This window comes from Canis lupus, chromosome 9 (assembly GCF_003254725.2).
Source record: "Canis lupus dingo isolate Sandy chromosome 9, ASM325472v2, whole genome shotgun sequence".
Taxonomy (NCBI): Eukaryota; Metazoa; Chordata; class Mammalia; order Carnivora; family Canidae; genus Canis; species Canis lupus.
The window spans coordinates 14,356,033-14,422,798 of record NC_064251.1 but is presented as its reverse complement, the minus strand read 5'-3'; the positions used below and the strand labels follow the sequence as shown (position 1 = coordinate 14,422,798).

General features: G+C 45.2%; 1 protein-coding gene across 4 annotated transcripts; it reads right to left on the bottom strand.

Moving 5' to 3' along the window:
- Nucleotides 1–11,202: 11,202 nt before the first annotated feature.
- PECAM1 (platelet and endothelial cell adhesion molecule 1) lies at nucleotides 11,203–64,870 on the bottom strand. 4 transcript variants are annotated; one of them, XM_025436500.3, is made up of 16 exons: nucleotides 64,534–64,870; nucleotides 64,421–64,447; nucleotides 54,825–55,118; nucleotides 50,911–51,216; nucleotides 48,581–48,856; nucleotides 43,982–44,230; nucleotides 42,008–42,283; nucleotides 38,161–38,445; nucleotides 37,457–37,564; nucleotides 36,277–36,304; nucleotides 35,497–35,573; nucleotides 33,493–33,546; nucleotides 31,665–31,727; nucleotides 26,252–26,308; nucleotides 16,583–16,605; nucleotides 11,203–12,248 (listed from the first exon to the last, which is right to left on the bottom strand). In XM_025436500.3, exons 1-16 carry the CDS (start codon nucleotides 64,595–64,597, stop codon nucleotides 12,219–12,221), a joined length of 2,217 nt encoding a protein of 738 aa, XP_025292285.1. In that variant the 5' UTR covers nucleotides 64,598–64,870; the 3' UTR covers nucleotides 11,203–12,218. The 4 variants fall into 4 exon arrangements, with proteins under 4 accessions (XP_025292285.1, XP_025292286.1, XP_025292287.1 ...); XM_025436501.3 differs by lacking the exon at nucleotides 16,583–16,605; XM_025436502.3 differs by lacking the exon at nucleotides 26,252–26,308.
- Between the last annotated feature and the right edge of the window lie 1,896 nt (nucleotides 64,871–66,766).

Here is a 66,766-nt window from a genome sequence, read left to right as displayed (position 1 = left end):
AACTGCTGAGCCCCCCGGGCTCCAATAATATCTCTTAATAGCTATGCCCACCTTTTTTTTTTCTTCCTTCTTTCCTTCCTTCCTTCCTTCCTTCCTTCCTTCCTTCCTTCCTCCCTCCCTCCCTCCCTCCTTTCTTTTCTTTCTTTTTCTTTTCTTTTCTTTTCTTTTTTTTTTTTCTTTTCTTTTCTTTCTTTCAGGCCTGGGATCCCATCCAGGATCATGTACATGTTGCATTCTGTTCCCTGAAACTAAAGAGTTTCCTTTAACCTAGAGCAGTTCTTACCACTCTTTGTTTTTTCTGACATGGAGACTTCAAAAAGTCCAAGCCAATTGTTTTCAAACTATAATTACTGAAAATATAATAAAATATTTGAATCTTATATGTGATCCTTGTCCTAGAAATGTAAATTTTCCTAGGTCACCACCAAGTGGCGCTCTCAACAGCCCTTGGACCATAAAAACCCTGGTGGAAAGGCGATTTAAGGCAAGCAAACTGGCTTTGTCTCAATCAGATAAGGCTATTTGGTAAAGCATATGATGTTAAAAATGCCCATATATTTATAAAGCTGCTATATTTTTGAGCATGACTTCTCACATATGATTCATAATCTCCAGGGGATATTGCTCATCAGGGTTCTGATTCAGTGGGATTGTGGTGGGTCCCTTGAGTCTTCATTTCTAAGAAGCTGCTGCATGACTGTGATGCTGCTTGCTGGTCTGTAGACCACACTTGGAGGAGGAGCAGGGGTTTAGAACAAGTGTGTGAAGAAACATACCCATGCACAATTAGACAACTTTTACTTTTGTATGGTAATCAGTAAGGAAGCTGCTTCCATGTCCTTCTCCCCAGACCCCAGCACTTTGGCCTCCTTGCTTCCAACAGTAGGGGTTTCCGCTCTAGCTCTTTCCTCTGGCTAGAATATTCTTCCACCAGATGTCTTTCTGCTTGTCTAACTCTCTTGGTTCCTTCCAGCCTTTTCTCAAATCTCACCTCTTACTGAAGCTTGCCCAGACCACCCTCCTGAATACCACCACCTGCCCCCTTCCCTGCTTCCATTCCTCTTCCATCTGTTCAATTCTCACCACCTTCTCCATACTATATAATCTGCTCATTATGTTTATTGCTCATTTCTGTCTCTGCTTGCTAGAATCTAAGTTCCACGAGGGCAGGAATCATCTACTCTCTTCACCAAGATAGCTCAAACACCTAGAGCAGTGCCTGACACCTAGTAGGTGCCCAAGAAAATATCTGTGCATCTCATGGGACCTTCAAGATCACAGAGCCCAAACCCCTCATTTTCTGGTAAAGAAATGAGCTCCAAGTGTTTTGGCCAGATAAAGACTTGCCCAAGGTCACACAGACTGTAGGGACAGCGTCTCTAATTCTTCTAAATGAATCTAATTTAAAAACAGGACTTGTTTCTACCAGCCAAATTTTAAGTGACATTTTAAATTTCTATTATTTGTCTTAGGCCTTTTCCAAAAAGGATCTGAAGCAGCGGACAAGATTAAAGGTCACATAAAATGGAACAGTTAGGAATCAAAATGGAAGAGATATCATCTAAAGGAAGAGGGAGTCCACGTAACAGGCACTTGACAGTAGTTAATTACTCTAATGGGGTACAGGATTTGGCTCCAATTTCTTTGGCAGCTGAGTTAAACAGGAAGCACGTGGGACTACCTAGAGTTCATTGTCTGACCTAAGAAAGCCTGGACTCTCAGCAGGGACTCACTTCCAGGAGGAATTGGTGTAGGAGAACTCTGTGTAACATCTACTGGGCTCTAAGTTGGCCACTGTTTACAAAATACCCAAAGTCATCGTTAAAGAATGCAATCCCTTTATCAGCGAAGATTGAGAGTATAGCATTAAATCACATGATAGCTCTTTTTTTTTTTTTTCACATGATAGCTCTTATGGTTCAAGTGAATTCTATTCTGATGCTCTAACTGAAAACAAAGATGGAAACTGGAGAATCTGGAAGAATGCATAGTTTAACACATCCAAGAATATGTTTTACAAATATCTGATGTCTCAAATCTTTGATAAACATTGAACCCAGGCAATTCATGGATTGGATTTTTTTCATGTTCAACAGATACTTATTTTCTGCCATAAACCACCTCTTTCCTTTTCTCACTTTCCCGCATGGAACTCCCCAGGCCCAGTATCTGTAGGGCAGAAAGGACAGGAGTGGAAGCCACATCTGTTTCTCCAAGTTGCATGAAGTCTTTGCTAGGGTTTATTACGTGTTTAAAAGAAAGGGACCACACATATGGCAAATTCACCTCTTCTGGCCACTGGGAAGCTGTGCCTCACCTCTGAGCAAGGGCAAGTGCTCTGTTTTCTGCTGATGCTCTTTCAAAGCCTACTTCTTTTACAAAGCTTCTCAATACCCTGTGGATGAATTCTAGCCAACGTATTTGAACAAATGAACAACTGACAATACATGCTTTCTGATAGACCCTTTGTCATTTTTTAATTTAAAGATTTCCCAAGACATTTTTTCTGTCCAAAAGTTTTGTGTGCATGTGTGCATGCACCATGTGTCATAAAATACACATAATATAAAATTTACACTTTAATCATTTTTAAATGTGCAGTTCAGTGGTATTAAGCACACTCATAATGTTGTACAGCCATTACCACCATCCATCCCCATGACACTTTTCATCTTATAAAACTGAAATTCTATATCCGTTAAATAATAACCCTCTCCCCATTCTCTCCCAAGCCTTTGGGACTACCCTTCCATGTTCTGCCTCTATGATTGTGACAACTTTAAGTACCTTATATAAGTGGATTTATACAGTATTTGTCTTTTTGTGACTGGCTTATTTCACTTAGCATCATGTCCTCAAGTTATCCGTGGTGTAACATATTGCAAAATTTCCCTCCTTTTAAAGGCTGAATAATATTACACTGCATGTACGCACCATGTTTTGTTTATTCACTCATCCATCAGTGGATATTTGGGTGTCTCCATGTTTAGTTATTGTACATGCCTCTGTGAATATCGGTGTACAAATATCTCTTCAAACCCTGCTTTCAATTCTTTTGGGTATATATCTGGAAGTGGAATCACTGGCCCACATGGTAATTCTATTTTTAATTTTTTTTTTTTAGGACTTACCATATTGTTTTTCATAGTGGTCGCACGATTTTATGTTCTTACCAACAGTGCGCAGTGCTCGGATTTCTCCACATCCTCACCAACACTTTTATCTTCTGGGCTTTTTTTAGAAGCCATCCTGATGAGTGGGAGGTGGTATCTCATTGTGATTTTGATTTGCATTCCCTAATGATTAGTGATGTTGAGCATCTTCTCATGTGCTTATTGGCCACTTGTAGATCTTCTTTGTCAATCCAAGTTCTTTGCTAATTTTGTTTTTTTTTTTTTTTTTTTTAATTTTTATTTATTTATGATAGTCACACAGAGAGAGAGAGAGAGAGGCAGAGACACAGGCAGAGGGAGAAGCAGGCTCCATGCACCGGGAGCCCGACGTGGGATTCGATCCCGGGTCTCCAGGATCGCGCCCTGGGCCAAAGGCAGGCGCCAAACCGCTGCGCCACCCAGGGATCCCTTTGCTAATTTTGAATTAGGTTGTTTGGTTTTTGTTATTATTGAGTTTTAGGAGTTTTCTATATTCTGGATATTAATCCCCTAGAAGATATATGATTTACAAATACTTTAATATACTTAACATATTTCCCAAGGCATTTTTTTCTGTCTGGTGCTTTTTATTTTTTTATTTTTATTTTTTTTAAAAGAGTTTATTTATTCATGAGAGACACAGAGAAAGAGGCAGAGACACAGACAGAGGGAAAAGTAGACTCCCTACTGAGCAGGGACTCCCACATAGGACTCAATCCCAGGACCTTGGGATCACAACCTGAGCCAAAGGCAGACACTCAACCATTGACGCACCCAGGCATCCCTGTCTGGTGCTTTTTTTTTTTTTTTTAAGATTTTATTTATTTATTCATGAGAGACACAGGGAGAGAGAGAGACAGAGATACAGGCAGAGGGAGAAACAGGCTCCATGCAGGGAGCTGGACGCGGGACTGAGCCCAGGACCCCAGGATCTGGCCCTGAAGCTGAAGGTGGCGCTAAACTGCCGAGCCACTGGGGCTTCCCCATCTGGTGCTTTTTAAAATAAAAAGTCACTGTGACCATATCTTCAACTGAGTCCTCACCACACTGTGCCTCTGCCCATCACAGATGCATCACACATACACAGATGCACAGACACACACACAAAATATTTTTTCTCCACTTGGCATTGATTATGCCATGTTAACAATCTTTGGCTGTGAGAGGGCCCAGAGCTTGAACCTGCAATGTGTCAAGTAGCCTTAGCCATGAACTGGAGCTAGGTTCTGCCCTGATGAAACCCTAGGCTTTTGCGTGAATGGCCTGGTTTCCTCTGCTTTAGTTACATAGATCAATTGCTTCCATCTTGAAAGAGAAGACCCGGTTGGATTTGTCAGGAGTCTGCTGTGTGCAAGACACCATGATAAGGGTGCCATCTTTGAGGGCTGGGGGGGCCTGTAACAGGCTTCTAGTCTGTGCTGGCTATTTGTGGGCTCCTGTTTCTTTGGAGCATCTGCTTATCTTAGCATCTTCCACACAGCCATGGAACATGCAGAGCCTTGCACAAGCCAGATGCTCAGGGTTTGTTGAATAAAATAAAAGTAAAAGTGATATGTGGACTGTTTGGAGTCAGGCTGTCTTGATTTTCATTTTTTGACTTAAATATCACATATCCACATGCCAACACCTTCCTGTATAACAGAGAGAAGCACCTGTGTTGGTCATGGCACAGGATCTCTTTAGGGGCAGGGCTGGGGCATCCTTGTTCTCTAGTGTACTGTATACATGTGCAAGTGTGCATATGGATGAGCACATGAGTACTTGTGTGTTCACGCACATGGATACTTACCAGGGGCTGGGCGAGCACATCACCTCAGGACAGTGATGGGACCTCTGAGAAACTCAGAGATGAATACAGTAGACCAAGTTGTTCAAGTTGTAAGGACTCTTCCTAACTATAGAAAAGTTTACAAAGACTCCCACATGAGTTTAATTGACCTTTTAGCATTTGTAGCTCCCTATGCATTTGAGGACCTTGTGCAATGGTTCCAAAGCTCTCCAGATCTGGTGATCCACTTCCTGAGTAGACATTAACACTGGAAAGGGATGAGTACTGTGAACATTTGACATTTTAGCATCTTTCCCCCTAAAACTCATGACTAAAAAGCATTACTTCTCTAAGCAACGCATCATAAGCACCAGAGACCATGTCTGTCTGGCCCTCTGATGCATCTTTTTCCTCTTCCTAGGATTCAGTCTCAGGATCCTTCAAAGTCCCAACAGCAGGAGGTTTTCTTTTGCTGCAGATCCTGGCCTGAACAGTCTGAGCCCTGAGAAGAAGTTAGTTGTACCAGAAACTAATGGAATAGTTTCTGGCATTAAACCAGATCTTCCTGTGCCAAGAGGTTCCAGGAAAACTAGCACATCCCAGGATCAGGAGGAAATAAGGCAACAACTGGGGACTTTTTCCTAATGAATCTAATAAACCCTTGGAAAAATAATCCACCAATGGTCAAATATAGACAGAAACCAAAAACAACTGTGCAGGCTTTTGGAGGCATTTTTTTCCTAAAGAGAAAAATAGAAAATATTCCATGCATTGATTCTCAAAATAAATGAGAATATAAAACTCATCTATAAATACAAGAAATATATAAAAGGCACTGCTGGGTGCTCAGCTGGTCAAGCATCTGACTCTTGATCTCAGCTCAGGTCTTGATCTCAGGGTTGTGAGTTCAAGCCCCACACCAGGCTCCACACCCAGTGTGGGAAAAAAAAGAAAAAATATATATATAAAATTAAAATATAAATTCCACTACTGGTTATTTACTCAAAGAAAACAAAAAACACTAATTTGAAAAAAATACATGCACCTCTATGTCTATTGCAGCATTATTTACAATAGGCAAGATATGCAAGCAGCCCAAGTGTCCATCAATAGATGAATGGTTAAAGAAGATGTGGTATATATCTACAGTGGAACATTAATCAGCCTTAAAAAATGAGATCTTGCCATTTGCAACAATATAGATGAACCTAGAAGGTATTATGCTAAGTGAAATAAGTCAAAGACAAATACCGTATGATTTCACTTATATGGGGAATATAAAAAACAAAACAAACAAAGCAGAAACAGAGCCATAAATAGAGAGAACAAACTGATAGTTGCCAGAAGGGAAGAGGGTGGGAGTTGGGCAAAATGGGTGAAGGGGAATGGGAGCTACAGGCTTACAGTTATAGAATGAATAAGTCACGGGGATGAAAGGCACAACATAGGTAATACAGTCAAGGTAACAGCGTTGTATGGTGACAGCAGCTACTCTCGCAGTGAGTACAGCATAACATACAGAATTTTTTAATCACTATGTTGTACACCTGAAACTAATGTAATGCTGTGTGTCAACTATACTTTGGGATTTTTTTTTAATGAAAAATTTCACAGTGAAGTAAAGGAATAAGAAAGGAAAAAAAAGGAATATACAAACTTCAATTCTGTATTAGGCCAAGTAATCGCGGATGGGGGAGAAAGGAAAGATGAAATGGAGGGCAAAAAGGAATGGCACAGCAGGGAAAGGATGAGAGATGAGAGGGAGGACACAAAGAACATTAGAGACAGTAACACGGTGATAATGCAGAGGTGGAGACACCAAACACAAGAAAGCAAAGCACAATGAGCAAACAAACACCAGACTGGGATGGCTCAACAGATTGATTATGTTATTTTCAGGTAAATCACTGGTGCCATACCTTTCTATTTATAGGAGCATCTTAGAAACATGGAAAGTCAGAGCTGCAAGGACTTGAGCTCATTTTATCTAATTCCTTCTGTACTGGGTTGAATAGTATCCCCCTGAAATTCATGTCTATGTGAAGGAACCTCACAATGTGAGTCTTTTTGGAAATAGTAATTAGTAAAGATGTGGTCATACTGGATAAGAATGGGCTCTAACTCCAATGACTGGTGTCTTTAGAGAAGGCCATGTGAAGACACAGACCAGATATGTATGGAAAAATGCCTTGTGTGACAGAGGCAGGGATTAGTGACTTAGCTGCAAGCCAAGGGTTACCATCGATTACCAACAACCCAAAAGCTAGAGGAAGCAAGACAAGAATCTTCTCTAGAGCCTTTGGAGGGAGTATGGCACTGTGGGCAACTTGACTGGGGACTTATGGCCTCCAGAGCAGAGGGAGAATACATGTTTCTTGTTATAAGTCAGAGTTTATGGTTATTTGCTATGGCAGCCCTAGAAAATGAATACACCTTGTTTTGTAGAAGAGCTTGAGGGTATGTGACATCTCCAAGGTTACAGAGTCAAGTGGTAGCCAATATCCTATTGCAACTTGGTTTTCCTTCATCCTCTGTAAACATAGAAATCATTTTTCTCTTCTATTCTCAAAATTCATGTTGAAATACAAATTTTTTTCCCACTGAATTTTGAAATCTATATGATGGGGACAATTCAGGTTTTAGAAATACTTTTAATTATTTTTTTTAAGATTTTGTTTATTTATTCATAAGAGAGAGAGAGAGAGAGAGAGAGAGAGAGGCAGAGACACAGGCAGAGGGAAAAGCAGGCTCCATGCAGGGAGCCCAATGTGGGACTCGATCCCGGAACTCCAGGATCACATCCTGGGCCAAAGGCAGGGGCTAAACCGCTGAGCCACCCAGGGATCCCCAGAACTATTAAGTTTTTTTTTTTTTTTATGATAGTCACAGAGAGAGAGAGAGGCAGAGACATAGGCAGAAGGAGAAGCAGGCTCCATGCACCGGGAGCCCGACGTGGGATTCGATCCCGGCTCTCCAGGATCGCGCCCTGGGCCAAAGGCAGGCGCCAAACCGCTGCGCCACCCAGGGATCCCGAACTATTAAGTTTTTAAGTTAATTTACTGTCTATTCCTTTGCTTTACCAAAATAGCCTAATAGCTTATTACTTTTGAGAGACTAGGGCTGTCCCTTTTTAACACTGAAATCACCATTTATTTCTTTATTTTGAGCAATTATCTCAAGGCAAGTCAAGTTCCTCTAGAGATATTGGACTTAAAACTATCCAGAAAGTAGTCTCTTTGAGAAGAAATGGGTTAATAACTCTTGGGTTTTTTGTTTGTTTGTTTGTTTGTTTGTTTGTTTGTTTTTAAAGATATTTTATTCATGTGAGAGCAAGAGAGAGCACAAGAGCACAAGCAGGAAGGTCAGAGGGAGAAGGAGAAGCAGGCTCCCTGCTCAGCAGATCTCGATCCCAGAATCCTGGGATCGTGACTGAGCCAAAGGTAGATGCTTAACTGACTGAGTCACCCAGGTGCCCCTTTTTGGGGTTTTTTAACAGACACCAAATCATATGGAGTGTACATGAGTGTTTATTTTGTAGTTCTTAACCTTGTTTTGGACCTTGTCTCTGAGAAACTGATAAAAACGGACTCTTTTCCAGAAAATTGCAGACTCTCACAACTTTTTGCCCCTACTTTCAGGGGGTTCACAGCCACCGTACCCTACCCCCCCGCCCCCCCGCCCGTGGACCCAGCTGTGGAGACTACCCTCAAATAGCTGGGCTTCCATTTCCCTGCAGTTTGCCACACGGTGGTGAACAAGGGCAGAATCTGGCCCATGGCAGAGATTCTTCTCTCCAACATGCTAATGACACACATGGAGGGGCTTAAAAATGACTGTGCTTAGGAGCTGAGTGTGGCTGAGCAACTTGCAGAAAACTTCTCCTGAAGACTCTCAAAGATGGAGTCAGGCCAGTGAGGTGCCTGGCAGAAATTTCAGAGGACAATGGTAGCTTTTTGAGAGGGCCAATTTAAAAAAACAAAACAAAACAAAAATTAGGAGGATTAATTGATCCTTGGGCTGGAAAGGACCTGGGGCCAACAGACTGTCTTCCGGCCATTCCTTGAGGACACCAACCTCTCCCTTGCCTCGGGGCCTTAGCACGCTTTCCCCTTCTGTCAGCCATGCTCACCTCACCTTTCCCGCCTGGTTCCCTTTACTGTCCCCAGGTCTTTGGTTAGACCCAATTTCCTCTTGGACATTTTGTCTGATTCCTCAGGGTCAGTGTTAGAAGCTCTTTCTCTGTGCCTGCATCAGATCTGAATTCCTCCATCTGTCTTTGTCCCTCCTATTGTAATTGGCGCTCTACGCATCTGTATCTCTACTGGATTGTGTGTTCCAGGAAGAACAGAGGCCAAGGGATTCTTACAATCTGGCCTATTTCCAACAGTGTCGGGAAAACAGAGCATGACGGAGGCAAAATAAATGGTTCAATGCAGGCATTACTGGCATTTTCGACTTGATAGTTATTTGTGATGGCCAACTGTCCTGTGCTTTGTAGGACATTTAGCAGCATCCCTGGCTTCTCTCCATCAGATGCCAGTTCCATCCCCCACCCAGTTGGGACAATTAAAAATGTCTCCGGACACTGCCCAGCGACCCTGGGAGGCAAAATCACCCTAGTAGAAAACCACTGTTTTGATGGATGAATGCTGACCTTGGAGTCACCTCTCTGATCTTGCATCTATGTCAGGGGGCAAGAATACAGTTTATGTTAATGCTGATGGAGTGCTCAGTGTCTGCTCCTGAAATGGGTGGGTGACCTCTTGTCAGAGGGGAAAAAAATTCCACTCTGTGGTTGCAAAGGAGTCCTTTAGTGACATTACAATCTGAGGACACGAGAGGGAGCCCTGACCGCCGAGGAGAACCTGGCCTCTCCCAGAAAGGGTGACTGTCGCTATTCTTCAGTGATGAGCTCTGGTTTAGATGCTTGGTTATGCCATCAGGTTAGGACAGCTGAACCAGGATCTTGGACTTAGATTTTTAGCTACTGAATCTACTATGAAAGATCCCTGCGTGTGTGATTTCCCTCTCAGAAATATAGATGAGAGGAAAAACAAAGATCCCCTTATGCTCCATAAATAAGTTATAAGCAATAGGAACTGCTTTTAAGTTATAAGCAGTCCCAGCTTCCATGGCAATGGCCTTGCTTTGATGGCAGCAGGGACTGAGGAGTTGTCACGATGGCTGTGGGTTCTCTCCAGATCAGCACATCAACCATCAGATTTGAAGTTCATTACAGACCATTTCATCCTTCGCCTCCAACCTGAGTCCATGGCCCTGGAATCTGGGAAATTATATGACATTTTTGTGATACAGCTTTGTGTGTGTGTGTGTGCATGTGTGCATGTGAGAGAGTCCCTAGCTTTCATCTTATTTTCAAAGGAGCCTAAACTCTCCAAATGTTAAGAACCATTAGTCCAATCTCCTTATTGTGAAGAAGAACCCGAAGCTCAGAGGTTAAGAGGCTCCTTCACGTTTCTGTGGCTGTCATGTGGCAGAATCAGGACCGTACTCCATGGCTCCCTCTGCCTTCAGGCCCAGGAGGGTGGTGTTCTGATGGGGACCCAGACTCCGGGACAGTGAGGTCTGGTCTGAGGCCACTGAGGCTGGCTTAGAGGGGTAGGAGGGTGCTTTGCCAGTAGGGTTACCAGATAAAATATGAGATGCCTAGTGAAATTTGAATCTCAGATAAATGAATACTTTTACAATATAAGTACACCCCAAATATTATGTGGGATATACTTACATTCAAAAGATATTCCCTGTTTATCTAAAATTCAAATTTAACTGAGCATCATGGATGTTTTTGGTTTTCTTTTAAAGATTTTATTTATTCTGGAGAGACCCACAGAGAGAGGCAGAGATGTAGGCAGAGGGAGAAACAGGCTCCCTGCGATGAGCCCAATGTGGGACTTGATCCCAGGACCCCAGGATCATGATTTGAAGGCAGATGCTCAACCACTGAGCCAGCCAGGCACCCCTGTTTTGGGGTTTTGTTGTTGTTTTTGTTGTTGTTCAACCTGGCAACCCCATCTGCCAGGGACAGCCTGCAGGCTTTGGCTTGGGACGCTGAGGCACTAGCCAATGGATATTAATGACTCAGTGTTTGACCCTCAGACTACCCCTGGCCCTGCCTTCAATGAAGGCCACAGAAGCCCCTGGCCTGTGTGAGATAGCCAGCTGATAAGACCCGCTTGGTTCTTTGTGACTTCAGAAGGTCCAGAGTCCAAGCACTAGCTATTCTATAGGAATGCAGCCTCTTAGAAGATGACATCTCACAGGTCCGGGAAGAGGAAAGATCAAATTTATTTAATACAAAACCTTGCAGCTGTGTCACTGAGGTGGAGGGTGGGTGTGTGTGGGGGTAAATGGTTTCCGTTAGGTCTGCTCACTAGTGAAATCCCACCGCAAGATGGCTGCATCTTGGCTACTCGTCCACTCACTCAAGGCACCATCAGAAACATCTTAAGACCTCAGAAGACCATTTCTTTAGCAAGGAATAAATTAAAAAAAAAAATTAGTGAGAAAAGTATGCATTTCGTTTTCCTATTAAAAACAGTATTTGCTGTAGGCAAACAGCTTCCTGTCTTGAAGCCTTCAGCATGGTAAGAAAAGAAAGAAAGGGTATAAAAAAACAGCTTAAGAACATCTGTGCTCCGTCCAACATTGTTTTCTATTTTATGCATTGCCCGGAATGAACCTTATCTTCAAGTGGGCATCTCACAGGGGTGACTCCCAGGCAGCTTTGTTTCTGCATCTGTGGCAGGTGAGGTCATGGAGGGCACCGGGTGCAGCTGTCTGCTGGGTGCCATGCACTTCCAAGGACCAAGGACTACCCAGAAGCATAGGCCTTTGAAGGACCAAAGGCAAAGAGAAAAATGAGCCCCTAAGCCAGGCCGTTCACTGGAAGTGATCGACTACAAAACAAAAATGGTTTCTGTGTGTGAAGATAACTAGGAAAAGTTCTTTATCTCTGTACAAGAGAAAATATTCAAGTTTCAAAATATCCCAATGACCTGTTTACCCTGAATCTTCTGCGGCTCTCAGCTCCTGAGGATGCTCCAACTTGGTGAGAGGGGGGCCGGGTAAGAATTGACCAGCCCCTCTGTATCTCTTTATGCCCCACAGAAATGTAGTAGGATGGATTAAGGACTGGTGACTTGGCCTGAGGAATTGCTATGTTCAGTGGGAGCAGGGCAGATTCATAAATAAGTGCACAGAGCTCTCGGAATACAGGGATCATCTGCTCTTCTTGGGATGTGATGTCCTCTCAGGGAGGAGCGTCTGCTCCCGTGGTCCTAAGTTCTGTCAAGGGAGCCTTCCGTTCTCTGTAGGAACAAGACAGAAGACAAGCTATGGTCATACCCTTTAGGACTGAAGACGAGCCTGGTGGAAAGAGATGTCAAACTGCAGACAGCACTTGACAAAGGAACCCCAAAGCAGTGCTATGTTGGGCTGGTACCTCCACCCTGGAAGGCCAGCTCTCACCCACACTTTTCCCTTTTGTCTATCCCAACTCTGCAGGGCTGCAGCCTTCACTCCCTGGAGACATGTTCCACATTAGAATATCAACCAGCTTTATCAGGCAACTTACTGTATGTACACCCAGTGCTAGGTCCTGTGGGTGCTACACTTACACACAGAGCAAGTCTACTAAAGTTAAGAGAGATCTGGCTTCTTGTTCCAGCTCTGCTTCTAACATGAGATGAACCTTCTCTGTCTGTTTTTTAATTGCAAAGTCGAAGGGCTTCTACATGGATAAATGTTGAAGACATTACACTAAGTGAAAGAACCCAGAAGCAAAAGGAACAAATATTGTACGATTCTATTTACATGAGGTCCCCTGAGTAGTCAAACTGATAAGAGCTAGAAAGGAAAACTCTGGTTCCCAGGTGCTGGGGGGAAGTGCAAATGGGGAGTTAATGTTTAATGGGTAGACTTTTGGTTTGGAATGATGAAAAAGTCCTGTGGATGGATGGTGGTAATGTCTGCACAACACTATGAATATACCTAATGCCACTGAACTATAACTTAAAAATGGTTAAAGTGGTAAATTTTGTTGTATGTTTTGTGCAAAAGGAAAAAAAAAGGTTCCACATGCCATCTTGTAATGTTTTCTAGCTGCTTTGCATGGTATTTTTTGACACCTATGCATTCACCAGTGACTGGACCCCCACCTGACCCAAGCGCTATTATCTATATGGAGGATGCAAGAATTTTATATCCTATTCATTACTGACACACGGTGCTACCACGTGGAAGAGGTCCTAACAAGCTGCAGGAGGTTTGCAAGAGGCCTGAGCTAAGCCAGAGAAGGTCTTCATGGAGCCGGCCTCCAAGGTGGGGCAGGTATAGAGACAAATGGATGTAGAGGGGCAAGAGTGGGGCAGGTGGAAAATGCTGGAGCTGAGGGGCCCTGGGCCCCAAAGGGCAGGCAGCAAATGAGTCCATGACTCTGGACCCTCTGTGAGCACAGGGCTCCCTGCTGCAGGTGGACCTCAAGGAAGCAAGAGTGGGGGCAGCTGTGGGGATTAGCCAGGTCTTGAAAGCCCCGTGGCCAGGCTGGTTGGCTCCCAGAGGGTGGGCTGAGCTAGAGTCCCTGTTTTGTTCTGGCTCTGCCACGTCTGAGGAGACTCTCAGAACAGGATGCAGGTCCAAAGGGCTCCAGCTGGCAGGTCCAGGCTCTGCCTCTCCTTTGCCAGGAGAGACACTGACAAGTGGGCCAAGAGAGTGGTGTTGGCCCCCGAGGGCTGGAGGCCTGCCAGCCTTGGCAGCTACCTTCCCTTCATTTCTTCCGCTTTGCCCAGAGGGGTGACCCTGATGTCCAGCCTTCCTGCAGGCCCCAGACCAAGTCCCTCCCTAGACACCTCTGCTCTCCTTCACCAGGCGAGGTGAGTACTGCGGATGGAAAGGGCTGGGCCACAGTCAACCGGACCTTGAAATAAAGGTTAACATGCGCACATCCAAGACCTGTCCTTCCAGGGGCTTAAATCAGTGGCCAGCTGTCAGCCACTCAAGAACAGCCTTGAAATCGCCCCACTTCTAGACAGAACATAGTGTGGATGCTCTCAAAGGTCATTTTGCTTCTAATGGCCCTTTCTGCTTCTAGAATGTATGTGCCCCTTATAGAGCACTTCCAGTAAACCAAGTCTGTGCTAGGTATTCATTTAACCCTCGCAACTACCAGGTGGTGGTGGGATGGTTATTACCTCCGATTTACAGGTGAAGAAACCAAGGCCTCCAGGAGTTTAGGTTAGGTTTTAAGGAGGTAGGAGAGAGGGGTGGGATCTCTGGTTCCTAAGTCAAAGCCTGGCTTTGGTTGAATTCTGTAAAGAGGCCATTTCAGGGCCAAGTGATATAAATCCCCCATCCATACCTCATGCTGCCAGTGATGAAGAGACCTTTACATAGATAATCATAGATTATCTGGCTGGCTCCCCAGAGGGAAGGAGGTCAGTTGTGACTGGGGAGCCGCCTTCTTGCAATAAGAAGGCAAGGCTTTCTGCAAGATCCTGGGCCTCAAGAAGGTTCACCCCTTTCATGTAAGTACGAGGTGTTCTCTTTCACATTATCTGTCTGCCTGGGCCACAAACACAATTTATAAACAAGGCAAAAAACGGCAGAGGAAAAATGAAGTCAGAATGTGCCATTGAAGCAAGTCAAACAATACTAAATTAGTATTTGGCTAAGTGGCTATCTCATTGTTAAGATATTTCCTCCAGTGTGTTTTCAGAAGCAACGGCCATTAAACAACTGGGAATGATCGCCAGGTTTGATTTCAGGAAGGAAATCCCCTCCCATTTCCCTGCTGGGCAATTCAATTAATTTTCTCCTGACCCTCACCAGCTGATCATTAGCAAAACTAGACCTGCTTCTTTTATAAACAAAATGCATTTGCTTAAAGATTTGAAATCTCTTTCCCAACGGCTGGGAACCCCTGAGCTCCCGCCAAAAGACTATTATTTGAGATGGCAGGCCTGGCTGTATGAGCTCTCGGGGGCATCCTGGGAGCAGACTCCTGGACCCACGGGCCAGCTTCTGGGGAAAAGGAAAGTTCTATCTGTCCTGGAGCTCAGTGCCTTTGTCCAGGGTCACCGTTTGGATTGAAGACAAAGTAAATAAGTCAGTCCCGCAGGCCCAGCAGACCTGCCTTGGGTGAACACAGCTCTGTTTATTGTAGTGAGAGCATCTCTTTATCTGGATCCCACACTGTCCATGAAGCAAAGTTCTTACTTTCCACTTTCTCAAGGCCATGACAGCTGGAACAATGATGTCACTTTTTTGAGGGAGTCTGGGAAACCTAGATTCTAGTCCTGGCTCTGCTACTACCTAGCTGGGTGACCCTGGGCAGGCTGTTCTAACAACCTGGCCCTCAGTTTTGTCCCCTGTACATTGGGACCCCTGCCCTACCAATGCAAGTCTCTGGTTTCAGGAGTCTGGGTGGGATTAGGCTAGAAAAAGACATTTATTTCATTCCTCTTTTCCTCAAATTGATAGCTTTCCTCCATAAAAAAGAATGTCAGTGGTTTCCTGCCCATCAAAGGCATAATGAGCTATTTTATAAAAATTCAGACTCCAGGAAGACAAAGGAAGCCGGGGGCCCATTGCAAGGGCTATCAGCAATCTTGCAGAAAATTCTTCCCAAACTTTAAAGAAGCAGTTCCTCATTTCTCGAGGTACTAGCTCCCAGTTAGTTAACCCCTGCACTGTTGGAGAGATTGTAAGGTTGGGAGTGGGAGGACAGGGGGAGGCAGGTCTTAGCAAAATTTGAACTGGGACCTCTACATTTAAAAAAAAAACATTCCATTTGCCAAGTAGTGGCTTCCTAAATTCTCAGTTTCCTACAGAGTGAAACCTCATAATGAGGTTTGAGACCATTGCTTGCAAGCCCTAACTGACCTCTTCCTAGCACTTGTTCCCACACCCTTTCCCCTCCCATTCTGAGCTGCTTGGACTGCTCCTCCCCTCATACCTCAGCTCCTGCTGATCTTTCTACCTGGACCTGCTAGTCAGACTCATTCCTCATGGCCTGCTCCAGTGACCCCTTCCTTGGGGAGGAAACAGCTAACCAGGCTGGTCTCTCTTCCACATTTCCATAGCGTCTGGTGACCACCTTGCTTTATTAGTATTAACTCATCTCATTCCCTCACTGGGTCAAGGACTTTGAGTGGCCTCTGTGGCAGAGGGCCTGGTGTGTTGGGGTGACCGGCATAGGTTCTCAGAGTTCAAAGCTCAAATGAGCTGTGGGTTCCTACCCCCCTCAAGCATGTCTGCCCCCCCAACCCCCTGACCAGTCTACTTCATTTCCAAAACCTCAGCCTAGACTAGGAGGAAATGTACACTTCAATTATGGGGAGCTAAGTACCCTAGATTCTCAATTCTATGGGGAGGGGAAATTCTGTCTTCATAGGAGGGCCGTGATATAATGATAGAAATGGTGGGAGAGAATATTTGAAATTACAATAGGCCAGAATGTCTGGCCAACCTGACCACACCTTCACTGTCCCAGGCTAGTTCTGAGTTCCCTGGGGCTCCTGGTCTAAAACAGATGGGGCCAGTGTAGGGGTGTGATAAGTGGGAACGCAGAACCTGGGTGAGTTTGGAAATATTGCATTGTTTAATGGACTATTTTTTTAAAAATGTTTATGAAATGTGTACTTACAGAATATCTGTTTTCCATGAAATCTGCAAAACAAAAGATAACATGGAGGTGAGCAGTGCACTGAGCACCTTAGGCTCCCCCATCCCCACAATCTCAGGAACTGGGTGGGTAAAGGAAGGGGGGCGGTGCAGAAGGAGATGCCAGAGCCACAGGTTTACTGGGTGCTCAGCGGGATGGCTCCTTTGCCCACAGACAGCTTCCTCTAGACCCTGTCGCTCCATGTGAACAGTATATAAAATCCTTGGCAGCTCATTGGACATTTAAAACAGTTTAAATATATATATTTTTAAAGTAATCTCTACACCCATCGTGGGGCTTGACCCTAAGATTAAGTATCACATGCATGTGGCACCTGGGTGGCTCAGTGGTTGAGTCTCTGCCTTTGGCTCAGGGCATGATCTTGGGGTCCTGGGATGGACCTGCACTGACCTGCTCCCTGTGGGGAGCCTGCTTCTCCCTCTGCCTATGTCTCTGCCTCTGTGTCTCTCATGAATAAATACAATTACAAAAAAAAAAAAAAAAAAAAAGAGTCACATGCTTCACTGAGCCAGCCAGGTACCCCTTAAATACTTTTTTAAAAATTAGTACTGCATGTTATTTCAGGAAAAAAACTGAAAACTCCAGTGAAGTAGAAAGTAACGGATAAACATGATCTCTGGTTCCACCCTTCAAACCCTGTTGCCACTCTTGTCTTCCAGTGATTTTCTGCTCTCAAGAGGCTTTTTTTCTGAGTTCAGATATACAATATAGGCCATTTTATAGCCTATCCTTATTACATAACACAATTTTATAAACATTCTCTGGCACCTTCTTAAGCATAATTGGTAGAAGCTGCATAATAATTGTTAAATAGATGTGTACTTGTTTACTTCTCCAGTTCATTACTTTAAAAATTTAGGTTCTTTCCAAGTTTCTACTATCCTCTTTGGGAATAAAGCTATTCCCCTATTTCATACTAGTTTGTCCATTCCCAGGAGTGGGATCAGGGGGGCAGAAGGTATACACATTTCTAATGCTCTTGGGATATATGACCCAAGGGTTCTCTGAAATGGGAGGGCCACCCCCTGCCCTGCCCATGGAGAGATTCATCCCAACACTGTCTTCTTCTCAGAGTGCACGCTGGGACTGGATGACCCTGCCAGGCTACAGTGATGAAGATGGGCCTGGCCAAATGTCAGGAAGATCAGAGTGAGGTGAAGAAAGGCCAGTAAGAACAGAAAACATTGTGTTGAGGGTGAGCCAACCCTGCCTGTGTTAGGGACAGTTTTCACCAAAACACACAAGAGAGGGCTGTGGTTTGCCTGTTTGAGAAGGACCAGGCCTCACTAGCAGCTGTTTCTAAATGGGCCCTGGTCCATATTGTTGGGGCTTATTCCCCCAAAGAGCCCCTTATGGACATAGACCTGAAGACAGAGAAGTCATGGGACTTCTTGTTGTCTGGGGAAGGTCCCAGGAGGAGATGTGGGTATTGGGGATGGTTGCCAATCTTGAAGGTGGTGGAGGTAATGGCAGGAGGGCCCTTACCCACCCCCTCTGAGTCCTCAGTGTTACTAGGGGGATGTACTCCAATGGGCCTCAGTTTCTGCCCCGCTGCCTAACCTGAGTTTTGGGCAGTCTCAGGGCCCACCTGTCACAACGGTAGTCACAGCCCTTCTGTTTCTTTCTCTAATTTAAAAATATCCTGTTTCCAAAAGTCCACTTCCCACTCAAACCCTGTCTTATCACAGCTCTATTGTGCGTCCCCTTGAGAGGGAACAGGGCCAGAAGTTCCTAAGGGGCCCCCTTCTGTCCTGGCTGGGCCAGAGGCAGACGTCAACGGCCAAAAGGATGAATCAGCCTGACTGCGAAGTCGAGCCATTGTGTAAACTTCCACGCATTGAGTGAGGCATGGGCAGCACTCCCACCTCCAACCCAAATCTGACCTGGAAGGACCTGAAGGACCCCCATGCTTCCCACCCCCCAAAACCCCAAGGGCTCTGGAATGAGACACAAGAAAGAAAGAACCTTAGGCTGTGTTTCCTAAAGCAATATGAATATAAAAAACTTCTAATATGCTGAAAATAGTGAGGGAACCCTAGGTTTATGCACACTTGTAGTTTCTGCTTCTTTTTGGTAAGAGAGCAATCACCACAAAAATAGAATCTGGTGGGGGCACCTGGGTGGCTCAGTCAGTTAAGCTAAATGTCTGCCTTCAGCTCAGGTCATAATCTCAGGATCCTGGGATTGAGTCCCTTGGCAAGCTCCCTGCTCAATGGGGAGTCTGCTTCTCCTTCTTCCTCCGCTTGCTCTCTCTCTCTCGTCTCAAATTAATAAATATTAAAAAAAAAAAAAAAAAAAGAATCTGGTGGGTAGTACCAATTTTTTTTCCAGGGTGCTTTTTTACCTTCTTGGATTCTAAAGTAGGAAATAGCACCCTGGGCCGGGGTTGGCAGTGCCCATTGGCCTGGCTGGTTTGGACCACACAGGATGGGTGGGGACTGAGCCCCAAGTGTTCTTCTCTCCCTCCCAGAGGGGTTGTGACAGAGAGGCCCTCTGTTCTATGGTTCTTTCTTGATGACAGCTACTCTTAGTATATTAAATTTCTACCCCCTTTGGAAACACCTGGAACAGCAGGAGAGAGCAGAAGGTGAAGACTGAGTGAGCAGATACTCTGATGGGAAGGTAGGCCCTGTCTGACCCAAAAGGCATAGGTTAGTGTCTGGGGCAGGACTTGGCATTTCTTCCCAGGGCCTGGAGTTGGCAGGTGGGATGTGCCCAGGACACCTTCCGAGGTGGGCACAGGGCATCTAGAGAGGAAAACCAGCTCTCCTGCTGGGAGATTTATGGGAAGTAAATTTCTACAAGCGACGGTTTCTTAACACTGGCATTACTGACATTCTAGGTTGGATTTTTTTTTTTTTTTGAGTTTACTTACTGCTCTTTAGTAATGTCTATATCCAGTGTGGGGCTCAAAACTCATGACCCTGAGATCAAGAGTTTCATGCTCCTCCAACTGAGCAAGCCAGGTGCCCCTGGCTGGATCATTCTTTGTTGTGCTGGCTGTTGTAAGATGTTTAGCCGTATTCCTGTCCTCCATACATTAGATGCTATAGCACCCCTTCTACCTGCCCTGCCTTGGCCCCCATTATGACAACGGAAAACCTCTCCTGCCTTGAGGACCAGTGCTTCAAGCTGTGGAAATGTCATCTTAGACCTGAGTTTTCATAGGGAAGAACTTGACTGCATTGTTGACTGTAGCAAACCATTTCATTCTTCTGTTTTTGTTTTTTTGTTTTGTTTTGTTTTTTGTTTTTGTTTTTGTTTGTTTTTCTTCATTCTTCTGTTTTAAAATCCAGTGTAGGGGCATCTGGGTGGCTCAGTGGTTGAGCACCTGCCTTTGGCTCAAGTCATGATCCCAGGGTCCTGGGATTGAGTCCTGCAACAGGCTCCCTGCAGGGATCCTGCTTCTCCCTCTGCCTGTGTCTCTGCCTCTCTCTGTGTCTCTCATGCATAAATATATAAATAACAAAATCCAGTGTAAATATACACAAATAGGTTTTGCTTTGGATGACCTGCAAGCCATTTTATGAAGTACTTTTAGAATAAACTGGAGCATTATAAAATGTCAAGGACTGAATCAGAGTAAAGATACAAACTTTCCAGGTGAGCTGGATATTGCAGTCCACAGGAGGCTCTCAGCCAGGCTGAGTGAAGTTGTGGAGAAAGCCATAGGTAGTCATGCCTCTGTGGAGAGGCTCCCAGTCCAGCTCTAATTTCTCCCTTTTTGTTCTTGTCAGTAGGAGAGCAAGGGGAGGAAAAGAAAACCAAACCTTTCCCTGGATTAGTCAGAGAAAGAGGAAGTTGATGACAGGTCAAAGAAGTTTGGGGGCAGGGTGGTATTTGGGGGTGGGGAGCTTTTGATGCCAGGTCACCCTGCAGCCCAGAGCACCAAAGCTCTGAACAGGCCCTGGGAGGACACACCACCTAAACCAAGAGAACTCAGATGAGTGACACATTATCCTGCATAAAGTCCAAGGTAATAGGGGATGAGAGTAAAAATTGGGCCCAGTTAAATGTTAACAGAGAAAGGCACCAAACTGTAACCTGTATTACTTTCTCTAGACACTCACTTTTTAGGATTATCTACATTACCACTTAATAAGAGACACAAAAACAGACTTTGTTCCCCTTTCTGGAAAGCCAGTTCAGAAGTCCTAGCCAGAGTCCCTGTTGATGACTGGGGTTTGCAAACTTGACCTCAGGCAAATCACTGAAAATGGAATACTTCCTTTAAAAAGCTTCAAGTAAAAAAAATTAAAAAATAAAATAATAAAATAAAATAAAATAAAATAAAAAAAGCTTCAAGTGCCAAACTTGCAGATCTAAGTTACAAGAAATTGTCTGCAAGTTCTTCCTGGCCTAAGCAAGCTGATGGTTACATAGATGCAAAAGCTTTCTCAACCTATTAGGGCTGTATTCTAGGGTTTGCTTTCCCTTCTCCTTAGGCTTCTCTCAATTTGGTCTCTTCAGAAACACATTTCCTAGTTCTGAGAACCCCTCTCCTTCTTTCCCTAACATGTTGTAATGAATCACCTAACAGTTGCAGAGGGGAAAAGCTCAAAGATCAGGGGTATCCTTGCCCTAGACTGAGTTAATTGCTGGAACAAGATGTTAGCTTAGCTCTATGTCAACAAAATAGTAAGCTCCAAACAGAAGAGCAGACCTAACTATAGCCATGACCCAGCAGGGGATACGGAGTTGGAAGAGATTGCCCCGCCTACCAATTTTATTGAACCCACCTGCCCACCAGTCTTATCATCACCCCCTCCACACTCTCCTGAGAACACAGGTGTTCACTGCAGCAGTTCCACGTGGGTGAGTGGCATTTTATTGAAAAATTAAGGAGAAAACAAACACCCTGAGGAAGAAATGAGGGGTGGAAACCAAGTCATATAACTGGATAAGGACAGGGACACCTGGGGTGCTGAGCAGTTGCGTGTCTGCCTTTGGCTCAGGGTGTGATCCCGGAGTCCCAGGATGGAGTCCCATATCAGACTCCCAGCATGGAGCCTGCTTCTCCCTCTGCCTGTGTTTCTGCCTCTCTCTCTGTGTCTCTCATGAATAAATAAATAAAACCTTAAAAACAAACAAACAAACTGGATAAGGACAGGGCTGAGATCAAACTCCAGGCCTCTATCTCCCACTTAGGGTGTTCCCTTTAGGATTACAGCAGGAAGAACCAACCAGGTGGACTCCAGCCAACACAAACATGACAGAAGCACAGTGAGTTGGCCCCTGAGACCCATGACTTAATTCAGATTTGAAGGGAAAACTCAGGCTTAATAGCAAATACTTATAGGGTCTTGGAGTGGAAAGTGAATAAAGCATTAGGATGGGCTCCAAGGGACCTAGGAAGTAACTCTTAGAAGTTACTTAGAACCAACATGTTCTGGGGGAATGGCTCAGGACAGACCAAAGCATAGACAAATGACCATTACTTCCAACTGCCAGGACAGTGACTCTGTGTTGTCACTGGAAGGCAACCTAAGGTCATCCATTCAATCACCTGATTTGACATAAAAACGCTGAGCATAGTCAAATTCACAGATAGACCAAGTAGAATGGTTGTTGCCAAGGGCTGGGGAGAGTAGCGAGTTCTTATTTACTGGGTATGAAGTTTCACTTTGGGAAGATGAAAAAGTTCTGGAGATGGATGGTGATGATGGTTGTATGGCTTTGTGAATGTATTTAATGCCACTGAAATGTACACTTACAATGCTAAGTGGGATGTATATTTTGTCACAGTTACACACACGTATACACACACACAAAGCTGAGCTTAGAGCCTAAAGCCAAGATTGCAAAGACCTAGCTCCTCCCACAGCCTACAGATGCCCAACACTCCTCAGCCAGCCCACAACACGCTCCCTAGGGCACTGGACCTACCCAGAGCCCCGCCCTGGAGCTGCTCCTTGGAGGCAGGCCTGCCCGATGCCCTTTTGCTTATCTAGAGGAGCAGTTTTCCTTTGTATCACTCAGGGGAAAAAGGGGTTTAAGAGCCAGAACTACGCCCTGTGAGCCATTTCCCAAAATAGCCAGCCCTGAAGTGCTGCTGGCTGGAAGGTGGTGAGGACTGAGAAATTAGGGTGGGAAGAATAAAGGCCGAAGAAGGAAGGGTTGGAGAAGACCTAGCTCTGCATGCAGCCTGTTCACTGACCTATCCAGAGACTCACGGTCACCAGTGGGTGTCACCTTTATTATGTGTCACCTTTCTCCCCCCCCCCCCCAAACATGCATGCACAGGTGTACACACACACATATACTCCGGTTGGAGGATGATCTCTGCTGGCCACCCCTGAGTGATCCTTACAGGATTGCTGGGGAGTGAGGAAGACCCTACCCCTTCCAACAGGAAACAGAACATAACTTGTGGTACAATCAGAAGGGAACTCAGAGCATCCAGAAGATGCTTCTATAAGACCAACAGCCTCAACATGTGAGAATTTGCTAGGAATACAAATTAGCCCCACTCCACACCTACTGAATCAGAAATTCAGGGGGTGGTGGAGCCACACCATCTGTGTTTTAACAGGCCTGGAGAATACTCCATCCAGATTCCAGCCCGTGTCCCTCATTTCACAGAGGTGGTGACCAGGGTCCCAAGAGATTCTGCGACTCACCCAGACCATACAGGCTGTTATTTTTAAGAGAGGTGAATCCTCTAATGAAATGGATGATAATGTGAAACTGAACAAAGAGAGCTGGAATGTAGCAGCACGCAGTCCACAGTCCGTTGTTTTGGCAGCATGGACATGGAGAAGAAACGTGAAGAGCTCCGCTGGGTAGCCAAGCTCCCAGCCTCCAAATCCCTGCTCTGCCTCTATTGGCCTTGGGATTGGGAGGAGTTATTTAACCTCTGGGCCCATTTTTCCCATCTGCAGGGTAGGAATAGTAGTAGAGCCTCCATCAACTCTAGGATGGTTGTGAGGATTGAGCACAGAGCGGCCTCTGACAGAGGAAAGGAAAGAAAAGGGAAGAGACTTGACCCGAGGTCAGCAACCTCCTCCCAGGGAGCAGGAAATGCTCGGAAACAGCAGCTCCGGAGGCTTCCAGGACAGAGCCTCTTCGGCAAGGGGCGACCACAGACTTCCAAAGCAGCACTGTGATTTTGGCTGGGGGCTCAGGGCTTTCTGTACCCTCCACCCCATACACTGGGCAGCAGCCGGCTGCCAGTCAGAGACCAGATGACAGAGGAGCCCGGGGCTAGCAGACTCCTGATGGCCCAGGTGGGGCAGGGGGAGCGCCCTGGCCCGAAGTCAGGAGATGGCTCCAGTCTCTGCCTGGGCCTCCCACTGAACCCTAGGGCTCCAGTTTCTCTGGCATCTCTCAGCTAAAAGGGCTTGGATGCTCCTGTACAGTAGGGATAATCCGAGGACTGGTGCTGGGGTAATTAGCACCATCCACCCCCACCCCCGCCCGGCCCTAGGCTTCCTCATCCTCCTTTCCTTATTGAAATCATCTCTAGGGCACCTGGGTAGCTCAGTGGTTGAGCGTCTGCCTTTGGCTCAGGTTGTGATTCCAGGGTCCTGAGAGCGAGTCCCACATTGGGCTCCCTGCAGGGAACCTGCTTCTCCCTCTGCTATGTCTCTGCCTCTCTCTGTGTCTCTTATGAATAAATAAATAAAATCTTAAAAAAAAAAAGTCAGTGGGTACAGAAAGAAGCCTTCTAGGAGCTTCCTTTCTTTAACCAGGATCAGAAACTGTTGAGTAATGAAGACAGCCATAAAGCCCCTCTCCCAGGGAAGGTTTCTGGCTCCCAACATGACAAAGTCGGTGCTGAGATGGACTTACATAAACAAACCTTCATTAGCTTCCTCTGTGTATTTACCTTCCCACTCTGTCACTTCTCTGCAAATTTATTGTTCTTGGTTAACATGTTAAATAAGCCCCCAGTTTTAACCACTCTGCAGAGTTTCTCATCACTTCTCCCGCTAATCTGTCTTTGGTCAGTCTAACTGCCCCTTTGGGAGGCACTGGGTTATGGCCTTCACCAGCTGTAAAGGGTCTCCAGCAGGAGGCTCAGGCACAGCAGACCCTGAGACCTCCAGTGGGGGAGGAGTCCCCGTGGACTCCACACACCACCAGCTTCCTTTCCTCAAAACCAAAGGCAGTGCAGGTGTGTGATCAGTGATGGGAAGGGTAGAGTCCAGCTCCAGGGTGGCCCAGTTTGAGGACTTGCTTCCTGTGTGAACTTGGGCAAGTGTTTTAAGTGAGGCTCTATGCCTCAGGATCCTCATCTGGAAAATGGAACTTACTGTGAGGATTCAAAGAGATATTGTAACATAGACCACTTGGCATACACAGTAAACGCTCAATCCTTTCACATAACCAAAGCAACCCAAAGTGAACAACCTCAGGGACCAGGAGGGGAGTAGAAGGGGTGTTTTCACACAATTACCAAACAGGACCAAGCATGAGCCCTCCTGGAGCCCTAACTTTTTGTTATACTGGAAGGATAGAGGACATCTATTTATTTCCAAATTTGCATTTTGCTAGCTCTAGAGTGCAAAATGAGACACCAAAACCAAAAATTGCCCCAGGAGATGGTTTCCGAAAATCAGTGTCAAGTTCCACAAGAGACTGAGTTTCTGTTCTACCCTTGAAAATACCATTAAAAAAAAAATTAATGAAGGGGTGATTCTTCTTTCAGATAAGAAGTAGTCTCCTCCAGTTAAGACAGTGCTTCTCATAGGCTGGCAGCGTCAACAACATCTGGGAACCTGCTAGAGTTCAGATTCTGGAGATTTTGATTCTGTGGGTCTGGGCTGGCCCTGAGACCCCAACTGGTACCGGTCTGTGGCCCATGCTCAGAGAAGCTGGACTGTACCAAAGTTTCTGGGCCAGTTGCAATGCTTCTCAGAGAATCCACTTAAATACAGGAATGTTGTACAAAGTAAGATATCCACATAGTGACCACTTCCCCCAGAATCTTACTAATAAGCCTTGGGTTATGAGTTATTTTCAGAATTTAAAAGTAGTCTTTATATTCCATTCATTTCCCCAGAATGGGATAGAATAATTTTACAAAAAATGATACTGCTGGGAGCCTGCCCAGTTCCATGGGCACTGTGCTGAGTCCTGGGGGAAGCTCTTCATGACAAAGTGGTGGAGTGGGAACTGAGCTGGGGATCTCGAATCAAAGACAGGGAGAAACAAAGGAGCAGATCCATACCCCACCCCCAGAGAGACTAAAGCTACCCAGCATCTTCAAAGTAAAGCACTGACTTTGTCTATGAACTTTGGGCACCCATTGGTGCACCAGGGCCTGTGGAATTGGGGGCAGGTAAGGAGCGCTGGTGGGCTCCTGAGAATAGGTGGGGCCATGCCACCTCTCTTGGGGTTACATGAGCACACAGTGGTGCCAGGACACACTCCAGCCCAACTGCCCATTAGCTAGGTATGAACATGTGAGGTTCTGTTTCCCTGGCATGCAGTAGGCACTTACTAAGTGTTCATTGACTAAATTACAGCACACATAACACGTGTCTACTTTTTAAGAGTGGCAGGAGAGAGGCAGTCAATAGCTTCACCCTCCTTTGCTCCTTCTTCTTCCTGCCCCCTCCCCAGGCCCCCTGGAGGACTCAGGAGGAAGCATCCCCCAGGCTGGGGGAGTCAGGGGCCCTCACTCACCAGGGTTAGCTTTCCGGATTTCACTGTACACCGTCTCTGTGCCCTTGGTTTCCAGACCTGGAAAGTGACCAGGCACAGTCAACAGCCGCCTCTGGGCACCAGGTCAGCCCACTGCCGAAGCAGGAGAATGTCTGAGGCTCCCTGCTTGCCCGCTACCCCACCCCACAAGTGCCTGTCTCCATCAGGGCCTGGAGACCTTGTTGCCACTAAGCTCAGGCCATTTCCTGGCTTTAGAAGATCCTGGTCTAATTATCATCATTCTCAGCCTGGAAGTATGAGATCAACAGGCCATTATGGGGGCAGGTCCACCTACTCAAGGGGAACCCTGGACCTGAGGGCAGGCCACATGTAGAGGGGTCTCCAGTATAGGCCTGCAGCCTCCAGCTCACGCGAGGCCCCATCCTTCCTTCCCTCCCAGCGTGTCTCTGTGTCCAGCTGCTTTGCCAGCCCCTCCCAGGAGGCAGGGCTCTGAGGCCTGGGTTAGAGCCTGGGCATCATCTCTGACTTTAAGGCTCAGCTGGGACTGAGAACCACTTAAAATCTTGACAGCTGGGCTAGTTGATTTCAAATGCCAACACCTGGGCCTCATACTGATTCTGATGGGCTAGGGTGGCCCTGGCACCAGTGTTTTCTTAGAGCTTCCAGGGGATTCTAATAGGCAGATAGGGTTGAGATCCTCTGGTCTGGACTCTTATGGAAAGGCAGACAGATGACCGACCAGGGTACGGGTTATACCCAGAGGAGACTCAGGGTTTGGGGTACAAAGCACCCAGGAGGGCATCTGTTGAAGTATATGTACAGGCTGTGTATACACACACTGGTACACACACAGCACGTACATACATACACACCCACAAGCCTCAGGAAACAGGATGGGGCCCAGCCACTTCCCCTGCCTCCTCTCACCTGCACCAAGGACCAGGAAGCCTCATTGTAGAAAGGTAGCTCCTGCCATGTGGCCAACATTCTCTTTCTACAGATCCGGAAATGAAGCCCCAGACAGGGTAAGACGTTTCCTGCCACCATGCTCAGTACAAACGCGGGTGTGGTTTTCTTTGGCTGGGGCATGCCCATGGACTAACTACAAGATACTCAACTCCCTGGGCTCCAGAGATGATCCCCGACCCTGAACATATCCCTTTGGGCCCCCACAGCCCTTCCTCTTTGCCATGTCCTTCCTTGTCCTCCAAGTTCCAGGACAAGCTTTGTTTTGGCTCTTGGGCGCACACATCCTCACCCATCCACCTACTCCCTGACACTCTCACCCCTTCCTGTGCCCAGGGCAGTCACGAAGGACTCCTGTGCTCCCACAGCACTTTGGGGACACTTGCCCACGACCACACTGACAGTATTTGTCCCACGACTGTCTCCCTGGTGGACCCAGAGCTCCTCCAGGGCAGCACCTGAGGCCACATGCATCTCCTGATCCCAGGCCTCGCACAGCTACCTGGAGGCGGCCATACATATCCATACAGATAGGACAGTGAAGGCACCAGTCAATGTCCTTGCAAGTGTCTCTATCTCAGACCCATGAGCTTCAGGAAGGCCTTGGCATAATGAGCCTCTTCCCCGGAGTTTTAGATTTTAGGATTAAAATTGTGGTCATTCATTAGACACTGAATGCTGGTGGTTCCTGGGTTAGGACCTGAACACCAGGAGGAAGCCTGGGGGGGTGGGGGTTCAGATCCCAAAAGGTGACCTTGGGACATCTGGGGTGGCCAGGGCCTTGCAGAAGGCTTCATATGACTCCCCTCAAGGCCCCAAACAGGAGTTGGTACTCACCAGAGTGGCTGAGATTCCAGGCACCCCTCTGCTAGGACACCTGCTTTTCTCTAAGAGATCAGCAGAGATGCCTATGCCATTCCCCATGCTCCCTTCGTGGCACCAGATTTTGGGGGTATACAGGGAGGCTCCAGGGATTCCCAATCTCTGGGGACCTCCATATCCCTAAGGGATTCTGCTCAATGTTAGGACTGGGTGAGTCACTCCTTCAGGATGATCCTACACCTGTCGTTGCTGGGTACCACGGAAGAGGAAGGGAAAAGGTGACTCGGATCCAGAGCTTTCAGGAGCTCCAGGCTGTGGGGCAGACAGCTGGGGATACACAATATAGGACACTGTACACTGGGTGCACTGGGGTCCCTGTCAGCTCGTCCTCAGACCCTATCCCATAATGGGAGTGGGGGCCATGAGGAAGGAATGGAGGGAGGGGGTGGGGTGGCTGAGCCGGGGGACCTGGACACCCTTGTAAGATCCACAGCCCCCAGGACCACAAGGGGTGCTGGTAGACCTCTCTGGTCACCTTGGGGACACTCTAACACCCTCTGGACTCAAGAGCCACACTTGACCCCCTTCTTCCTTATAACTGCAGATCAGCCAAGGCAGTGGGGTGTTTCCACTTCTTGGCTGAGTGGCTACACTTGCAGCTGCCCCCGTGGTTCCTCCTGCTGCCCCCCTGTCCTGCCCCTCAGGGATGGGCGGGGGCTGGCACCTCAAGACGGCCACCCCTGCTCTGCTCAGCAGCTGCCTGCTAATGAGTAACCCAGGCCAACAGGCTGTTTGTCTCTGCTGTCAGGGATGTTTCCGGATGGGGCTTTATTTTGGCTTCTGTTTTTCTCTGTTAACAGAGAAAGAGATGGCTTCAACGTCATGGGGTTTTCCCAGCAATTAGCCTCAGAGCAAACAAGAAACAGACCGGGTTTAACAAGTTCCTTCCCATCCCCCCACCCCCCACCCCGCCTCCATCCCCGAGTGACTCCTTGGTCAGCAGCCAGAGCCAGAGCTGGACACGGTCCCCATCCCCTCCTCCACCTCAGCTGTGGAACTGGGAGCCTTGCGGACAGGGAACTGGATTGGCCAAGACCAAATCAAGTTGACTCATCGCTGGCCTTGAAACCACAAATCTTGATCCTTACCCTAGTAATGCCCTACGCCCGCCCCCCCCCCCCCCCCATGACAAAGCTCTACCCTGCTGTCCCTTCTCACCAAGGAGGCTAGGTCCAGAAAACTCAATTTGAATCTTCTGGAAACTCTTCATTTCCACCCACGTGGTACTCATTCTAGCTCTCCTGAGGCCGTCACAGCAACGTGGGGAAAGGGGACTACAGCTGTACACAGCCTGGCAAGGAAAGCACCCTTCCACCTCCTGTCCTAGGACTTCTTTTTCCTTTAAAGTCCACCCCACCTTCAAGCAAGAAAAAGAAAACCAGACACTCTAACATTCCTAAAAGAATGGATCTGGCCTTTTCAGGGGAACCTCAGAACCTAAGGCCAGAGCCCAGGGCGATCCCCATCTGCTAGAGCGCCCAGTGGAGTCTGGAGGGTCAGGGGACAGCATGATTTTTCTACACATATTCAAAATTCTTGGGCATCTTTTTCCCCATTATGGTTCCCCTTTCCTTCTGACCCCAGAGTCCCCTTAAGAGGAAGTAAGCTGTTTCCCATGGGACTGAGCCATTATGCACAATGATGGAGCGGCCTTTGTATCAGGCTCTGGTGGGACAGAGAAACCTGGAGGGGAGCCCCCTACAGCCCCTTAAGCCACATCCCACCCAGACTCGGTTCTGTGCTGTCTCCTCTTGGGCATCTCATGCTTAACCTAACTGAACCCTTTCTTCCCAGTCTTAGACACCATGACCTCCAGTTTGGTGGTTCAGTCATGCAACCTATAGTAATTCTGTTTTCCTGATCCCTGCCATAAAATTTCTCCAGTGTTGTCACATCTCTGAAATATATCTTGAATCCATCCACTGCTAGCACTTTGGTTCCGCCTTCTCGCCTGGTGATAACACACAGATCTCTCTGTCTCCTTCCAGATCCTCAAATGAGTCCAGCTCTGGCCACCTTTCATGCCTTCTCAATGCTCCCCATTCCTTTTCTTCCAAGCACTAACCAGAACCTGACACTATCTACATATTCTTTGGTTCCTTACTTTCCTGGCTCCCTCCCAGGCTATACCTCCCCGGGGGTTGGGGGTACACCATATATGTACCTTGGCTGCTTGCATAGGGGCTGGTCCGTGCACCCTTAATTTGTTAACAAGAGAATCACTTTACAATGAAATAGAGGAAGAGAACTGCAGGCCTGCCATGGCCCCCGGGTCTGGTCCAGACTCAGAAGCGAGATGCCCTGTGTGGTCAGACAGTACAGACCCTGGGGGCCACTCTGATTGCAGACTGTGGGAATGGTGCCCCACTGGGTAGCACACAGCCTAGGAGCTGCAGGGGACAGCCTTACCTAAAGATTCTGTGCACATGCCTGCTGACATGGTACCCAGAACCTAAGCAAGGGAAGGAAGGAACCCAAAACTCCTCCCAAATCGTGGAGCCAGAGGTGACAAAGGGATGCCATTGCCATGTGACTCTGGCTAATGCTACACGTGCCTCATCTGGAAAATGGCATTCAGCTTGCCAGGCTGAGTGGACACAGCGGCAGCGCTTGGCCTCAGTAGGAGGAAGGCGGATGCATGGCAATGGCCCTAATGAGCCTCCCAGCAGGGCCAGAAGGCTCTGGGTGGCTCCTTTGAGTACAGTAGCCCATGGGAGAGCTAGGGTGAAGGACAGCTAGGAGGATATGCGTGGTTATTTATGGTGTCAAAAGCAACTGGTGGGGATCCCTGGGTGGCTCAGTGGTTTAGTGCCTGCCTTCGACCCAGGGCATGGTCCTGGAGTCCTGGGATCGAGTCCCACATCAGGCTCCCTGCGTGGAGCCTGCTTCTCCCTCTGCCAGTGGCTCTGCCTCTCTCTCTCTCTCTCTCTCTCTCTCTCTGTCTCTCATGAATAAATAAATAAATAAATAAAATCTTTAAAAAAAAAAAAACAAAAACAACTGGAAGTGACGTTCTAGCATTTGCTATGGATCAGTCCAGCCTAAGTCAGTCTCCCCAGGACAGCATCGGGGCTGGGGACCTCTAGGCTGAAAACTGAGACTGAAAACTGGAAGTATAAAGCTAGTGCCACTGTTTACACAGAAGGGGACTCTGTGTTTTCAAAAGCATTTACCCAAGAGTCCCTTTAAATAGCCAAGCCCTCACTATCTTCAAAAATGCATTTCATTTCCCAGAGCTCGGTGTATGAGCAACTCTTTAGGGATGATGCTGGATGTGGGCAAGGAACAGACCTGTAGAAGAAATCCCAAACATCCAGGAATAAGGCTGCCCTCAAAAAGTCTCTCAATGAACACACTTCTTAGGACTTAGTAATTGCTCAATAAAACCTACTCATAATTAACAAAGTTTTATGCTTTGAAAGCCTCAGCAGGGGTCAATGCTCCTGCTGTAGGCATGTCCCTCAGGTCTGTCTGCTAACCACCTCCCTTCTGACCAACTGAAGGGACCCTTGTCCTTGGGTGATGGCACACCTCACCCTGTTTGCCTCCAAGCAGAAAACAAAACAACTGCAGTGATGGTGTTTACCTTGGTAAGGCTCAGGTGAGGTCACTTCTACTTCTGTGTATTCCACATCCAACGTCAGAGGCTCTGCTCAAAAGAACCACAGCACCCTACAGTTAGACAAAGTCTTCCTGGGGGGCCTCAGCCTGTATTAGAGATTTCTATTCAAGTGACTGAAGGATTCCCTATTCCGAGGAGGAAGCCAGACACAGGCTGAATGCCATTCCAGGTGAGCAGGACACATCAGGCCTGGGAAGGTAGTGATGAGTCCTCCTCCCCCCAGAATGTGGAGGGAACCTCCTGCCCAGACCCTCCATTGTTTCTACAGGGGAAGGATCTGTAAAAGCTCTGTAGACATGGAGAACAGCCAGGATCAGCCGCGGCAGTTAACTCTGGAAGTCTACCCTTTAGCCACAGGCACAGGAAGTTATCTCCAAGACGGAGAGGATCTCAGGAAATGGGGAACAGGTGTCCCCCAGCCTAAAGATGCCCTGAGAGTATAAGCTGTATGCATAGAAAAACAAATTAACAAAAACCCTTGGGCTGTTATGGGGAAATCTGGTAAATGAGTTTGTCTTCAACTCAAAGTAATAGTATTGTTTTATTTTTGAAGTCTTGGAGTCAGGTTTTCTCACCAGCACCAAAAGCAGTGATGTGCGGTCAAGAACATCGGTGTTTAGTTCTTTAGAACTTTAGCTCCCAAGATAGCAGCCCCAAGGGGAAGGGAATTTTGAAAAATAATTTAGTCCAATCCTTCTGAATTTTAAGCCATAAAAAAGAATCTATTGTTCATTGTCTTTAAAAACTAGCAGCAGTGCAGGAGGCCTGGGTGGCTCAGTGGTTGAGCATCTGCCTTTGGCTCAGGTCATGATCCTGGGGTCCTGGGATGGAGTCCCACATCAGGCTCCCTACAGGGAGCCTGCTTCTCCCTCTGCCTATGTCTCTGCCTCTTTCTGTGTGTTTCTCATGAATAAATTTATCTTTAAAAGATATTAGCAGCAATGCTATTTTATTTTTTATAGTGTATGTTCTATTTTTATTAAATACTTAGATATCAAATAATATTTATAAATTATGTATGAAATACACATAATAATAGTAAGTTCCAGCATACCCATCACCTCTTTTAAGAAAAAGAACATTTTTATTACCTCTGAAGTACCCTGTGTGCTTCTCCCCATCCTAGACCCTTAATACTTTCCTTCCAGCTTTACTGAGGTATAATTGACATGCAACCTTGTGTAAGTTTAAGGTGTACAACCTGATGATATACCACAATGCTATTTTAAAAACACCTGCACCTCTACTATCCAAGAGAAAAGAGATCCTCCTACGGTACCCAATAGCCCATTCTGAATCAGCTAGTTCCCTGTTAGGTATAACCCAGCTCTTTCTTACTGGAATTTAGGTTCTTTCTTTCTTTCTTTCTTTCTTTCTTTCTTTCTTTCTTTCTTTCTTTCTTTCTTTCTTTCTTTCTTTCTTTCGTTTATTTTAGAGAGAGAGAGCGAGCAAGTTGTGTGTGTGTGGGGAATCTCAAGCAGACTCCATGCTGAGCTTGAAGCCCAACATAGGGCTCGATCTCACAACCCTGAGGTCATAATCTGAGCCAAAACGAAGAGTCAGATTCTCAACAGACTGAGCCACCCAGGGGCCCCTAGGTTACTTCCCAGTAAGGACACAAGATAGAATCTTTGGAGCAAGTGACCAGCCACCTCCGTTTTACACAGCAGCCAGGGAGAGTGTCACTGAGAGAGGGAGGAGGGGCAATATCCCCAGATCTTAACCATCTTAGTTCTTTTGTAGGGGGTCTTTTTTTCTGTTAAGGTTTCTAATTTTAAAAAAACTTAATTACCTTTATTTTCATTTATTGGTTTCATTGCATGGTTTCCAACATCTTCATTGTAACCTAGTTGAAAAATAACAATTAGGATGAGGGGCAATGGAAATCCTAGTTTCTTATATAACTTAAGAAACTCAGTGCCACTAACACATGAAGTCAAGCCTAACTTCCTTAGCATAGTGGGCAACCAGCAGTGTAGCTGATTTTGGATTCCCTCCTGGTCCTCCTATGGCCGCATCCAACTCCTGTGTGGTCTCTTTATAAATACCAGTGACTTGCTCACCATCCTGTGGGAGGGACACTTATGCTTATGAATTGTTCAAGATTCAGAATTGTTCACTTTGAGCAAACTCTTTAGAAATTAAGCTTAATTCTAAAGGGATGGGCCAGTAACCAGAAACAATTAGAAAACTAGCAAACTAACAACTCTCCAACTAGAGAGCTAGATGCATGAGAACATGGTTTAGAGAAATTGTGGTATCTCCAGTCTGTCACCTCAGTGGGCAAAAAAAAAAAACACCTTTTTAAACTTTTTTTTAATCAAGTCGTTCTCTATTAAAAATAATTCTATGGATTATAAATAATATAAATAATACTTCTAAAGAATACATGATTTTCCATTATGCATTTAAGTTAATTACTTATTGTGATTACTAAAATATCTTATACAGTGAAATAATCCATGGAGACAACATAAGAATTAGAGTATTTCTTGCATTTTGGAAATTTGGGGGAAAATCCTATTTTAATATAAGTCTATATTAGCATTTAATTTAAAGTGTCTATGTATTTATGTATAATACAAATACTCAAAAGACCCCCCCATGCCACCATATTTCTGAATGTAATTTCTCAAAATGATACATTTGCTCTTTTCTCTTTATGGTCCATTACTTTTGTTATTACAAATGTCTTACTCACTTTTTAGTAAGGATTGTACCACATAATGTACTTTCTTCAGTTCTTGTTCTATTTGATGGATTTCAGGAATACATTTTCCCCAGTTTGTTTATTTACTTATTTATTATTTGTTTGTTTTATGTTTATTTTTTTAAGTAGGCCCCATGCCCAGTGTGGGACCTGAACTTACCACCCTGAAACTGAGCCACATGCTCTGCTAACTGAACCAGCCAGGCACTGTCTTATTCCCTTTTTAAAGGTTTATGATTAGGTAATATAACAATTACTCAATTCTCAAAACATATTTCTCAAGTACGCCCTGCAAGAGGCATATTTGAACTATTCTAAAGTTCTCATTTTGTGGAACACTTACACAATTAGAAAAGAACATGAGCATTCTATTCCCAGACTTACTGATAAAGAAAACTGGTCTGGGACAGGGTATAGTATGTGATAAAATCACCCACCCCTCTGGGAAGCAGCTGGCACCTCTGCTCAAAGGCTCAAGCAATTTTCTCCTAGACCTAATGGGATTAAGAACTGGAGATTGGCTACCCACTCTACTGAGCTGACTTTCAAACTTGTGCTAAGCCTTATAACCAGGTGTTCTTTGATTGTACCACTTTTTTCTTTTAAATGCCTCCACTAACAGAGAAATATTTAAATTAGTTGTGGCAAAATCTGAATGGAAACCATCTTGTGCTTGTAATAATTCCATCTGAGAAGATGTTTTACCAATGTCTTTGGTTTTTTTTTTTTTTTTTTGTATTTTTTTTTTTTTTACCAATGTCTTAATTTGATAACTTCTCTCTCTCTCTCTCTAACAAAAGGATAGTAATTATACTTGGACAATGTTTAAAGTTTTGAAAGATAACCCAGGATGGATATCCACAGCATTGTAATTATTCTCCACCTTTCATTCCCCAGGTGTTTAGGCGGTGGTAAAATTAGGGTAAAATGCTCTGCTTTGCTTATCAGCTCACCCTTCCATGACTGATTGGATTAAGTGCCCCTGCTTGAGGACAGGGCTTCCTTTCCAACTTGAACTCCGTCACCTACAGATTCTAAGAGGGGCAAAGGAAAACGTTTAGCAACTGCAGGAAACCATGACTCTACCGTAATGTCTGTTGACTTCAGTATTGGGGTCTGACAACATCTTCTCATTGGTGGAGTTCAGAAGTGGTACTGCTGGCCTTAAAATGAAATTTCAAAGGGAAAGAAAAAAATGTGACTTTTTTGGGCTCTGACTTCAAACTAAGAAAATAATCAAGGAAAGATTATGAGAAAACCAGGAAAAGATTTCTGAAGTTAGGAAAACTTTTACCCTCTCGTGTGGAAAACTAACATTTGACAAAATATTTCAAAATATTGACAAAAACATTTTGCTGTTAAAATAAGTATCAGGGCCATGGTGCATCTCACTGCTCAGAATTCTTCATCTTGTGCTACTGCTTTTCTTCAGAACAGAGCTATCCTTTCCATACTTTTGGATTTTGGATTTCAAGAACAGTAAAAATATGACAATCTCTCTCTCTCTCTTTTTTTTTTACAATCTCTTTTTTAAAAGCCAGTTCTATTTTGCCAAGTAAGTAAATTTTTAAAATTCCATCTACTACCAGTATAATTTCATAAGGAAAAGGGGATTTCACAAGTAACAGTATAGGAAGGACATGACCTCAGAATAAAGCTATTCTTTCCATGAAGGACAGCTGGCAATCTTCCAAGGAGCCAAATACACACATGTGCATACACACACATCCCTATACCACTTGCACCTAAGACTGTATTTTTCTGAGTTTTCCAAGAAAAACTGAAAAGTTTCTAACAACCAGCATTTCCCTACAGTTTATGCATGTCTACAGAGCAGTCACCTATCTTCCAAGTACACACACTGACCTGGACATCTCCACTGGCGTCTGCTTGGCTTTAAAAGAGAAAGAGAGAATCCAAAGTCAATATAAAATATCCACATCTGTACTAGATAAAAACACTCATCTCAACCATATTTGACTTTCCTGAAGATTGAATATCAATAAAAAGAGAAAAGAAAGTCAAATATATTCCTGTTTTTTAAAAAGAAGAAAAATAATGAACAAAGTAGATCTTCTCTTGGTCTTATACCAAAATATTTCACATCATTTCCTCCAGAAATATAACATTTGACTGTTTTAACCAGGAGTGATTTTTCTTAGTGGAATGTGATAGAGATAAAGTCAACCATAGAGAAACCAGGTAAGCCAGATAAACGGGCAACTATCTCTTTGATTCAAAATGATTCCAAAAAGTAAAGGCTACACCAGTCCTTATGCTTTTAATTCCAGGCTGGCCTAAGACCATGGCCAGGAGCAGTTTTAGGAATGGGTTGATTCTGGAGCCTGTCTTCCCAGAAGGGTTGCAGCTTTCTTGTTCTAGAAAAAGCATAAGACCCCTCCTCATCCCATCTGTCCCCACCTATCCCAGGAAATAGTACTGGAGCTCCAAAAGAACCTGCCTTACTCTGCAAAAAGTTTTCAGAATTTAGTGGGACTGTGCCTTTTCCCTCAAGTTCAGGCTAGCTAATTCTGATTCCTGAACATCAGTGGGTGATCCTGGCTTCCCTTTCATGTGTGGTTAACCTCAAGCACAGGGTAGAAATCATGGCACAATAGGCAGATCAAGTGAGAGGCCTTCAGTGGATGAGGGGGAGACGGGTCTCCATGGTGCTCATACCCTACTACTGACTGCAGTACTAGGTGTGGCCAAATCCACATAAACAGCTTCTTCTGTCCACATGTAGATACAACCTCCCCCCGCCCCCAGATGCATCTTTTCTGGGTTGTCCAGCTGGAAAGCAATTGCTTGCATTTGTGCCTAACTGAATCCAAGGGGCACTAAAAGCTTTATGCCTACCGACTCCAAAATCTTTGGTTATCAAGATGACACCCCAAGGAGAAAAACAATGGTCGTCAGTTATATCTCCTCAGTTCCCACTGGGACGGAGCACCAACCCTCTGTGAAGCTGAAGCCCCTCATTTCCATGGCCAGTTTCCTGGCCAAGGTAGCCTGCCAGAATGGAACAAAAGAAAACTGTACTTACCCTTGGCTTTCTTCAGAATATAACATCTGGCCCCAAGTATCAAGACACCAATTATCACTCCAATGACAACCACTGCAATGAGTCCTTTTATCCATGCAGCAAGAAAGACTGGAAATGAAGACAAAAAATACATACATACACATACGTTCTTCCTCTACCAGGAAGAATAATATCAGGTTTAGGCAACAAGTAAGACTAATTTTTATAGTTTTTGTAACTATACAGCATCATACACAAGCATCTACCTCTGAAGGACACTGTTCATAACTGGAACAGAAATATTTTTGGGGGTTTGTTTGTTTGCTACAGAGTCAACTATGGTCTTAAAGGACCATTCACTGAAGTGGGCTCTTTTTTGAGGTCTCTTCAGTCCTTCTCCCTCACTAGGAAACCACCCTCTACCCACTTGTGTGGGCTTGCCTAACTATATCTCTTCTGCACGATCCAATCCCGTTGGCCCCAGGTAGTCCATGGGTGGACATTTGACCCAAAATGGGCCAATTGTTATCTCTCTACCAAGAATTTGGAATTACGACTATGTGAGAAATTTCTAATTTTTTATAGTAACCAATTCCTCTTTTATATTTAATTTGGATGCGTGTCTGTCACTTGCAACAAAAGAGCCTATAGGACACTGGTCTCTTAACCCTCTGTGAAATGAGCTAACGCCACACTAGATCCCACTGTTTGAGACCTTGACTCACCTCTGACTGTCAGTACGTTGCTTTGGGGACTGCTTTTAAGGCGGTTGGCTCTATTGGAGGCTGTGCAGTAATACTGTCCCTCATCCTCCTTGCTAGCCTTTGACTTGTACCAAACGGCGTGGGTTTCATTCGAGGTGATTTGGTAGAGGAGACTGCCCGCTTCTTTGTAAAACCTGTAGGTGATTGGACCAGTCGCCTCGTTCACCGAGCACAGAAGCTCAATGTCCTTCCCAAATTCCACCTCTGCATTCATTAGGATAGAAAGCTTGACCTCATCCACTGGGGCTGAAAGGCAGCGAAAGGGACAGCACTGAGAAGAGGCGGAGGCCAGAGAGAAGGAATGCTACACAGCACTGCTCATGGCCAGCCTCCTGCTGCATGGTGACAGAGATCGGGATTGCGTCTTTTACCCAATTGACCACCACCTTCATCCCACATTCTTTACATCTCCCCTCCTCTCCTTAGACCAGAAGGGCAGCAACAGATGTCTCCTGAGCCTACATTGTTTATATACGTGATGCTAGGGACACCTCCCTTTACTTAGCACCTCAAGTATTACTGACCACTCAGCCTGATGATACAATTAATCTCTGTGCCCTGTTGAGATTGTGTGTGTGTGTGTGTGTGTGTGTGTGAGAGAGAGAGAGAGAGAGAGAGATATTTCCCTCCCTGTGCTTACAAAGATGTAGGCCACTTCCAGATCTCATGAATAAATTTGACCCACTATCTTTAGCTAATCCCGTTTTTTTCTCCTTTTCCTTTATGAATGTTCTACATCAACAGCTCTCAAATCCTCCTTTCCCACCTTCTCTTTACTCCTGACATCTGACCTCCATCTGCTCTGGAAACTGATCTCCATCTCTAGCTTTGAAGAAATTCCAAAGGTCACGTGATCTCCTGACTCTCCCAGCCCTGAGTCCCCAGCAGATTAATTCTAGTCCATGAGAGGTGTCCTTCCAGTCTGCCAATCTGTGGCTTCCCCACAGCTCTCAGCTGCCCCAGGACGTTCCCAAACCAATACAGCTTCCTCTGTGGCTTCTCTGATGCCTCCCAGCCCAGATTCTCTTTCCTCCTCACCTGTCACTCCCTCTTTAGTCACTAGTTTGTTTTCCTTTTGCCCCTTAAATATGGACTTTCTGCAAAATTCAGTCCTCAGCTTTCCATCTCTGTTCTTTTTTTGGTGATTTCACCTACATTATAGCTTCTGTTTGCGCATTTAACATATAAACATACAGCATTTAATGCCAAACTACATAGCTTTAGATTACTCCCCTGAATTCCAGGTCTTGATTTTGACCTGAACATTTCCACCTCAATGCCCTACCGGCTTCTCATTCCCGGCAGATCCAAGCAGTTTCCTCCCATATACTTTTTCCATGGTCAATTACCAAAATTCTGATCCTAAATTGTCTCCCAAGTAGACCTTCCTGTTAGTGTGAGAATGGGCTGGTCAGCAGATTGGCATCTGATTTATTTATTTTTTAAGATTTATTCATTCATTTTAGAAAGAGAGAGTGTGAGAGCAAGTGGAGGGGCAAAAAAAGAGAGAGAGGGAGAGATCCTAAGCAGACTCCCCTCTGAGCCAGATGCCAGGTTCCATCTCATCACCCTGAGATCATGACCCAAGCTGAAACCAAGAGTTCAGAGGCTCAGCCGACTGAGCCACCCAGGGGCCCCTGGCATCTGACTTATGAATCATCTCCCTGTGAGTGCAGTGGGTGGCCAGACTTCGGAGATGCTGGTCCCACAAAAGGGGGCACCAGGCCAGAGATGAGAAAATGAAGTTCAACCACAAGGGCAGAGCCCTGGGGGGCACAGCCTGAAGCGCAGAGGGGGTGGTGGTAAGCCAGTCTCAATTCCCAGCCCCACTGCCCACCAGCTGTTTGTCTTAAACCTTAGCTGCATCATTATAAAATAAGGTTAATATTTCCCTGGGTCTTACAAGACTATTGTTAAGTATTAATGGGGATAATTTACTAAAACACTTCACACAAGGGTGCACACATGGTCAGGGCTCAGTAAATGTTAGCCACTAAAATTGGGCCCCCAATTCACATGGGCTTTTGCATTAGCTTTTTAAGATACTGTGAGGTCTGAGACCTTCACTTCTCACTGATAGAGTCCCTGGGTTAATCTTCCCCAAGCTCCATTCCCATGATCTCCTTTCCTCTTTCTGGCTCTTATTGCACATATGACAAATTTCCAATTCTGAAGACTGGCACCCTTCACACTTGAAAACTCAGTCACTTTTTTAGTTTGCATCCAATGATTTTCCAGTCCCTTGTTTCCAGCCATCTGATCGGCCCAGTCTTTTGAACTACTCCATGGAGACTTTTTGCTCATGTATTTTTTTTAATTAATTAATTTATTTTTTTTATGATAGTCACAGAGAGAGAGAGAGAGGCAGAGACACAGGCAGAGGGAGAAGCAGGCTCCATGCACCGGGAGCCCGACGTGGGATTTGATCCCGGGTCTCCAGGATCGCGCCCTGGACCAAAGGCAGGCGCCCAACCGCTGCGCCACCCAGGGATCCCTTTGCTCATGTATTTAACTGGTAGGCCATCTGCAGCACTTTCTTGACCCATTGTTGAGACCCAGCTCTTTAGCTTTTCATCCAGCTCTTCCCACTCAAGCTAGATGATATCTCTCATGCCCTGAATTCCTATCACTGTTATCGTAAGGATAGTTCACGTGACAATCATGGGTTCCCTAGTAATATTTTTTTTCTATGCTTATTTGCAGTGTTATTCAAAGGCACTAAAATATTCCTCCATTATTTAATCAGGACATTCCTGTGTTTCTTGTTATATCATCGAAAATGAAGTATATGTTTTCTTTTTTGTATGCCCTATAGCATCAGATACTTTATATATATTGATGTTAATTTGAAAAGATGGCTCCTTTTAGACCACACATTAATTGAAGCAGGAATCTCTATCCTACTTAAGAGATCCACAGTGGCACATATAGATAGTTATTTTTTAAAGTTTTCTTTTTTTAATTTTTATTTATTTATGATAGTCACAGAGAGAGAGAGAGAGAGAGAGAGAGGCAGAGACACAGGCAGAGGAAGAAGCAGGCTCCATGCACCGGGAGCCCGACGTGGGATTCGATCTCGGGTCTCCAGGATCGCGCCCCGGGTCAAAGGCAGGCGCTAAACTGCTGCGCCACCCAGGGATCCCTATAGATAGTTATTAAACAAGGAGGAGGAGGAAGAAGGAGAAGCATATTAAGTTTTTTTACAAGATGCAGAATATCTCAGAGATGCAAGCAGTGGCACTCCTGAGGCCTTCTGAGACATGAGGCTCCACAAGACAGAGGCTTAAGGAAAAATATCCACTCCAGCATAATGGTATATTTCCCCTGAGTACAACAGCCCCAGTCCCATGAGACTTGCAGCTCTGATGGCAGCAGGTTCTGCATATGATGGAATCTGCCTCCCCAGGAGTCAATAGTAGAGAAGAACTCTGGTCTACAATTCTCAGGGATGGCTGTTAGTTCATCTACAAAGGAACAAATGTTAAGGGAGCCCAAAGGCACAACTTTAGAGCTTCTTGAAGTCAAGAAGCTCTTATATTTGCTCTTATATTTTGCTTTTTTGCTCTTATATTTTAACAGTTTCCTCCAAAGGTTCTGCAAAGAAATGTTACTGGCCACACCAATAACCACCAGATATTTCCTGGCCCCATTTACCTGGGCCTTGGTCTCCTTTGCCACATGGCATGTTTATGGACTTTGCGCTAGTACCACCCACTTGTGCACACAATGCCTGGGCAACCCCAGACCTTTGAAAATGTGAAATAAAGCCCCCAAACAATAAGATTTCTTCCTAAGCACAGCAACTTACCTATCACCTTGACACGCAGAACTTCACTGACCATCTCAGAATGGGAATGACAATTATCCACGATACACTGGTATTCTGTGTCTTTTGTTGGGTTGTCTTTGAATACCGCAGGCTCATTTGAGCTCATGTCACGGCTCTCCAAAATGTTACTTGTTTTTAAAAGGTGATAAGATATAGGTGTCGTTCCGTTTATGGATTGGCAACTGACTGCTATAGTCTGTCCTTTTATTACCTCGGAGCTGGAGTCATAAAAAATCCTGGGCTTGGATAGCATTTCTAGAATGACAGAGAGAGAAACAACATGAACAACACAGAAGGTGGGCACAAAGCATCCAGCCCGGGATCCCTGGGTGGCGCAGCGGTTTGGCGCCTGTCTTTGGCCCAGGGCGCGGTCCTGGATATCCGGGATCGAATCCCACGTCGGGCTCCCGGAGCATGGGGCCTGCTTCTCCCTCTGCCTGTGTCTCTGCCTCTCTCTCTCTCTCTCTCACTGTGTGCCTATCATAAATAAATAAATAAATAAAAAGTTTTAAACAAAGCATCCAGCCCAAGAGGGTCGGTCTCCAAATTCTGCTCTTTGCTTCTCTGGTATTACCATAATTACCTGCCCATCTTATCTACCTTTACAGGACTACTTTCAGATAGGCAGGTAATGTGTGTGTGTATGTGTGGTAAGGAGAGAGAGAAGTGAATGCTATAAATAACAAAGGATGACATAAATTCAAGAAAAACATTACATCCTCCAAGTACATGTTTATTTTCATATATCTCACATACACATGCTCACACATTCATGTGTTGTTGTGTTGAGATAAGATACAGGAAAAGCATAAGAAATGTAATAAGTACCCAAACCGATTCTTTTTTTTTTTTTTTAAGATTTTATTTATTTCTTCATGAGAGACACACAGAGAGAGGCAGAGACCTAGGCAGAGGGAGAAGCAGGCTCCCTATGGGGAGCCCGATACGGAACTCGATCCCAGGACCCTGGGATCATGACCTGAGCCAAAGGTAGATGCTCAACTGCAGAGCCACGTAGGTGCCCCACACAAACAGATTCTATCTGAAAATAAATTCTCAGTGTCTTGGCCTCTCTGGATAGTAAATTGCATGCCTCAAGAAGCAAGAATTCTACTAGGTCGTTATTTAGAAGTTTGCTTATTTATAAAGCTTATAAAATGTAATGGCCCACGTTTGTCTCTTGCATTATTTTCTTTGGAATTTCATGACGAGAGAGTTGACAATAGACTATGACCCTGATTGAGCTGAGACTAAAATCTCTGCTGCATAAACCATAGCCATGGGTTAAACTGAAGGACTGAGTAGCAGCAGAGCCTGTGACAGCTTGACCAGAGTTCCACATTCACTTAGATCTCTCTATCTACTCGGACAGTGGTCCAGGGCCAAGCATCCCCAAAGTGACTAGTTAGAGGTGTGGAATGTGGCCCCATCCTGACCTGCATTCTAACCAGATTTTGCATGCATGGTCAGCTCTGGGAAACACAGCTTTCGGTGGTTCCAGTACCTGCATTCTGCTTACCAGAAGTCTTAGCCTTGCTGGTCAGCCAGGATATAGATTAAAAAAACAAAACAAAACAAAACAAAACAAAAAACTGGGAACTGAGATCCTAAAGTTTAGTATTGAATAAGGAGCATTTCCTCCCTGACTTTTTGAGTGGGTACCTGTTCCAGTAGCCAGAATCTTGCCAACCCAGCCACATCAGCAGTATGCAGCCACAATAAAGCCATAAATTTGACTTTTGCCAACATGTTCCTTGTATTGCCTCTTTCCTGTGCTCTGAGCAGGAATTCCCACTTGTTTGGTCTCTTGATTTCACCGTTCCCTCTTTCCCTCAGGTTCTTTCCCTGCCTCAGTCTGATCTGCCTTCAGACTGGAGAGGGTAGCAGCTGGTGGTAAATTGCATTGCTCTCATCCCACCCCAAGACTATCTGAGCCAGGGAGGATGTACTCACCACACACGGTTATCTGGACTGCACTGCTTCTCTTGACCACCTTGCCCATGCTTGCGTTGCAAGTGTATGTCCCACTGTCCGTCGCAGAGGCTATCTTGGTGAAATTTTGAGACTGTGACACAATCGTGTTCTCCTTCTGGATGGTGAAGTTGGCTGGGGGTGCTTCTGGAATGGAGCACCACAGGTTTAGGCTTTCTCCCTGGTCCAGACGGGTGATGGAAGATTCCAGCTTCGGCTTGGAAAACAGCTCTGAAAAACCAGTGAGTGGAAGGGGGTGAGATGTGTTTCCAGGCACCACTCCCACAGCCCCATTATGGAGAGGGGAGAGAGATTATCAGGGAAAGGACTCTTACAGGAAGCTCCCAAGGCCAACTGGGAATGTTCTAGGCAGAGGAATAGCAGGTGCAAGGCCTGGCAGGAAGCACCACCCAAAAGTTCAGGCATCCTGGAACATCATGGGAGGAGAAGAGGCCAGAGGAAGACCCATAGGTCTTGAAGGACCTTGGGAACCACCTAAAGAAGTATGAATTATATCCTAAGGTCAATGGGAGCCATGGAGAGTTTGGGTCAGGGGAATGACATTGGACATGTATGAAGGGGAGATATTTGGGTGGAGAATGGATGGAGTTGAAGGGGCCCAGTCTGGAAGCAGGAGGGATGTAGTGCAGGCTTAAAGCAGAATAAGGTCATGAGGCTGGGGAAAAGTGGCAGCTGGCCACCATCCCTCCAGAACTTTTTGCAGAAGAAGATGAAGATGACACCTGAAGCCTTCTGAAGTTGAGTACTTTGTAAGCTAGAACATTCTGTGCCACTTTAAGGAGTCATGAGTGCCATAATTCAGGTTGGATGCCAACAGCAGTAAAGACAGAAGTTGACTTTTAAGAAGCTTGGCATCTCCTTATTTATTTTTAAAATATTTTATTTATTTATTTGACAGAGAGAGAGAGAGAGCATAATCAGGGTGGAAGGGCAGAGAGAGGGGGAGAAGCAGGCTGCGCAAGGAGCCCGATGTGGGGCTCAATTCCAGGACTCCAAGATCATAACCTGAGCTGAAGGCAGATGTTTAACCAACTGAACCACCTAGGAGCCCCTTGGCATCTCCTTATTTGAATATCCCCTGAAATACACCAAAATTTTACAGTCATGGGATAGGTTATTTTCAGCTGCTGGGAAATTACTAATTAACTACTTAACCACTGTGAAGACTTGGTCCTTTGTATAAGCAAGTACATGCTGGCTTCAGGATAATGGCCTTCGTTGCAGAAGGAGTCAGTAGTTATTGAGAGTATCTGGATATTCAGAAAGAAACAGAGACCCAAAGTTCCTCTTAGGAAAGCATCTTGGTCTAGAGTTTGAGAATGCAGCCAGGAGTCAGGGAATCAAATTCTACCTTTAGTTCTAAATTTTCCCACCATAAAGGTTTGGGGATACAAATCAACATTGTCATTGATGTTTCATAGCTATGGGAGTCGTTTCCATTATAATTGATCCCCAAATAAAACTTTAAGTAAAGTGGTAGCCCAATAATTAATCCATATTTTATCATGACACATTCCACCCTTCCTCCCATATAAGCAATGACTTCTCTATTTTCAGAGCACTGTCAAAAGCTCTAGGTTAGGAGTGGGGAAAAGAAATCCAAGAAATTGACATCCTCACAATCTCATTGGGTGGACACCAAAAAATGTGAAAAAGTGACTTAGCAAGAATCCCAAAGAAGTGACTCTCTGTTTAAAGATATGTAAACAAAAATATGAAAAGTAGAAACCATCCTGCAGAAGTAGGTGCAAGATGGTTTAAAATTAGGAATGAATTGTTAGGGAACAATAGTCCATTTGTAAAGGACATAATGTAACAGACTGACAGAACCATTATGTAGACTAATAAGGATTAGACTTCTATTTGCTCATTGAATGAATATTTATCGAGCTCCTACAATGTGCCAGGCTCTCTGCTACGTAGCAGTGATGTAAGGTGACTTGAGCCCCAGACCTGGTCCTTCAAGAGCTTACAGATGCTAGATCTTTGTGGGACTGCTGACATAAAGATGGGAACAGAGTGTGATGGGAACTGAGGTGTGACCATGGGACTCTCCTGGGGGAGCCTGAAGGGACATCTGGGACTTGGCCTTTAGGGTCAACATTAGTTGGCCAAGGGGAAAGAGTAGGAGGGATGCTGGGAAGGAGATGGGGTCAAAGTGAAGGATTATGACCATGCAGGAGTTTAAGCCCATGAATAGTGATGTCAAATAGGAGACAGATTAGAAGGGCTTCTCCTATAGCTGGTTGAAGAATGAACTAGAACAGAGATGCTCCAGGACACCCCTGCAATAGATCACCTTGGTGTGACGGCCAGTGTTAGGGTGTGAGTTGAGAAGCCAGGATAGAGTTGAGAGACCTGGCAACACCTGGTGACAGATTGGATCTGAAAAGATGAGCAGTGGTGGGGTGAAGTTGTCTTTTTTATCCAAAGACAAATGACTAATTCAATGATTCTCATCTTCATAAAATTCTTGTGAGCTGCTAAAGTCACTGTATAGAGCCATTGACAGTGAGGCTTGATAACAACAGGGGTGTGGATAACCAGGTATATAGGTGGGCCTGGAGACATTTCCAAAGGCCTGATAGAACTTGAACATGAGGGTGCTTGCCTGCCAGCCCTGATGTGGCTCAGTTAGCTCCGTGTGGAAAGGGCAGAGCTTGGGATCACAGAGCACTCAGGCTGAAGGGATGGGAAGGGCAGCCTGAAGCACTAACATTTTGCTATCTTGGGCCAGGGAGGCTGATCTACTGAATGACTTGCATACTCCACATAATAAAGACTTCTGGGTGTAGATGATCACCTATAACAGTAGTATCTTGGGCACCAGTGATGCTTTTATGCTCTCCTAAAGTAGCCTGGCCCTGCTGCTCTAAATGATGCTAGAGTCAAGTGGTTCACCACTTGGCTCCTGTTGCTTTCACAGCAGTACGCCCATCCCTTTATTATACTTGTTCATGATATTGCATTTGAATGGTCTATTTATGTCTGTGAATTCTTCAAGGGCAAAATCTGACCTTAAGTAGCTGTCTATCCCCAATAAGTTGCCCAGCATAAGAAAGTACTCAATGTATGTTGAATTGAATACTTTTCTCTAATGAGATACTATGTCTTGTTGGTGAAAAACATCATGTACCATCAAGATAGTTGTCATTATCAATGATAAATTAAATTGCTAGTACACACTATAGACCAGCAGGATCCAACGCATATGCCAATCATCTAGTCAGGAAGTTGGCAGCCTACCTGTGATACTTGGACTGTCCCTGTGATTGTACACACAATGGTTGACACTTAGAAGGCTTTCTGTAAATGAAGGAATGAATGAACACCTTCATTTGGCAACCAAGAAGTGCTGACTCACTCTGCTCTCAGAAACTCTGTCATCCAGTGTTCCTTCATGCATCCAACAAATATGTATTGAAGTCCTACTGTGTGCAAGGCACTATTACAGGTGTTAAGGACATAGCACTGAATAAAACAGGTAATGTCCTTGCCTCTCATCAGCTCGCATTCTAATCCCTGAATATATACAATAAACAGGAAAAGATAAAGTATATTTCTTTGGCGGTAGGTACCATGGAGAGAAGTAAAACCAGGAAAGGGAGGAAAGAGTCCAATTGAACTATTAAGTGCATGGGTTTGGAAGTCGAATGGACCTGAGGATAACTTTTGTTCTACCATCTGGTAATCCTGTAATTTCTGGGTGAGTGACCTAACACCTCAGCCTTAATTTCCACATCCATAAATGCAGAATCATGACACCTATCTCATAGCATTGTTATAAGCATGAAATGAAAATGTATATAATCCAGTCATATAGTGTTCAACAAAAGGGAATTGTTACTATTGTTTTTTCATTTATTAATGCTTTCTCACTCCTGACCCTATCTTAGGACCTATGTCTGGGATCTAGGCTAGTGCTTGGCACATAGGAAAGATAAATGTGGTATAATAATAGACATGTTAACTAACATTCACAGAGTGCTTCTTCCGTATGAGGCTCTTTATTTTTTTTTTAAATCTTTATTTATTTATGATAGTCACACACAGAGAGAGAGAGAGGCAGAGACACAGGCAGAGACACAGGCAGAGGGAGAAGCAGGCTCCATGCACCGGAAGCCCGATGTGGGATTTGATCCTGGGTCTCCAGGATCACGCCCTGGGCCAAAGGCAGGCGCTAAACCGCTGCGCCACCCAGAGATCCCCGTATAAGGCTCTTTATAGCAGAGCCACATCACTTAGTCATTGTAACAGTCCTATAGGTGACTGCTGTCATTATCCCCATCTCATAGATCTGTGCCACAGAGAAGCTCAGTAAGTCACCTAGTAATGAGTGACAGTATTGGGATTTGATGCCAGAACTTGCACACTCAACCACCACATTTAACTGCTTACTGGCTCAGCATTGACTTTTTCACTTGAGCACCACAACCCCATTTGAGTACATCATTCAGACAAGCAGGAACAGAACTATCAGCCCTCACTGGCCATTCTGGATTCCAGCATGGTGACTGCTTAAGCCCATCATATTCCCACACCCTCCAGCAGCAGCCCTACCTGTTATGTTGACCACGATGCTGCTGACCTTGGATATCCGGCTGGCTTCCACTTTGCATGTGTAATTGCCATTGTGCTCCGCCATGGCCATCACTGAGTAGGTGGCTTCGTTACCATGCCTCTTGTGTGCTACAATTGCCTTGTCCTTCTGGATTATGATTTCTGGAAATGCTTGGACCAGATGTGTCACTTGAATGGTGCACCTAATGTAGAGCTGATCTCCTTCTGTGATCACTCCTTCGGGGCTGACGTGGAATTTGGGATTAGAGAAGGATTCTACAAGAAGAGGATAAACTGGTTGGACTCAGGCTCAAATCTGGACGAGAGGAAGAGGCACTTATGTCCTCCCCCCTTTTTTTTAATCTTTTTTTTTTTTTTTTGCCAATTACTGTCCTTCCTTATTAATTAAAAAAAATTGAAACTTTCCTCTTAAAAACCTTCTCTTAAGTTGCTCTAATGCTCCCTCCCATCTTACTCTTTAATAAGTTTCAGGTGTGAATCACGAAACTGAGATGCCAAAAGGAAAAAGATGGATAGGTTTGATTATACAGAGATGAAACACTTCTGCTTGAAAAGCTTATAAAATAAAGACAAATGACAAATGACAAACTTGGGCAAATATTTGCACAGTACTCAACAAAGAGTTAATGCCTTTAATTTATAAAGGACTCAAACAAATCAATCAGAAACAGTAAAAATGGGCCAAGTGCATACGAGCAGGCAGTTTATGGGGGGAAATGTAGTAATTGGTCAATCAACACAGAGAACATACTCGACCTCAGTAAAAGCCAAAGAAATACAAATCACAAGAACAACAATATATCACTGTGCCTCAATTAGATTGACAAAAAAATAATGAAAGTAGATAATACTCTGAGAGCAAGGTTGTGGGAAAATAAACACTAGCATCACTTTTGATGGACATGTTCAACCAATCTGAGGAGTGCTTTGGTAATACATATCAATATTTAAAATGCACAAACATTTGAATCAACAACTTGACTACCAGAAATCAATGTCATAAATAATAATGAAATAAAATATTCGCAAAAGTACAAATGATAAGTGTAAGTGTGTGTATTCCAGGGTTGTTTTAATAGCAAAAAATTAGGAAAATACCCAAATGTTTACCACTGGAAAAATAATGGTACTAGTAAATTATGGTACATACCTATAATAGGATTCTGAGGTACCACGAAAAAAAAAGACCTACATCTGTATTCCTTGATACAGACAAAAGTTTGTAACATATTGATAAGTTAAAGAAAAGTTATAAAACAGTATGTTGGTCAGGTTGTGTTTTTTGTAAAAACAAAGAAAAACAAACAAAAATTGTGTGCGTGCATGAATGTATAAGCAGAACCAGTCTGGGACCTACAAGTGATTTTCTCTGAGCAGTGGTACTATGAATGATTGTCACTTTATCCTTTACATTGTGCCATATTTTCTGAAAACTGAACCCACACCATGTATTATAATCAGAAAAATATTACATATACATAATTTAATACCTGTATATATGTGTGTGTGTATATATATATATATATATATATATACACACACACACACATAATGGGCAGAGGTGAAAATAGGTACCAAAAGCAGAAGGGTATTTATGACAAACTTTGAGGCTCCTATAGAAAAGACTTGAGGCTATCTGCACTAGAGTGTGCCTTCCCTTGACTCTTCTCGGCTCACGAGTCCTTGTCCCATTCTGCGGGTTGCCTGTCCTGGAGCTCTCTTGATCCTGGATACACAGCCCCAGGCTTCCCTCTGCTATTGTCTTTCTCACTCCAGAGCACTCCTCAGGCCACCTCATTTATTTCTTATTTGTCCAACATCTTGGTGATAAGGGGTGGGTAGAAGAGGGGAGTCTTTTATCAAATGTGGGAGGCAAAGGCGGAGGACCTGAACTCCCCTCCCTCCCTATCCCCTCCAGACTCCACCTCCTGGTGTCTGACCCAGGCTTGGGGGTTGTTGGCTTAAAGCCATGATTTCCAAGCTGCAGGTTACACAATGCATCATTTCACGGAGTCATGGCCAGTGTTTTAAAAAACTGAAATACAAACGAATAGAAAATGGCAAAATGCCTCATATATTAAGTATTATTTGAGAAACTTTTGTTTGGGAAATTTTACATGTACACACAAACACACATATACACACATATATTTTAAACTATAAACATAGCCTTGAAGTGGTTAAGAACAGTCTTGAGAACAGAAGCCCAGCCAGAAGGCCCCACCCCCCTTCCTGATTTCTGGGGTCTTTCTCCCCATCCCAAACCAGCAAGGCAGAAAGAGTGATAAAAAGGAGAGTAGGACTCTAACCCGTCACGGTGACCAGTTCACTCTTGATGGCTCTAGAGGTCTCCATGTGGGTCCCAGAAATGATCCTGGCTTGGCACTGGAAAAATATAACGTGGTCCTGTTCCTCCACTGTGAACTCCAGCATCATGAAATTCCGGTTGGGAGAAGTTTTTTCTCTTTTTTGCTTGAAACCTTTCGTATCTAGTTTGAGTTTTTCAATTGTGAAATGTATCGGGGGCTTTTCCTCTGGGACAGAACAATTGACCTTCACGACCCCGCCTTCTATTGCCTCTTTCTTGTCCAGTGTCACTATGGGATCGGACACTCCTTTGGGGGAAGAGAAAGTCCATTAGTATCAGTTTGCTATAGCTATGCAAGCCTCCCTCACCTGGGTCTCTGTGGTTGACCCATCTGAAGGTCTTCTGCTTTGTTCTTAGAACCCCAGTGCTACCTATCAGGTAGTTATTGAGCATGTTATGTGCCTAGAGCTATACCAGCTACTTTGAAAAATATGAAATATGCTTAAGATGTGGTTGGTGCTTTCAAAGTTTATAAACCCATGGGGAAGACAAGTCTTCCCAGCTGATATAATTAAAGACAAAACAAAACAACTAGTATCTATTAGCATTACCGTGGTTGTTGTTATAATTTATTGACTGCCAACCACAAGCTAGGATTGACTTTGTATCCATGACCCCATGTAATTCTCATAATAAATCTCCTGGATGGGCATGAAAGATAAAATTGTGCCTAGTTTTACAGATGAAGGTGAAGCTCAGAGAGGTTCAAGTTTCATCCAAAAACTCAGAGCCATCAATCCCCAGAACTGAGATTTGACTCCAGGTCTGTCTGACTCCAAAGCCAGAAGTTGGGGTGGGAGTGGCAGGTGGGAGAGGGGAAGGATACATTGCCTTCCAGTTCAAAAAAACAAAGCTGAAAATAACTAAATATTAGAATGTATTGCAGAGATAATGAGTGATATAGCAGTCAGGAAAAAGGAGGGAGGCTCTCTTTGCCTGAGGGATCAGAGAGATTCTAGAAGGGATGTGCTTGAGAGCAATCTTAGAGGAAGGGTGTTATTTGGATAGACAAGGTGGGATGGAGGCTAAGGACAGGCATTTCAGGGTGCTTGTGCATGGGAACTGCTTGTGTCAAGGAATGTGGGGGGCTTTTTGGGAGGGCCATCTAGAGCAAAGGAAATGGTAGGAGGAAAGGTACATTAGGTGGTGAGCCATCAGATGAGGAGGAACTAGGAGACTACATGTCTTGTTCGGGCTCTGTGATCTGGTGGTCATGAGCTCCATCTTAAGAGTCAGACAGACTATCTTTTACTGTGAACCTGCTACCTCCCCCAGTTGCTTATGACTCTTATGAATCTTTGTTTTGAGACACCCAGTTTGGAGATGACAGGGTGTCCTCTTGGGAAGGTGGCCTATACTGTGTTCATACCACTATTGTTACCTGTGGCTGCAGCTGTTTATGAAAGTACTGCCCTGCTTCATGCTGATCTCCCCAAGGGAAGGGATCGTGTCTTACTTATTGTTGGGTCCTCAGTCTGCCTCAGGATGGGACTCAATAAATGTGTAATTAATGAATGAATGAATGGCCAACTTTGGAGTCCAAGAGATCTTGGCTCTAACCAGCTTTGCCTTGATGCAACTCCAAGGCATGAACATGCCATTCAACCTCTCTGAGCCTGTGTCTACCCCTGGAAATGGGGGGAACCACGTTTGGTTCCCAGCACTACTGCAGGGGTTAAATGAAATGTGTGTAAAGCACTTACAACCATTGACCTCATGAGGGCCTAAGAAGGTGGCAGTTCTTATCACTGGAAGTTACAATAGTGTGAATGACTGCTCTGATGACCAAAGTGAGCACAAAAATGCAAAAATGACATTATGGTGGCAGCTCTCAAGGAAGTACAGGGCTCACCTTGCTAACTCTATCCATTAAATCACTAAATTTTAAGAAAAATTACCCTAAGTTTCAAAAACCTGCCAGTACCTGTCTTTTCAACACTTCCCAAATCCAGCCCTGCCAATCTTTCCTCATCACTCAAGTCAATGCTAGACCCATTGGTCCTGGCAGGCCCCATCCTCAGTGAAGATGGAGAAAGGCTGGGCTTCATCCCTGTGGCTGTTGTTGCCCCTGGTGACACAAAGAGATGTCCAGCCAGCTGTGCCCCCTACTGTCTGTTCGACACCCACAGAACTGGCCCTGGGGGAGGATGATGATGTCATGTCCTCCCATGTGAGCCTCAAGGACTGACCAAAAAAAGTGGCCAGAGATTGTATGCTCATGAAAGGACAATACACCTGAGTACTTGCCCACTGGTTTTCCCTGCTTCTTGTATGCTGAAAGAACTATCCCTTCCGGGATCCCTGGGTGGCGCAGCGGTTTGGCGCCTGCCTTTGGCCCAGGGCGTGATCCTGAAGACCCGGGATCGAATCCCACATCGGGCTCCCAGTGCATGGAGCCTGCTTCTCCCTCTGCCTGTGTCTCTGCCTCTCTCTCTCTCTCTCTCTGTGTGACTATCATAAATAAATAAAAATTAAAAAAAAGAACTATCCCTTCCTAAGGATGGCCTGGCCAAGCCCCTCGAACATTCATTCATTCATTCATTCATTCAGTACTTGCTTACTGAGCACACTTCGCTACTATAACAGTTAATCTTCAAAACCAAATGAACTTCAGGGGTATGTGTAGCTACTAGTGATCTCTATTTTAGAGACAGGAATGAAGATTCCAAAGATTGGGGAATTTGATTGAGGAGCACTCTGCCGGGATACTTCGTGCTCTTTCTTAGCCTCTGCTCTTCCACTCACGCTACACTCCACTTCACCATCAAGCAAACTCCTACTAGATCTTCTATATCTGGAGCCAATGTTCCTTCTCCAGGAAGCCATCTTTAACTTCTCCAGGAGGAATGCTTTCCTCTCACCTTTGTATTCCCACAGCACTCAGATCACAGGAGTATTGGACTATAATGATTTTTGTAAATGTCTCTCTTCCCCACCAGACAGTAAGTGCACCTAGAGGTGGCCTCCACCTGACGCATTTTCAGGTCTTGCAACTGGTCTTCTTCCTGACTGGCAGCCTTGGGAAATGCTTCTTAAGGGAGTAAATCAATGAGTGGATGGATGGAATCCTGTATCTCTGAACCCAAATTCCCCATGATTTCCCTCGTTTCTCCATTTGTACTTCCCTTTATCATTTGCTTGATTTATTCCATGACTGTTTATTGTCTGCTATGAGCCAGATTCTTTGAGATTTTAAAAATGGATCAAACACCATCTCTTTCCTTGTGACTTCATAGTCCAAAACAGATAAATATGTGAGAAACACTTGCAATGCAGTGAAATAGCAATTGCCATTTATTGGGAATTTATTATGTGCCGGAAATGATATTGAGCACTTTACTGAGAGATGTCTTTTAATTCTCCCAATAACGCCCTGAGCTGGGCATTACTATTACCTCCATTCCACTGGTGAGAATTTTAAAATTTAGAGAGGCCTCCAGGCAGAGTGACTGCAGCATCCAGTGTCAATACTCAGCCTATGGGCTTTTATACAAATACTATTATATACCAAGACTGCCTAAGAGCTGTGAGGATGGGGACCCTGGGGGCATTGGTTTTGCTTGGTAACGTGTCAGAGAAGAGTTGAGTTGAGTCTTGAAGGAGGAATAGCAGTTCACGAGGAGAGGAGAAGAAGGGTATTCCCAGGAGAAAGACTAGTATATGCAAAGGCAAGGAGATGAGAAATAACCTGGCATATTAGGAACATGTCTAACGCTGACATTTTCAGGTTAGGACAATGCCACGCAGAGGAGTAGGAAGGGTAGGTCCAGGGTTACCAACCATTCAGTTACTATTCTTGCTACCATATGTGCTATCCTGCATCTGCTTGAGCTACGTTCAAATGCAGGGACTCACCTTTGACCCACACCTGGTACTCCAAGCTGGTTTTCTCCTTGTTGTTTAGAATCACGGTGCATTTATATGTCCCTGCGTCATAGACCCGGGCTCGGGGAATAAAATAACTCTCAGTGTTCTCCACGGAGGAGACATTGTGAAATAGCACATCATCCTTATAGAACAGCACCCAGTGCTGAGGCTTGATATGAGAGGTGGTGCTGATGTCTACGATGCATTGCAAGGTCATGTTCTCCCCATTTTGCACCTCTTCTCCTGGTAGGATCTCCATGTGGATGTCGTTGATGGTGAACGCTAAATGCCAAGGAAGGAGAGCAGACACACCTGTTATCTCAGAAACATCATCCTGGTGTCCTTTACCACGTCAAATTGGTATGAGCACACCCTCTTCAGTGTAGCATCCAGGGGTCCCCATGCCCACAGGGACCAGGCAGGCGATGGCTGTGTGTGGTCCCCATTCTCAAAGAGGCTATCTCTTCAGCATCAGGATCTGGGATTGAGAGCTACTGTGTCTGCCATGATCTGTGAGCCTCCCGTCTCATCGACTTCCATGAAGCGTGAATAAAACAATCAGATATTATAAACATTTCATTTAAATTTTTGAGTGCCTAGTATAGCCAAATGTTTCAAAGTCCCCAAAGGCAGATGATATGATGTCTATGTGAAAACCCCAAAGAGCCCACAGATAGGTCATTTGAAATAATGCAAGCTTAGAAAGGTGGATGGAGGGGCACCTAGGGGGCTCAGTTGGCTAAGCATCTGCCTTCAGCTCAGGTCATAATCTCAGGGTCGGGGATTGAGCCCTGCATCAGGCTCCCTGCTGGGCAGGGATTCTGCTTCTCCCTCTCCCTCTGTCTCCTCCTCAGCTGGTCATACTCTCTCTCTCTCTCAAATAAATAAAATCTTTTTTTAAAAAGTGGATGGATATAATTAATATTAAAAAATTAGGATACTGGTCATTTCTGAAGGGAAGAAAGGGATAGGATCAGGAATACATAGAAAGATACAGAGATGTTCTAATTTCTCCTCTTGCAGAAGTAATCATTGATTTTAGTTTCTTCCAGCTAGTCTTTACACATCTCTAAGCAAATACAAAGTCTTACTCTCCTCCTCACCACCCCTGCCACGCCCATGCCCCCACTCTCCAATCTTTTACAGGAGAGGTAGATCTTCATCTACAAAATTTGGCACCTAACCTGAAGTTTATATGGCCCATGAGGACTTCAGGGGCCAGAGATAGTGTGGGACTGTGACAACCAGGTATTATAAAGGCAAAACAAGGTCACATGGCTTAAGTAAGGCTCCTAAAGATGTATTCTTATCAGACACATCAAACAGAAAAATATTAATGGATTATGCTTGATGAATGTACATTTATTGGGTCTCCTACATATCCTGAACCTCCTTAGCCTTGAACAGAGGAAGATCTTCAGAAACCTGCATTCTTGGATTACTTTGCTATGGGCCCCCATTGACTTGTATTAACCAAATTAAGTTTGGCACTCTCTCAAAGGATGCTCTTAGGAAGGGACTGAACTGTGTCCCCCCCCGCCCATACACATCCACAACATTCTATATTGAGAACCTAACCCCTAGGACTTTAGAATGTGACTATGCTTGAACATATGGCCTTCAAAGAGGTAATTAAGTTAAAATGGCCCCTAATCCAATCTGACTGGTGTCCATATAAGAAGAAATCTGGAGAAAGAGAGACCAGGGACATGAGCATAGAGGGAATGACCATATGAGAACACAGCAAGAGGGATACCAGGCTCCCCTCTGAGCAGGGATTCTCGATGATGAGGGGCTTGATCCCAGGAGCCCCGGATCATGACCTGAGCAGAAGGCAGATTAACTGACTGAGCCACCCAGGCGCCCCTGGGATGAATTTCTGTGTGCTAAAAGACCCATAGTCTTATTGGCCTGCCCCTACTTTGTCACTCTGATTTCCTCCTTTATTTTCTCCTATTAAACAACAATATGTAATTTTTACAAGTGGTCCCAAAACATTTTTCAAATAAGAAAAGGTACAGCTAGCTAGCTGGCCAGAAATACTAGCAAAGATGGTCTTTCTTTCTCTTTTAATAAGGTCAAATCTTTCTGAACAATTTAGAATTTAATTTGTCTATAATATGTCTCAGGTTTTAAAATGAATACAACAGTCCCCACCTGTTCCTTTCTTCTGAGTAATTAGTTTAACGAAAAATGGCATCTGACCAGTCCGCAGGATGAAACAAGGTGATTGTTTAAACACAAGTTATTTCCTATAGTATTAATCTTTATAACTCCCTTTTTGTCTCTTCTATTCCTTACTAGTTCCTGGTCTGAGGAGTCTACTTGGTGAGCTCTCAGAACAAAGTTTCTTTGGACCATATTCAATTTCCCGTCAATTAATATGGTCCCTTCTCAGGTAGGGACAGGCAATCACACTACCCCTTCAGCACCTCCTTATCTTAAACCATGCTGTTTCACACAGTGATTCTAACAGGAGAAGAAAGTAGGTGCAGAGCCAGATTGCCTAGGTCAAATCCCATCGCTGTTCACAAACTGTGTGGCTTTGGCAAGTTCCTGAACTCTGAGCCTCATTTGGCTCATCCATACAATGGACATAATGATACTAAGTATAAATGGAGCCTGAGTTTAAGTACTAGGAACACAGTTCCTGGAATAGATGAAGTGCTTGAGAGATGTTAGCTGGGTTCTGTCAATCACAGATACAAAGCCAAACTTGAGTCTTGAGGGCTCTAACACCCCATATCCACTCCCTATTTCTAGCAAACTTTTTTCAAAAGAAAACCAATTCTTCATTTTCTGGGTTAATTACAGTGACTTCTCCAGACTCCCTGGGTTAGTCACCCACTATGTCATCAACCTGGATGAAGTGCACACCCATGGCTGGCTGGTCAGGCCCCAGATTGGGATGCAGACCTGGGTACAGGAAGAAAGCCAGTCAGGCATGCCTGGGGTACATAGCCATTAGCTGGGTGATGCTGGGAGTTCCTTAACCCCTCTAAGCTACCACTTCTCCTACTATAAAATGGGAACACTCGTATCTGCCTTCCTTTGTAGTTGAACAATGACTGAGCCAAGGTGGCCAAGAGCACTGAAGGGGTAGAGCGTGTCCTGCCCAATGCCTGACCCCTGCCTGATGACGTTCCCTTCCCTCTTCCTTAGCCTCATCATTCAGTTGACATTCCAGGGGGCTTCCCTGTGCCAGGCATTGCACCCAATACTGGAGGTTCAGAGAAGAGTGGGATCAGCACAGTCTTTGCCCCTTTGGAGCTCACCGTCTGTTGACGCAATTCCTCTCTATTGCAGGCCCTCCAGGCTTAGCACCATCCCTGCCTGGGTCTCTGATTGACCAGACCTAATTCATATCGTTTTTACAGGAGCCCTAAAGGAAACTTGGCTAAAGCATCAGGTGGTGGTTTTTTAGAGAGGATGATATCCACTAGCACAGGCACTTTTGCCAATTTGTTTTTTCTAAGCAAACAAACACACATCTGCTTAATAAATCAACTCAACTGATTTGCTGGAAGAAACATCACACTCCCATGTCCAGCTGCAACAGACAGGGGAGAAGAAAGGAAGGCAAAATGGAAGAAGGAAAAGCATTTTATGAAATTTATCAGTAATTTTATTGTAAATGTATGAAACCCAGCTCTTTGATGAACACAAAGCCTCATTGATGCAATGCAACAAAAAGCAGTGGCACAGCTTTTAACACCACAACCACCGCCACCTCCACCACCACCACCCTTGTGGTAGACAGCCTTCAAATGGCCCCCAGTGAGACTTGCCTTCTGGTATTCACATCAGCATGTAATCCCTTCCCACATCATCCCAGGGTTGGTTTTGCAACCAAAAATAACGAAGTATTGGTTTGTTGCTTCTGAAATTAGGTTATAAAAGACGTTGCAACTTTTGTCTTGAACACTTTTCCTTTTTCAGGATCACTCATTCTGTGCAGTCATGAGCATCCCTCTGGAAAGGCCCATATGGTGAGGAACAGTCGAATGACTGAACTTAAAGGCAAATCCCCTCAGTCTCCAACAAGCCCTCCATTCACTGTAATCCTGACCAGTATTCTATGGGCAACTGCCTGACAGGCCTGGAGCCAGAACTCCCAGATTCTTAACTCTTGGAAGCTGTGAGGTAATAAATTGTTATCTTAAGCCACTAAACTTGGCGGGTAATTTGTTAGGCAGCAATATACCACCCAACTGATCTTCAAAAATTGATTATTAAGATAATGTAGAAAACATTGTCCTCTTTGTGAATCAACTGTTCAGGAACAGCCAAGCTAGATTACCGTGTACAGGTCTCACTATTTACACAATAGAGTGAGTGTGCACACCTGGGCCCCCTGGAGGTTCATGAATGGGCAGTAGGGGGCCCCTGAACCATCTACAAGTATAGGCAAGTATGCATTTTTTTATGGGAGGGGTGGGAAGGTGGAGAGGATCCACAGCTTTCTTCCCTGAGCCCCAAATATTCAGAACCATTGTGATGAAAGTTTGGAGTTAGGCAGCAGCCTAAAGAGGTCAGATCTTTTCAAACTGGACAGATGAAGGCTGATGGAGGGGGGTCCACGGTAACAAAGTCATCACAGCACAGATAAGGCCCCTATGGACCATTGTGCCAAATCCCTAGACCTTAAAGGAAGGGGCCTGCTTCCCTGTACCTCGAGCCACCATCAGCGGATGCTGATGCTCCTTGGGAAGATGAGGCATCATGACTCAGCCAGCCTCTTGGCCAACCTGGAAATGACTCAGAAAGGGGGGAAGAGAGCCTCCCGCCCCTGCCCACCCACCGTTGTCAGGAAAATCACAGGGAGCCAGTTAGCACGGAGCCCCTCATGAACTCTGGTGCTCAGCAGAGAATGCGCTGACCCATCTCATCTGAATCTCAAGTCTGTCTAAGTTCAGTTTGGGTTCCCTTCAGTGAAGCATTTACTAAGCACCTGTGTCAGATGCTGGGATTACAAGGTAAATAAGAAATAATCCCTGGGGTCCTAAATCATACAGCTGGTAGGGATCCAGATAACTGAAGTACAATGCTATCCACACCAAGAGGAAGAGTGGCTCAAGAGAGGCAAAGGAAATTCTGCTTCATCTTCACCTCTGAAGTGGCCTCTGGACCAGCCTTGGACAAGGCCAAGAACATGTGGTGGGATGCTCCGGGTACAACAGCGTGTACCAGGCACAGGGGCATGAGAAATCATATGTTTGATATTTTCACGGTGAGCATCTTTGCTGCAAGCATTTTCACTGCATGACTATTTGCTGTAAAGCCGTTTTGCCATAAAAGAGAAAATCACAAAATATAAAAGAGGGACATTCATTAAAGAGGACAATGAGTAATGGAAAATGAGTAACAAAATTAGAAAGCTATTGTAAACTACAAAATAATCGAATACATTCAAAATGTGTGTAGACTCATGGCAATTCTATGCAAATAACTGATTGTATTTTATGGATTGTACCTAAGCACATGTCTCCAAATCTTTCGTTCATAGAATTATGCTTTTTTTTTTTTCTCTTGCTGATGGATCTCTTCATTTTTTTTTTTTTTTACTGAAGTTCCTTCCTCATTAAAAGAGGTATAGTTCTAGGGTACCCGTCTGGCTCAGTCAGTGGAGCTTTTGACTCCTGATCTCAGGGTCATGAGTTCAAGCCCCACATTAGGTGTAGAGATTACTTAAAAATAAAATCTTAAGGCACGCCTGGGTGGCTCAGTGGTTGAGCATCTGCCTCTGGTTCAGGTCTGATCCTGGGGTCCTGGGATCGAGTCCCACATCAGGTTTCACGCAGGGAGCCTGCTTCTCCCTCTGCCTGTGTCTCTGCCTCTCTGTGTGTCTCTCATGAATAAATAAATAAAATCTTTAAAATATATAAATAAAATCTTTAAAAAAATACAAACAAAAAAGAAGTAGTTTCCAAATACTAGAATGCATATTTGTAACAGAACTTTGTACTACATTGTGAAGGTGTTACCGCCTCCTACACTGTTGTTTGTTCTTGGCATACTGTCATGTGTCCACAGATAGATGTTCCAAAGTTCCATGGGAAATGTGAGTTCAAAACTCTGCACCACTGTGTAGACCACATGAGGACTAAGATTGAAATAATACAAAAATGGAGCACATGTCAACAGAGAAATGAAACCAAACTCAACCAGTTGATAAAACCAACAAAGTGTCAACCAGTTATTTAATTTTTCAAGGCAAAACTGCATAACAGCCTATTAGTTATGCAATGAAAATGCTTACAACAAAGATGTTCATGGCAAAACTACCTAGAACCAAGAAATCAATGCATTCTGGGCATGTGCAGTTACAGGAACCAGACTGTAGGGCCTGAGGGGGCAGGTGGGTCAGGTAGGAGGTGCCAGAAACAGAGGGCCAAGCTGGGCCTGCCTAAGGGTATTTGGGTGGGGTATGGGAAGGAGGTGACAGGATGACACCTGAGCTTTAAAAAGATCACTATGGGCTGGCGGGAGAGACATCCCAGACCATGTGGTTCAGGTGATAGCCCAGGAGGGACTGGTAGAAGGGGTAGACTGGAGAACACCAAGGAAGAGGGTCCAGAAGGCCAAGAAAGGAGGCTTCAAGCAGAGGCAGCACAAGGGTCCGGATAGCTATGGGCTGGGAATGTTCATGGCATTTGTTTATTACAAGGTCCTTGACGACCCCTTAGTGAGAAAATTCTAGTGGCAGGGAGGTATGGGGGCTAAAGCCAGGGTCCTAAGTGAGGGCAGACTGAGAGCTGGGGCAGGAGAGATGACAGCTATAAACCAGCCTTGAGAGAAGTTTGAGGAACAGAGTGGATACACAGAGGGACACAAGATAATGGAAGGAGGTGGGTTGTTCATGATTTTTCTTTTTCCTATAAGAACAAGAGCTACCCATTGTGTTCGTAGACAGAGGAGAAAGAGCCAAAAGGGGGTGGGGGATAGAGATACTAAAAGTGGGGTGGGGGCTGAATAAATGATAGAGCAAGATTGGGGAGGGAATGCTGTGGGTGATGGGCTCAGAGCCCAGGTGGACGGACTGGCCCCCCTGATACCTCTGAAGCTGGGAGGGAAGTTGGAAGGATGGGTGGGGAGGCAGATAAGCCTGCAGCTGGGGCAGGGCGGGAAATAGAGGGAGTTCCCTCCAGACAGCAGTGTTTTCTAGGTGAAGATGAAGCTGAGGTCATCTGCTGAGGCAAGAGGGCTGGGGTTGGGTGGGGGAGCCTGGGATAAAAGGAAGAGAAAGAAAGGGCCAAGGCTAACCCAGGACCTCGATCACAGAGCAGGCCATGTGGGGCCAGCCGGCAGATTATGCATGTTAACGTGTCATCAGCATGATCCTGGGTGACGGGAGGAATGGGAGACTTGGTCCTAGCCCCCATGCTGCTAACACCCAGTTGACCACATGCAGGTACCTCATGGTTTCTGTGCCTCAGTTTCCTCAAGTGTAAAACAAGGTGGAGGTCCGAGGAAGCAGCGAGAGAGGCTTCCTGCTCCAAGTCCTACAGTTCTGAGGTCTTCCCTGGAGGTACAAAGGCCTTTCTCCAGGAGCCCTGGGAAAGGAGCAATTTACTTCCACGTGAGGTGGGGAAGGTGGGAGAGACTGGAGGTCCTGGGAAGCAGAGGCCCAGCAGCCTATGTGTTTGTAGGGCGTGGTATGGATGGTAGCTGGGGTATGTGGGCAGCCGTGGACAGACCGGGGTGACGCAGGGACCGTGATCATGAAGGATTGTGAAGGAGGGCTAGGACCAGATAGTAAACTATTGTTGTCATCATATGCCTCCTTTTATCTAATCTTATCCTCATACCAACTCTGTGGGATCAATTCTCTTATCATCCCCATTTTACAGATTGGGAAAAAGGCTCAAAGGGGCAAAGTGAAGGCGGCTCTAAAGATCTAAGTTTGGCCTATGGCCCTAGACACAGAGCCATATTCCAGACAGCGGAGGTTCTAATGCTGATGCTCTGCTAACTGGCTCTCACTTGGTCCAGTTGGTTATTTCTCTGAGGCACAGAGACATCATTGGTTTAGTAGGATGCTGACCAAGATAGTGGATATAAAGCTTCCACTGGTTGCCATGGGGGTCACATGCTCACCAAAGCACATGGACACTGAGGTAGGAGACCAGCAGACTAGCTTTGCTCATGGCCTCTCTAGGGAGCCACTGCTTAAAGCTTGGACTCAGCAAACCAGCATCATCCATGTACATCATCTCCAAAGAGCTATACAACTGTCCACAACCCAGTCACCCCCATCCTTTTGTGAAGTAAAGTGACCTCTGATAAGGGGAATCCTGGGCAGCCCCAGTAGCCCAGAGGTTTAGTGCCGCCTTCCACCCGGGGTGTGATCCTGGAGACCCAGGATCGAGTCCCATGTTGGGCTCCCTGCATGGAGCCTGCTTCTCCCTCTGCCTGTGTCTCTGCCTCTCTCTGTCTCTCTCTGTGTGTCATGAATAAAGAAAGAAAGAAAGAAAGAAAGGGGGGGGGGGGATCCCTGGGTGGCGCAGCGGTTTAGCGCGCCTGCCTTTGGCCCAGGGCGCGATCCTAGAGACCTGGGATCGAATCCCACGTTGGGCTCCCGGTGCATGGAGCCTGCTTCTCCCTCTGCCTATGTCTCTGCCTCTCTCTCTCTCTCTGACTATCATAAATAAATAAAAAATTAAAAAAAAAAGATAAGGGGAATCCTGTTCTGTGGGCTCTCAGTTAGCCCCCAGTCACAGCCGAGCATCTTATCTTAAAGATTCAAAATTAGCTCTAAAATGGATGACAAACCAGACTTTAGAGATAAGTAGAAGACCTGCCACCCCCTCCCTGCCGGCTTTGCACAAGCGCAAAATATTAGAGACGTAATCATGGCCTCACAGGTCAATGGGAAATGAAATCCAATTATCTGTTTTAGATCATTTAAAGGAACAAGTCATAACAACAATTTAAATTATGCTCTGTCCTCCTGAATCTAACAGATTAATTACCTCTCATTTGTGATTAAAAACAATGGGGGATGGAGAATATGAAAATAAGACATTTATGGTAAAAAAAACAAAAAAAACAAATTATGGAACCACTCCTTTTTTTCACTTCCCCAATCCAAACAAGTATCAATTCACTAGTTTCTAGAAAAAAATCATATGCAACTTCTAGAACATGCTGATTAGAATTTGGCTTAGAACAAGTGTTTTAGGGGATCCCTGGGTGGCGCAGCGGTTTGGCGCCTGCCTTTGGCCCAGGGCGCGATCCTGGAGACCCGGGATCGAATCCCACGTCGGGCTCCCGGTGCATGGAGCCTGCTTCTCCCTCTGCCTATGTCTCTGCCTCTCTCTCTCTCTCTGTGTGTGTGACTATCATAAATAAATAATAAAAAAAAAAAAAATAGAGAGGAGCACCAAGAAACTAAAAAAAAAAAAAAAAAAAAGAACAAGTGTTTTATTCTAAAAGCCTTCTAACATGCCAGAAGGGAGTAAACTTTAGCTCTGAATTGGAATGTTTTTCTCAGTTGTTATAAACATTAAACCCAAGCAATTTGATGTGAGTTGTAAGAATCACGAAAAGACACAGGGAAGCTAAGTAGAAACTTTACAACTTACAGTTTTCTTGTCCTTCAAGGCTTGGACCTGGAAACAACAGAAGAAATATGTTGATGTCATTAGCTTCGATTCTCGTGAAGTTTAAGTAATGTGGGAAGAGAATAAAAACTCACAAAGTAGAAGTATCAGCAGAGCTCCTAGCCACATCTTGCCCTCTTGGGTCCACTCCAGTTGCATCTTGAGAGTGAACTTCGGGCAGTTAGTTCTGCCTTTGGGCCATGCCCCTGGGGCAGAAGGCACTTCCCACGTGGCCCAGATAAATCCGCCCTGTGAAAGTAGAGAAACCACTCTGGTAACTTCTCCCGGCGCCACAGAGAGAGACAGGCTCTAGTGCTTGGTCAGGTAATGGCGGCCATTGCTGGGAACTGGGAACAATGAAGCATGGGCCAGCCTGATATCTCCTCAGGAAATGACTGGCCTTCCTGAGGGACCACTGAACGCAGACTCTTTGTTTTAAAGGCACAAGTGACATTTGCCTTTCATGCCCCTGACCACCTCCCCCCTCCACTTGTCTCACCTGGATTTGGAGCCCCCTCTCATGGCAGGGTGAGAGTTCTTTCCCCTTTCCATCCTCTACCCAAAGGACACCCAACGAGATCTCTTGATTTTTTCCTGGGTGCATCTCCCCCACCCCTCACCCTCCCACCCCTGCCGCTCACGGGCCTCTTTCCACACAGTGTAAGTCTGGACCCCCTGCCTTCCCTGGCAATGTTATAGGACAGGGCTGACTTTTCCAGAAAACTGCAGGTTCATCAGACAGACCTGCTGCCTTGGCAAACTCAGCTTGGAACTTGCTGTACCCAGGAGGTTCTCCCTGGCTTCTGCAGTTGGTTTTAGTGTGGATAAAGACAACCCTACGAGGTATGCATGTTTGTGGTGGGCCCCTCTAGCCTGTACCTTTATTTTTTATTTTTTAAGTAGGCTGGGGCTTAAACTCATGACCCTGGGATTTGAGCCAGCCAGGCCCCCCAGGCTATACCTTTAAATATACACAGTATATCAGGCCATTGGGTGCTTTCTAAGATAAATATCAGTTCTTTTCACTCCCCTGCTTGAAATCGTGATGGCTCCCTACTGCCCTCCACTGAAAGTCTGTTGACAATCCTCCACAATCCAGCGGCTGCTTACCTCTCCAGCCAGGTCTCTCACCAATTCTTTCCTGGCCCTTACATTCTGATTGCTATTATTTATAGTTCCCATCACATGTCTGTGCCTTTGTCTATGCTGTTCCCCTGCCTGGAGGACTCTTACCCCTCTCCTTTTCTAGCCTATTCCTACCCACTCATTGTAACTCAGTTTAGGCATCCACTCTTCCAGAATTCTCTCCTGTCTCCCCCACACTGAGCTGCCCTTCCTCTGCATTCCCCTCTGCATTCCTTACCTCCCTAGTCTTCCGTCTGTGAGACACCTTCTACAGTGTGTCATAATGGCCTGTCCTCCCCCAAGTGGACTGCTGCCTGCATGATGACAGGGACAGTGCGTGGTACCTAGTAGATGATCAAAAAAGGCTCAGTGGGTTAAGCGATCTACTCTTGATTGTGGCTCAGGTCATGGTCTCAGGGTTGTGAGATCAAGCCACGCATCGGCTCCACGCTCAGCTGGAGCCTGCTTGGGATTCTTCTCTCTCTGCCTCACCTTCTGCCCCTCTCCCTGCCTCGTGGGTGCTCGCCCTCTCTCTCTTTCTAAAAACAAAAACAAAAACGTGTTAGTAGAGTAGATGATTGGGTGAATGAAGGTAAGTTAACAATATTGTCTGAATTAGATTATTACTTCCTTGAGGTCAGAGAGCAGTAAATGCTACCCTCTGATACTGCCACCAGTAAAGCTAAATCAGATTGGAATGGGTACAATGGAAACCAAAGAATTCTCTGTCATAGGGCAAATACCCAGAAGTGATGGTTTCCAGCTAGAAGACAACTCCTCTCTCTGATCTATGGTTCAGTGGAAGTTATGAGAAGAGCCATGAAGAGCCATGCAGCATAAAATAATTTTTTCTATTGTTTCATTTATTAGTGTTGTTTTGTATTCTTTATTTCCCACTGTAAACTCTCTTCTTCCATAACTGCTAGAAATCACCCCCACCCATCTACCAAATTTCTATTTGGCAAGAAAAAAGAAACACCATGAGTCCTAAAACAGACATTGGCTTCAAAGATAACTTTCACATGCCGTAGAGTAACCAACTTTTACTTCTTAAAGTAAACGTTCAAGCAATGGTGGTGAATGCCCCACCCGATGCCCCGAAGTCCCAAAGTAAACTTCAAAGCCTTAGTCATTGTTTCCTATACAATGCTAATAGTTTTAGAACGCCATGAGAAATAAAACTTCATTTCAAAATAAGTGTTA

Bases quoted from the DNA above. Each gene is read 5' to 3' on its own strand.
- PECAM1 (XM_025436500.3), bottom strand. From the start codon at position 64,597: ATGCAACTGGAGTGGACCCAAGAGGGCAAGATGTGGCTAGGAGCTCTG. The intron at 31,728-33,492 runs GTAATTAAGTTT...TCTTTTGAGCAG, and splicing joins ACCAATAAATGAAAATAAAG to AGCCTCTGACGTTGGATGTG. The intron at 26,309-31,664 runs GTAAACACCATC...GTCACTTTCCAG, and splicing joins CTCACCTGAGCCTTACCAAG to GTCTGGAAACCAAGGGCACA.